Below are 72089 nucleotides of genomic sequence, written 5' to 3'. Positions count from 1 at the left end.
CATCAAAATTAAAAACTTTTTTACTGTTTTGCAAAAACAGTACTGCAAAAGACCCTATTGTGAAGATGAAAAGACAAGCTAATGACTGGAAGAAAATATTTGTAAATCTTAACTCAACAGTTTGCTTTTTTACAAATAAATATAGATTTCAATTGCAAAATGGGAAAAAACATTTAAAAATTTTTACAAAGAGAAGACACAGATGGATATAAACACATGAAAATGTTCAAAATCATTATCTGTTAGGTAAATGCAAATTAAAATCACAATGAAATATCACTACACACCTTTTAGAAAGCTAAAATTAAAAACTAATGATAATACTAAATGCTAACAAGGATGTGAAGAAACTAGATCTCCCATACATTGCTGGTTGGAATGTCAAATGGTACAGGCACTCTAGAAAATAGTTTGGTAGTTTCTTACAAAAGTAAACATGTGCTTACGTGACATAGCAATCACACTGTTGGACATGATCTCAGAGGAATGAAAATCTGTGTTCACACAAAAACCTATATGTGAATATTCACAGTGGCTTTATTTGTAGTAGTAAAATGCTAGAAACAACTCAAATATCCTTCAATGGGAGAATAGTTGAAAAACACTGTGGTACATACATGCACTGGAATAGTACACAGCAATAAAGAGGAATGAACTAAAGATATATGCAACCCAATTGGACTTTACAGGCATTATGCTCAGTGAAGAATGTCTCAAAGGTTACATATGTATAATTCCATTCATAGAACATCCTTGAAACGACAAAACTATCAAAATGAATAACACAGTAGTGGTTGTCAGGGGACAAGGACAGGAGTTAGGTGGGCTATGGGTGCACATTCAAGAATGTAGCATGAGGGAGTTCTTTTGTGGTGATGGAACAGTTTTGTGTTTTGATTGTGTTGATGGTTATACCAATATATACCAAAATCATATAGAAATATATATGCTTACACACATACACATAAATAAATACAGATTTTAAAAATGGTAAAAACTGTAAAAGGTCTGTATTTTTTTGTTAACAGCATTGTACCAATGTCGATTTTCTGGTTTGATATTGTGCTATACATCTATGTGATGTCCCTATTGGGGGAAGCTGTGGATGGGTACGTGGGACCCTTTGCACTCTTTGAAATTTCCCATGAATTTGCTTTCAAAACAAAATATTTTTAAAAAATGTACATGTAACAAAATGAACTGTTCTTACACAAATGCACATACCTGGCGTGTTTGTAGAGCCCCAGAGTTATTCACTCCCTAGAAAAAGTGAGGAACAGGCTCAGGTCGCTGGTATCAGATGATCAAAAGACTCTCCATTATAATATGTACTCTGGGATCTGTACAAAATCAGCAAATCAATTTGGCAGAACTAGATACTGATTTAATATCAAGGCTCTTCATAACTACCTCTCAGTCTATCTTTCTAACCTCATCTCCATCCATTCACACACACAATATGACACGGGTAGATGAAATAGACTATTTGTTTTCATCGAACAGAATGCATATTGTCAAAGCTCTGAGTTTTTCCTTCTTTCTTTTTCTAGGAAGGCCCTTCCCTTCATTCTCCACTGGTGAAATTCATGTGCATCCCTCTCAGATGTCTCACCTTATTATAAGACCCCATTTTGGCCAGGTAAAATTATTTGCTTCCCCTTTACTGAAAAACTTACCACATTGTAAAAGAGAGTTGTTGGTTAGTTTGAACTTGTCCCTGAGAACATAAATTACCAACCGGAGAGGACCTTATCTTGTTCATCCTTAAGATACAGTGCCTGGCAGTTATGCACAATAGATCTTTTGATGAAATTAATTTAATGTAATTAAAATTAAGACTGAAGAATTGTTGACTTTACTGGTTGGCACATGGGTATGCTATGTGAATAAAAAGTTTGGAGATAATAAGATTGAAGAAATAGATCCTTTTCCTCTATAGAGATAAGCCAAAAGCTAATAGAAGTGAAAAACTCATTAATAGCCTGGATTAGACAAGACTTGGCACGAAAACAAGAAAGGAAGAAGGCCTTTGTAAAGAGAAAAATGAAGGTTCCTCTCATCCAATTAAAAGTTTGGTTTTTCTCATCCAATTAAAAGGGTTCATAATGTGTAGATAGGAGGAAAGTAGAATCCCTGAGACATGGGGACATATCATGTTATTATCTCACTTGGAAAAATGTTAACTCATTGTTTGTTGTTTTTCCTCAATAAACAGACCAGCTGAGTCATGGAAACTGGAAACAAAAAACACTTAGAGTTAAGAGAGACGAGGAATGGAAGAAAATATCCCCATGACATACTGTGAAGGATAAGGATTTTGAGATGGACCTTAAAATGTAAGTGTGAGAGGTGGTAATATGGAGACAGCATTTATTTATTTATTTATTTATTTATTTATTTATTTATTTATATTATACTTTAAGTTCTAGGGTACATGTGGACAATGTGCAGGTTTGTTACATATGTATACATGTGCCATGTTGGTGTGCTGCATCCATTAACTTGTCATTTACATTAGGTATATCTTCTAATGCTATCCCTCCCCCCTCCCCCCACCCCATGACAGGCCCCGGTGTGTGATGTTCCCCTTCCTGTGTCCAAGTGTTCTCATTGTTCAATTCCCACCTATGAGTGAGAACATGTGGTGTTTGGTTTTCTGTCCTTGTAATAGTTTGCTCAGAATGATGGTTTCCAGCTACATCCATGTCCCTTCAAAGGACATGAACTCATCCTTTTCTATGGCTGCATAGTATTCCATGGTGTATATGTGCCACATTTTCTTAATCTAGTCTATCATTGATGGACATTTGGATTGGTTCCAAGTCTTTGCTATTGTGAATAGTACCACAATAAACATACGTGTGCATGTGTCTTTATAGCAGCATGATGTATAATCCTTTGGGTCTATACCCCGTAATGGGATGGCTGAGTCAAATGGTATTTCTAGTTCTAGATCCTTGAGGAATCGCCACACTGTCTTCCACAATCGTTGAACTAGTTTACAGTCCCACCAACAGTGTAAAAGTGTTCCTATTTCTCCACATCCTGGAGAGGGCTTTTCTAGTGTAAGAGATAGTTGGGTCAAAGGCAAACATACAGGAAAGCCCAGCATGTTTTAAGCACGTGGTAAGCACTTTAGTTTTACTGATACATTGGGAAATGGAGTAGTAGAATAAGAGACCAGTCATGCAGTGTGTCAGTTGAAAGAGATTTTACAGATTATTAAACCCAGCCCTCTCATTTTATACCTGCCAAAAAAAAGAACTGTTGTGCAGATTGTTGATGAGTCCTCAATCCACCTCCCTCCCCCATATAGAACAGTTTTTGTCATCCCCAGAGGATGTAAGAGACCCTGAGAAAGGTACCTTGAAATCACTACCATCCCAATTCTATTAACAACACTGCCAAAAGAGTGTCTTCCCCATCATTTCCTGGTTGAGGTGAAGTAGCAAAGGTGAAGCAATATGTAGCCACCAACACTGATTGATTTATGTGATAAGTGACTGGGTCAGGGGGGAAAGAAAAACAGATGATTGAAGAATATCCCAAATACTCAGGTTTACATATTGGCACAAAAGCAACACCCCTCTTTTCTTTGCTTCCTCCTTTGAAGTGCATCCACGTCTTTACTCATTATCTACTAGTACTGTCCTCGATATAGACAGGGTCACTGGAAATTCTTAACAGTGCTGCCTCTTCCAGGGATCACAACAGGCTTGACCACACCAGGCTTGACCACACTGGCCACTTGCTTTGTCATCAGTACCATCCTTCTGTTGGGAACAGGCCCCCCAAAATCTGGCCATAAACTGGCCCCAAAACTGGCCATAAACAGAATCTCTGCAGCACTGTGGCATGTTCATGATAGCCATAACGCCCACGCTGGAAGGTTGTGGGTTTACCAGAATGAGGGCAAGGAATACCTGGCCCACCTAGGGCGGAAAACTGCTTAAAGGCATTCTTAAACCACAAACAATAGCATGAGAAATCTGTGCATTAAGGACATGCTCCTGCTGCAGATAACTAGCCCAACCCATCCCTTTATTTCAGCCCATCCCTTCGTTTCCCATAAGGGATACTTTAAATCTAATACTTATAGAAACAATGCTAGTGGCTGGCTTGCTATTAATAAATAAATGGGTAAATCTCTGTTTGAGGTTCTCAGCTCTGAAGGCTGTGAGACCCCTGACTTCCCACTTCACACCTCTATATTTCTGTGTGTGTGTCTTTAGTTCCTCTAGCACAGCTGGGTTAGGGTCTCCCCGACCGAGCTGGTCTCGGCGTCCTTCCTTATGTTTCATAATGTGAGTCTCTTTTTCCATGCATGCACAAACTTTATTATGTTTCTGTGATCCACCTTTTGAAAAGACTCGGACATTTACTTTCCATTTTCACTTTGTAGTTGGTGTTAAGTTGACCTCGTCTTTCACTATCATGATACTTTGCCATTCAAGGGAAGCCTAGTCTGCACCAAAACAGAAACAAACACTACTTGTTTCTAAATTACTATTTAATTTTGAGCATACTACCATATTTTGTGGTCAGCTTTATCCCATATCATTTATTCTCCAACACAGTAATAGATAGTATTGTCAATGAGATACAGACTTGTAATATAATATTTTTAAAGTAGAAGCCACTACTATTTGGGCTCCGAATCAGACTGCTTTGAAATGCTGCTTTCATTTCTACCAAAACCCAAAAATGATGCTATTCCTCAGGGCAGCTTTGCCATATTAGTATGTCTCAGCAGCCTGAGAAAGCAAGATTTTAGTAAACTTACAGAGAAAAGTTTTTTTTTTTTTTTGTATAAGTATAGTAAAAATAATGTCTTGTATAAATATATGCCTGTCTTAAATATTTTAAGCCAGATTATCCACAAATTAAGGGCATGTAAACATCAAGAACATTTTAATTTTGTGACTTTGATACCAAATCATTTTTTTAAAAAGAAAATGTAAGTCCTAGAATTTAGATATCTCATCTCATATACATGGGATTAATGCATCAATTATCTTAAGACTGACTGACATTTTCTCTGCTGTTTTGCAGCATGCCTTTGGGCTACTTCATTATGTTTTAGAAACTCTTTTGCTATCAGTCTGATTTACACATTTTATAGGCAACTTGGGTTATTTAAAATGGCAAAAAAAATTGGCAAAAATAAATCTGTATAAGATTAGATCAGTAAATACACCCATGCAACTAAACTCTATGCAGATATTAAAAATAAATCAGCTAGCTGAACTTCTAGCAATGTTATATTCTTTCATTCATTCAAGAAATATTTATTGACACTCCATTTCGTGCCCAAAACTGTGGTATGTACTGGCAATCACTGGTGAGCAAAACACTGTCCCTGTTCTTATGTAACTTCCTCTTAATTGACCAATAAATCATATAAATATATAATCAAGATGTATAATAAATTAGTACCTTGCAAGGAAAGTATAAAGTGATTTGGGAAAATAGAACAGATTTACCTGGTATCAACAGGGATAGAGAAGGCTTTTCTAAAGTAACTTTTCGGCTATAATAATGCTATGAAATATTTTTGTGTGTGTGTTTGTTTTTCCCATTTGTTCCAAAATGCTCTGTGGAAACAAATGACTTATTACAGTCATGTGTCACTTAATGACAGGAATACATGCTTAACAATGTGGGTGCATTCTGAGAAATGTGTTGTTATGCAATTTAATCACTGTGTAAACATCGTGGAGTATTTACACAAACCTTCATGGTAATAGCCTACTACACACCTAGGCCATATTGTATAGCCTATTGCTCCTAGACTACAAACCTGTACAGCATGTTACTGTAATAATGTAGGCAGCTGCAACAGAATGGTATTTGTATATCTAAACAGAGCTAAACATACAAAACGTATACTAAAAATTCAGTATAAAAGATAAAAAATGGTACACCTGTATAGGGCATTTATCATGAATGGAGTTTGCAGGACTGGAAGTTGCTCTGGGTGAGTCAATGAGTGAGTGGTGAGTGAATGTGAAGGCCTAGGACATTACTGTATACTACCGTACACTTTATAAACAGTATATACTTAGACTACACTAAATTTATTTTTTAAAAATCCTCTATAATAAATAAACCTTAGCTTACTATAACTTTTTTACTTTATAAACTTCTGAATTTTTTTAAATTTTTGACTCTTTGTGATAATATTTAGCTTATAACACAAACACGTTGTACAGTTGTACAGAAATATTGTCTTTATATCCTTACTCTATAAGTATTTTTTCTATTTTTAATTTTAACTTTTAAAAAATGTCTGTTAAAAACTAAGACACAAACACACACATTAGCCTAGACCCACACAGAGTCAGAAAAAACAGAACCTTAAAGTTTATGAAATTGATTTAAGAATCTATCCAATGTGTATCCAAATAACTACAGAGTTTCTTCTGAATATTAAAGCCTAACAAAAGTTAGGAGGTTTGAAGCACAAATTTAATGTTCAAAACCAGCACTTTAATACATGAGACATCAAATTCCATGGCCCAAAATGCTTGATCTAGATTAATCTGAAAAATTTCTTCAAGAGATTATGTTCTTTATCAATAACGTATATAATTTACTGTATTAAACACATGTGCAAAAAAAACAATTTACTATAGAGAAAGGACATAGGCGCAAGTTGAGTGCATTTAAAAAACATACGGATTTACAACCATTGCATTTAATACCAACTTGCTAAAACATGAAAACTATGAAACTACCTTCTTTTTAATTAACATGAAACCTAGAGAAGTTAATTGATCATTCATTCAGTGAATATTTATGGAGTGGGTGTATAAGCACTGTTCTAAATCTTCAATGACCATCCCACCTCCGAGTTTTTTTGAAGAATGACATTCTGTGCTTTAGAGGAATATTGGGAAGCCACTAAAATAGTCTGCCCTTCATATTCAGTGGCCAATTTTAATGTTTTGTATTGCAATAGGCACCAATAAATACAGGCATCTGGGATTGTTGGGGTAGAACTGGGAACTTTCAGGTGAAGTGGGGAGTCATTACTCTGAAACATTGTGAATTTAGAGGGAGCCATTGATAAACTATTTTGATACTTCATGTGCTTGTAAGATGAGGTATCATTGGGAAAAGCCACATAAAGCTGTTGCAACTGTTACATAAAAAGTGGAGATAATTTAATAGAAAATGTCACCCTTTGAGGAATGTTGATTGTCTATTTTTTTTTTCAGAAACACTTCTCATCAGAGGGGTTCCAGCAGCTGTGAGAAGGCATCCTATCACCAATGTTCCAAGATGTCCTGGCGTACAAAGCTCTCCGTGTGCTGTTTGGCATCCAAAACATTCTGCCTTCTTTTCTTTTTTTTTTCTTTCATACTCCACTATGGAATATGGAATGTTTTCTTTCTGTGAGAATGGAGCAAGGACTGGCTTCTTGACACAGGAAATTGACAATAAACAAGAAAAACATCTGCTGAAGTCATGAGGTGCTATTTCTCAGTATTCAGGATCAAGGAACCCTAAAGCTATAACAATTCTATAATTCTATAATGTTAAAGATTTCTCCTTAACAGATGGTAGTCATTACAAGTTACTGCAGGGCATAACTCTTCAAAGGCTAAGATGAAAATTTGTCCCGTGCAAAAAAGAAAAGAGATTTGATGGAGAAAAGGCAGGGTCAAATGCTTTTTAAATTGTGTTAGAATTCTCCAACTCTTTGAAAGTTCTATTTTCTCATAATTAGTTTTAGAAAGGTGACTTGGTCATAAATTTTACATCATAAAAATCACTGGGCTTCAGAAATGTAATAGCTACATGTCTTCACTGAATTCAAAATAATCCCATAACTCTTGTCAAATGCTTTTAGAGTTCATTATCACTAAAAGGATAATGGTTTATGCTATTTATGTATACAAAATGCTTCAAACTAAATGTATCATGTAGTGCCATGGTCCAAAACCATTGTCAGTGTCATGCACATACTGGGTTCATTAATTCATTTGTTCATTAATTCATTCCTTCTACAAGTATATACTGAGCATCTTTTATAATCCCAGGCATTTGTTCTAGGTGCTGAAGATGCGATTATGAACAACAGAAACAAAAGTCTCTTTTTTCATAGAGCATACCACCACTCTGGAAACACATGCATACAGACACATACAGACACACATGCTAGTGTTAAATGAAGGAATAAGATACTTTTGGAGTTGCACAGTGTGGTAAACAGACTTTAAGTTGGCTCCAAAGATTCCTGCCTCCTGGTATTCATGCCTTTGTGTAATCTTCTCCCCTTGAGTGTGGGCAGGACCTGTGGCTTTCTTTTAACCAATCTAATGTAACAAAGATAATGGAATGTAGGTTATCATGTGTCCTTATTAGAATCTCCCTCCCTCTCTCCCTCTCTCTCTTTCTCTCTCTCTCTGTCTGTTGTTCAGTCTCACTTTCTGTCTCTCTCTCTCTGGCTTTAAAGAGGCAAGCTGTCATGAATCTTATAGCCTCGGGAAAAAGAATGCTGCCAACCATCTAAGGGAACTTGGGAGCTGATCCTTCCCCAGTTGAGCCTCTGATGAGAACTCAGTCTTGGTTGACACCTTGATTGCAGCTTTGTGAGACACTAAGCAAAGGACCCAGGTAAGCCATACATAGATTTCTGACCCACAGAAACTGTGAGATAATAAATATGTATTGTTGTAAGTTGCAAAGTTTGTAGTTGGTTATATGGCAGAGAAAAATATTAGAAACAGAATTGTCATCGTGCTTTTGGGCAATAGAGATAACTATCCCTCTAAAATAAAACACCTCAAAGGAATTTCTAGATAATTAGGCTATGTCTTCTGTGAAGGAATATTTTCAAGACTATTACATCATTGGGTCAAATATTATTTTGTGTTAACATATTTAACACACAAGTACTTATGGCCTATACTAATCTGATGGACTGGGCCAACCACATAGGACCAGCCTTGTCTTTACCAAATGGACTAATTTATAAACAAACCCATGTTAGTCCCATTTTTGCTCCCATGCAATAAACCAGGACAATGGGCTCATTTAAATGACTTAAGTATAATTGGGCTTAATGTGTGTAGAACAATTTACCAAGAACTTTTACTAAACTTATGTAACCTCATACTAAGTCAGTGAGAGGAGAATTTTTCCCGGGTTTTCAAGGAAACTGAGGCTGAGAGAAGTAACAAACTACATAGTTAATAAGTGACAGAGGTGTGACTGAAGCCACCAAATGTCATCAGAAAATAATGCATTGCTCATTTCATTCCACCATGGCTATGACAGGTACCTGTATAGGGAATTGACTGCTCTGTGCTTGCAGTTTGCCCTGAGCCAACTGAGCCTATCAGAGCAGATTCTGAGTTGAAGCAGCTCCCACCTCAGTTTTTTACAGGAAATGTAAGCCAGCATCAATACTTTCTTTTCAATCAGAAACAGCTATAAGCAGCATCTGAACAAAAGGGAATGAACAAAAGGGAATATATCCTCCTTAGAGTAACTGAGATAGTGAAAAACTTTAGCTATATTAGACGCACTGTACCAGGTACTGGAATAGAAAAATGGGTAAGAATTCCCCTCTCCTCCTTCTACCACCATCACTAAGAACTCTTAGTGTGGGAGACAGAACTTACATCATTTCAACTTGATCTGTTCAGTCCTAAGAGAGGGGCCTGACTGCAAGACCACTATAGTACCACAGTGGACCCATGACTCTACCCTTGGCTTTCAGGGAAATTTTCTGAGAGGAGAAGGAACCTTAATGGAGGTCTGCAAAGCCAAGTAAAGTTTTAATTATGTGTTCCAAGCAAAGGAAATTAGTAGGCAACTTAGAGAAGCAAGAAGCAACTTGCAATGTACAGGAACTCTCAGCAGTTGAGTGTGAATAATAAATGAAGCATAGGGCATGAAGTAGCCAGAGAGTCAGCAATAAAAATTATAGATTAAATTGCATGTGTGCCTGCTATACGGAAGACTGGTAAGAACCTTAAAGACAATCATTTAATTCTAACAACAACTGAGGTAAGCACCATTAGGATCCTCATTTTCCAGATGAAGAAAATGAGGCTCAGAAAGGCAAGTAACTCATACAAGTTCTCACAGCTAATAATTGTCTGAGTTGACATTTGAACTGCAGGGTCTTAGAAAACGATATCCCAAAATGAAATCCTCAGAAGCATCTTTCTTGCTTCTCTTACCCTCTTGCTCTGGCCTTCATTTTCCCCTGAAGTAGCCATAGACACTGGAATTCCTCTTCCCTAACGTGGGCCGTAGAAGTCAGAACCCCTTTTCCCCAGAACCAGTCATAAAACCTAAAATTATTACTCTAATTCCCCACCACCACACAGCTCTTCCTTTGTGTGTAAAAACTGTCTATAAAGAAATTATCTGACCTACCTTGTTTGATTGTAGGTCATGAGAGCCCTAATCAAGAGAGGGTTCTGTCCCACACCCAGAAGGAAAGAATGCTACTCAAGGAGGCCAAGAAGAATCCAGACAGAAAGGACATGCTGGGTTTCCTCACTCAGTCTGTTGGCATTAGATCATAACTTTTTGTCCAATTATATTTCTACAAAGCCATCCATGCTGTGTTGAACCTAAACATAAAAATGGACAGTTTTCCCTGTATCTTTGGGTCTTTCTTCTGAAGGCTCCCATGTCATGTAAAACACTATGATCAAATAAATATATAAGTCTTTTCTCCTATTAATCTGCCTTTTGTCAGTGATTTTCAGCAGAACTTCAGACAGCAATAGGAAAGTTTTCCCTTGACCCCTGCAGAACTTACATAATTCCAAACTCTTAGCTAAATCCCATACTGCTGTTCTTCCAGGTATGAGACAGGTCTGAAGAACATTGTACTTAATTTAGCCAATAGCAGGGGTCAGATTTTTTTTTTTTTTTTGGTAAAATACAAGATCATAAATATTTTAGGCTTTGTGGTCCATATGGTCTCTGTTGCAACTACTCGATTGTGCTGTTAGAGCAAGAAAATAATCACAGACAATACATAAATGAATGAGCATGGCTGTGATCCAATAAAACTCTGTGTACAAGATACAGGCGTCAGAATGGATCTGGCCCTTAGGCGATAGTTTATCAACTCCTGACCAATAGGAAACTATTAAAGGGTTTTAAGCAAGAAATGACATGATCAATTTTGGATACCACTGCTCTAAACAGTCTGATTCAAGCCAGAAACATCCACAGGGCATCCAAATTTGGATTGGATGAAATGGCTGCTTCTAGCAAGTGTCAACAACTGAGACTCTATCATGTCTCTTTATACTTCCACTTGTCCCTCATTTCATTTCTTTATTTGTCAAATATTTACTTGATGAATTGTATTAATCTGTTCTCACATTGCTAATGAGGACATAACCAAGACTTGGTAATTTATAAAGGAAAGAGTTTTAATTGACTTCAGTTCAGCATGGCTGGGGAGGCCTCAGGAAACTTAGAATCATGGCAGAAGGGGAAGCAAACACGTCCTTCTTCACATGGCAGCAGCAAGGAGAAGGGCTGAGCAAAAGTGGGGAAAGCCCCTTGTAAAACCACCAAATCTTGTGAGAACTCACTCACTATCATGAGAACACCAGCATGAGGGTAACCGCCCCCATGATTAAATTACCTCCCACCAGGACCCTCCCATGACACATGGGAATTATGGGAACTACAGTTCAAGATGAGATTGGGTGGAGGCACAGCCAAACCATATAATGAATATTCATCAAATATTTATTCATCAATAAATATATATCAAATATTCATCAAATAATATTCATCGGCATGTTTCAGGCACTGTTTGTTTAGTACTAGGGATATAATGACAAACAAAAGTAAAGTCACTTCTCTAATGATGCTTGCATTCTAATGAGAGGAAGATAGACAAATATGTGTATACACACACACATAAAGCTATACAATAGGTTATTATAAGTGCTATGGAGAAAAGCAAATTAGGAATAAACAGTACTTGGAGGGTTAATTTTACATGAAGTGCTTAGAAAAGTCACTCTGCTAATGAGACATTTTTACAAAGATGTGAATGAAATAAGAGAGTGAATCATGTGGATATACATGGGACAAACAAATATAAAATCCAGTGGTGTCAGTATTCCTGGAGCATTTGAAATGCAACAAGTATGTCAGTGTGGCTGGAGTCCAATTAGCAAGTAAGGCATCATAGGAGATGAGGCCAGAAAAGTATCCAGGGGCCAGATCAGAATCAGATCAGGCCAGGTGCAATGGCTCATGCCTGTAATCCCAGCACTTTGGGAGGTCAAGGCAGATGGATCACTCGAGGCCAGGAGTTCAAGACCAGCCTGGCCAAGATGGTGAAACTCCATGTCTACTAAAAATATAAAAATTAGCCTGGCATGGTGGCACACACCTGTAATCCCAGCTACTTGGGAGGCTGAGGCATGAGAATCTCTTGAGTTTGGAAGGCGGAGGTTGCAGTGAGCTGAGATTGCACCACTGCACTCTAGCCTGGGCAATAGAGCAAGGCTCTGTCTCAAAAAAAAAAAAAAATCAAAAGATCAAAAGAGGATATTTAAAAGGACCTGGGGTGTGGTTTAAGGTGTGGATTTCAGTATGGTATCCTGATCAAGACTGAGCAGTTTGTAACATAATGGTTTAAGATTGGTAGACACAAGGTCTTAAAGCAAGCCTTGGTAAATAAACCATTTAATATATAAATTGTTTTTCAGGAGAGCAGGCTGTTGTCTCAGATAAAGTGACTTGTAGGAATTTCCTGAAGCAAAGACTGAAACTATTTATTGGTTTGCAGTCTTATCTTTCCTGGGCAAGGTTTTCTTGGAACAAATAACTAAGTCATGTTGACACAGATGATCTTAGCTCTTAGTCCTAATTGCTGTGTCATATTGATATAGTTGGATGCATTTCTCACATATTTCATCATGATATGTATAAGTTACTGTCTTAGTCTGTTTGTGTTGCTATAATAGAAAACCACAGACTAATAGACTGAGTAATTTATAGCAAATAGAAATGTATTGGCTCCCAGTTCTAGAGGCTGGGAAGTCCAATAATAACGTGCCAGCATTTGGCGAGGGTCTTCTTGCTGCACCATCACATGGAAGAAGGGAAAAGAGAAAGAAGAGGGCCAAACTTGCCCTTTTACAAAAGGTATTAGTCCTACTTATGAGGGCAGAGCCCACATGCCCTAATCATCTCTTTAAAGTTTCATCTCTTAATACCGTAACAATGGCAATTAAATTGCCATATGAGTTTTAGAGGGAACAAACATTCAAACCATAGCAGGTACATTTCAAACTACAAGGAAGAGACTCCAGTGCTAATACACTGAGCACCTATGTGACGTCTTTTCCAAGCATCATCTAATTTAGTCTTTACAATATTCTTATATGGTAGGTACTAGGTCCAAAGATTCTAGATGAGAAAACTGAGGATCTGCGAGTTAACATGCCTGTCATAGTCCATTAATGCTGCTATAACAAAATACCACAGACTGGGTAATCTATAAATACTAAAAATTTATTTCTCACAATTCTGGAAGCTGGGAAGTTCAAGATCAAGGTGCCAGCAGATTCAGTGTTAGGTGAGTGTTGCTCTCTCTGTGTCCAAGATGGTGCCTTCCTGCAGATGCCGCATGTGGCAGAGAGCAAAACGCAAAAGGACCTAGCTAGTTTCTTCCAGTCCTTTCATAAGGCCCTAATCCAATCATGAGGGCAAAGCTCCCATGGCCTAAGAAACTTTTAAAGGCCAAACATCTTAGTACTGTTGCATTGGGGATTATGTTTCAACATAAATTTTGGAGGGGACATAAATATTCAAACCATAGCAATGCCCAAGGTCACATAATTAGAAAGTGACATAACCAGAATTAAAATCCAAGTCATTTTTTTCCCCAAAGTTCATATACTTAGCTACCGTAAGACATGGCCTCCTATGAAACAAAACAATAAGCAGTGTATTTTCAATCTTCAGAGGAAACTTGTCTGAAATTATGGGAAATTTCTTAGTCCTGGTGACAGTTGCAGGAGGCAGATAAGGGAGGATCCCTGGAGAATCTCCAACCCACCCCACAAGTATTTACATCAGATGCTTTTATGCACATGAGAGAACCTGCCCAGGTCCTTGTCTGGACATGCCCACAATGGACTGGGGGCCTGCCTGCGCACTGAAAGAATGGGGTGGAGCCACTGGGGATTCGTGCCTTATGCAGTGGGGAGGAGCGTGGCCTCTTCAGGTTGTGTGTGTGGTGGCCTGGCATTCAATCTGTGAGGTGGAAGCCTGTTGGAAGGACCTCTTTTGGTTTCTTTTTGCTCAGAGCTTTCTTTTAATAAATTCCGCTCTCCTCACTTTTCAATGTGTCCATGTGCCTAATTTTTCCCGGTCTTGTGACAAGAACCTGGATTTTAGCTGAACTAAGGAACAAAAAATCCTGGATCATTTTGGTGGCCCATACTGGTACATGAGGAAAGGTGAGTAAAATGCAGACCAAAAAAATGTTTGTCCCTTTTGTTTCTGAGACTTTTTGTCCTTGGACTTCTTCTGAGGGTAAACTGTGCCCCACCTCGTTGCTCTCAGGGGTCAGGAATGTCAGTCTCGGTCCAATCCAGACTTTTCTATGGCATTTTCCTTCTTTGTTTGAGACTGTACTGACACCTATCCTTTCTTTCACAATATTGGGGGTGTTTCACCCCCACCCCAATGACTGCAGGCGTGCGCACAGGACAGACGGGTGAGCAGTGGCTCCCTGCTCCCTTCCCCTCCCAGGTGGGGCTGGAGCACATGGCCCAAGGCCCCCACGTGGCAGGCTGGCCAGTGTTCCCCAACACACATACAGGATGTCTTCCCCTCCCCTGGCCTCCCCTCCCCTGGCTGAGGGGTCCCGCTCTGTCTGAGCCCCTTGGAAGAAACAGCAATTAAGTTTCTCTCCCTGTTGGAGAAAATTATTTACATAAGAATAAGCGGTTCTTTCCCCAGGCATCTTTCTGATATGGTTTGGCTGTGCCCCACCCAAATCTCATCTTGAATCGTAGTTCCCATAATACCCAAGTGTTGTGGGTGGGACCCTATGGGAGATAATTGAATCATGAGGGCAGTTTCTCCCATACTGTCTTGTGGTAGTGAATAAGTCTCACAAGATCTGATGGTTTTATAAGGGGAAACCCCTTTCACTTGATTCTCATTTTCTCTGGCAGCCACCACATAAGAGGTGCTTTTCACTTTCTGCCATGATGGTAAGACCTCCCCAACCACATGGAACTGTGAATCCATTAAGCCTATTTTTCTTCCCGATCTTGGATATGTGTTTATCAGCAGTGTGAAAACAGACTAATACACTTCCAACTCTGCACTTTAAGCTGTTTTTTCTCTTTTCTCCACCAGGCCAGGCATTAACTTTTTTATGTGAGAGGCTGTTTTATTTTCCTTTTAGAAGACGTTTGACTAGACCAGGACTCCAACAATCACTGTTAATATTTTATATTCTCTGTAAAGTTTTAATTATTCAAAAAAAAAAAAAAGGATTTTTGAAGTTGGTCTTAAGCTATACTGAATCTGGTGTGTTTTGTATGTCTTTCTTTACGGTTCTGTCAGAAAGAGGGGTACCTTAGGATGGGATGTGGGCCTAGGATTGCATAGGCCCCACTGTCCAAGCCCAGCAAACTGGTCAGTGGCAAACTTTGCTGAAGGCCTCCATCTTGTTTTAAATTATTGGGAGTGTGACCTGTAACCACGTGGCAATGCTTTGTTTTAGCCTTCACCATTTACAGTGGTGGCCCAAGTTCAATCCTGGCTTAGGGAATGAGTCCTTTCTGGTTTGATAGCTGCGTGACCTTTGCCATTTGTCGATTCTCTTCCCCTCCATGAACCACCTTGTATTTTCCTTTCTTTGAGTAGTTGGGAGGTTACCTTTGGTAAAGTTAAAAAGCCAGAAATATTGGCTGCTTGGCATGGCTAAAGTTGGGTAATAAGGGACTTAAAAGAATTTTCTTAAAGAGTGCTCAGCTTAATTAAAAGTGGATATCGAAGTTATGGGTATATTTAAAAGGACTTTGTGGTTTTCTCTTCTTGGATCTTGTTTTGCTGGGAAAAGATTTTTTCTTCTCAGTCGACTGAACTCTATTTTGCCTTGCCACTCTTCTGAATGCATGAGAGGTTCTGAGATAATTTCTGATGGCCTGGGACTCTTTGGGAAAAACAGAAAAGGTGCCACAGTTTCAATTTTTGGAGACACTTGTTTTCCTTATGAAGTGCCAGGAATTAGAGGTGTATAGATCCCTCTCAAAATCTGTTTTTGTCTTCCAGCTACACTTGTTTATTAGGCCCTAGAAACTGCATGCTTTCCAAACCTTGCTCTTAAAGGGCTCCACCCAGAAGCCAATAATGCAATTAGGAGACTGGCAAAGGAAAAATTTTATAGCTACTGGATCTTCTTCTGCCTGTCTGTGTGGACATACATGTGTTGTGTGTGTGATGTCTATAAAAAAAAGAGCTCTAATTAATTGACTTAAAGAAGGATAAGTGCTTGGATGAAATATTTTTGAAAGGGAAGATAAAAGCCATGGTACTTTTTAGTTCACGTGACTTTAATTTTTCAGAAATAAAAACAGCCTTAAAGATTATTGGTAAAATGCAGATGTTGTCAAAATGTGAATTTTTGCCTAGGTGTATCACATTTATTCACTTGCGTATGTTAAACCATTACCGTCCCTGCATCTCTGGTATGAAACCCACTTAATGATGGTGGATTATCTTTTTGATATGTTGTTAGATTCAGTTAGCTAGTATTTTGTTAGGGATGTTAATGTCTCTGTTCATCAGGGATATCAATCTGCAGTTTTCTTTTTTTGTTATGTCCTTTCCTGGTTTTGGTATTAGGGTGATGCTGGCTTCATGGAATGAATTAGTAAGTGTTCCCTCTTACTCTATCTTGTGGAATAGTGTCAAAAAGATTGGAACCAATTCTTCTTTGAATGTCTGGTAGTATTCTGCTGTGAATCTGTCTGGTCCTGGAGTTTTTTTGTTGGTAATTTTTTAATTACCATTCCAATCTTGCTTCATGTTATTGCCCTGTTCAGGGTATCTAATTCTTCCTGATTTAAGCTAGGAGAGTTGTATTTTTCCAGGAATGTATCCATCTCTTCTAGGTTTTCAAGTTTATGTGTGTAAAGGCGTTCATAGTCGCCTTGGATGATATTTTGGATTTCTGTGGTGTCCGTTGTAATAGCTCCCATTTCATTTCTTATTGAGGTTATTTGGATTTTCTCTCTTCTTTTCTTGGTTAATTGTGCTAATTGTCTATCAATTTTATTTATCTGTTCAAAGAATGAGTCTTTTGTTTCATTAATCTTTTGGGGTTTTTTTTGTTTCAATTTCATTCAGTTCTGCTCTGATTTGGCTATTTCCTTTATTCTGCTAGGTTTGGGTTTGGTTTGTTCTTGTTACTCTAGATGCTTGAGGTGTGACCTTAGAATATCAGTTTGTGCTCTTTCAGTCTTTTTGATATAGGCATTTAGGGCTATGAACTTTCCTTTTAGCACCACCTTTGTTGTATCCCAAAGGTTTTGATAGGTTGTGTCACTATTGTCGTTCAGTTCGAAGAATTTTTTAGTTTCCATCTTGATTTTGTTTTTGACCCAATTATCATTCAGGAGCAGGTTATTTAATTTCCATATATTTGCATGGTTTTGAAGGTTTCTTTTGGAGTTATTTCCAGTTTTATTCCACTGTGGCCTGAAAGAGTGCTTGATATAATTTCAATTTTCTTAAATCTATTAGGCTTATTTTGTGGCCTATCATATGGTCTATCTTGGAGAAAGTTCTATGTGCTGTTGAATAGAATGTGTATTCTGCAGTTATTGGATAAAATGTTCTGTACATATTTGTTGCATCCATTTGTTCTAAGGTATAGCTTAAATCCATTGTTTCTTTATTGACTTTCTGTCTTGATGACCTGTCTAGTGCTGTCAGTGGAGTATTGGAATCCCCCACTATTAATCTGTTGCTATCTCATTTCTTAAGTCTACTAGTAATTGTTTTACAAATTTGGGAGCTCCAGTGTTAGGTGCATATATGTTTAGGATTATGATATTTTCCTGTGGGACAAGGCCTTTTACCATTATATAATATCCCTCTTTGTCTCTTTCAACTGCTGTTACTTTAAAGTTTGTTTTGTCTGAAATAAGAATAGCTACTCCTGCTCGCTTTTAATGTCCATTTGCATGAAATGCCTTTTTCCACCCCTCCTCCTGGGTTGTAAATTCCCCTTTTCCTTGTTATATTTGAAGTTGAGCCCAATATTTCTCCCGAAATGCAAAACCCCATTACAGTGGTCCCTATACCTATTGCAACAGTTCTGACTATAGTCTGCCTCACTGTTCTTTAACAAGTGTCATGAATAATTTTTATTTAACAATAATAAAATAATACAACTTAATAATATGTTTTATTTTTATAATGTGCTAAAAACTTTATATACTTAACTCCTTTAATCTTCACCTTCATCCAGCAGGATAGTCATTATTGTTAGCTATCCCCACTACCCAGATAAGGAAGCTGAGGCACTGAGCTTTTAGGTACCTCACCTGGGTCACATAGCTAACAATAACTACAACAACAACAACAAAACCTCAAATGGACGTCTGCCAAGGCTCAATGCTATGCCTTCAAAACATTAAGCCAGCTGTTATTCAGACATAAAATAATCAGAAACGGATGTTCCACCCATAGATATTCAACAAGTTCAAACAAACAGTTGCACTGAACCATTTTTACCTCTAAAAGTGTGCCTCACAGGGGCGTCTGAACCCTGTATTTCAAGTACAGTTTACAAATGGTTTCACCAAGGGTTTTCTAATCTGAATAAAAGAAGACAAGGAAGCTGGGATGAAACACAAAACTTAAATTTAGTAAAAGGGCCACAAAAGGATGCTGTTGAATCCCTGTGGGGTTTCTCTGTGGGTGTCTGAAAATGGGAAGGAGATAGAAGGCCGAAGGGAGCTCTGTGTGTGATATAAATGACCACAGCTCAATGTTTAGGAAGACATTCTAAAGGGAGAAATTTCCTCCTGTAGGACAAAAGAGGATAACAATAATAGCAAACATTAATTGAGCGCTTACTGCATGCCAGGCACCAAGCATGGTTCTAAGTGTTATTGTTTTTTAATCATTACATGATTTGGTCTGATTTGATCTTCACAACAATTCTATAAGGCATATTTTGAGAAATTAGCCATGTCTTGTGTGGAGAAACACAATGTAAGCTCAAAGGGAACTAATCTGAAAGGACAACTGCCGCATTTACACAAAACAATATTACGAAAATAAAGATTAATGGCTCTTGCCTATAGATTTCTATTTGTACAATTGCTGGAGAAAAGGGTTTTAAAATTTACCCAAATAAAACTGTACCTATTAGTTTGCAGTTATTTATTGAAAATGAAAGACGATTATATCATACTCTTCCCCAACTCTTCAAATTGGATAGCATTTCTATAAAATGAGTGGTTAGAGATTTCTAAAATAAAAACAATACAATAGAGGAACAAGAAAGAAAAAAACTCAAGGTATCTGAATTGTTTCCGGATAAATGAATGTGTTTTTAAGAATTATTCAAGCAGATATTGAAAATACTTCAAGAAGAGAGAGAAAGAGAGAAATTATATATTTTCTTCTTATAACTATAAATGTGTTATATATGTATAGTGTAGGAGTCCAGAATATGCCACCCCAAAATATGCCTCTTTGACATAAGAATTATTTTCAGTTGATTATTCTAAGAAACTACAGATACAGGAGAAGCTCTAAAAACAGAGAAGTTACCCTTTTGTAAGAGAAATTCACATCTATTGAAAAAAACTCCATTTGTAAGGGTGTCTCCCACTCCATACCAGAAAGAGAAGGCTTACTCTAAATCACTAGAAACTCTTATCAGTGGGGAAGGTACCTACTTAAATTTGCATAACAAATGTTACCCTTGTTTACTATGTTTTTTCTAGTCACATTTCCATAACTGCTTCCCCTCCACACCCTTCTTTCTTTGTTTCAACTGAAGATAGTATTTAAGCCTAAATTCAAAGCCATTTTTTTTGAGATTTACTTTTTGCTCTCAGTATCTCCCAATGTATACATAAGGCATACATGTTAATAAACTTTTTTGTTTTTCTCTTGTTAAGCTGTCTTTTGTTACAGGGGTCTATCCCAACTAAGAACTATGAAGCATAGCGGGGAAAAATATTTTTTTCCTTCCCTACAATAAAATGATCTCTTTAGGTTACATTGAAAAACTGAGGTGAAGAGATATTCTTCCCATGTTAAATCAATCACCATGGACATGCAAAAGAAAGAAAATATAAAATGGAAGAAAGTTTTATTTTTAATGAAATAAGGAAAGAGCCACACAGCAAACTATAACCAAAAAGAATATGTTGGAGCTCAAAGACTGATTACCCAAAATATAACATTTGGTCACAGTGAACTGAAGAAGCTTTAAGGTCGCTCTGACTTTCCTCACTCCCCATAATAGTCTCTCTTAAAGCATAGGATAAAGTTGTTCTCTGAAGTTCCTTTATCTGCCTAAAGTCTGAACTCACCAAGGAAGACAATGGATTTTTCTTCCCCTCCCTGTTATCTCATTACCTATTGCAGAAAAGAAGACCAAGAATGTAAGCACACCAGAAAAGACTCTACAAGATGTTCCCCAACCATTCATTCTCCCTAGTAATCCTTTACTGTTCCTCAATAGAATTTCTCATGTTTTGCAAGGATCCAAGCCCCAATTCTTTCTGTAACTTTAAGATGATATATAAGGGCCTGATGGGGTGGCTCACGCCTGTAATCTCAGCACTTTGGGAGGTCAAGGTGAGATTGCTTAAGGCCAGTTCAAGACCAGCAACATAGTCTGACCCTGTCTCTACAAAAAAGATAAAAGAAATAGCCAGGCATGGTGGCATGTGCCTATAGTCCCAGGTACTTGGAAGGCTGAGCAGGAGGTTGCCTGAGCTACAAGTTGGAGGTTATAATGAGCTATGATCACGTCACTGCATTACAGTCTGAGTGACAGAGCAAAACCCCATCTCTAAAAATAAATAAATGAATGCATTTTAAAAGATGTTATATAAGCTTCTATACTTCACTGGGGAATTGGATCTTCATTCTGAAGGCTCCCTTGTATACACATTAAATAAACATGTATACCTATTCTCCTATTAATCAATATGCCTTATGCCAGTGATTTTTAGGGAAACTTCAGGGGGCCAAGGGCCTTGCCTCCTACAAATACCAGCCAAATGTAGTGGAACTGAAACCTAAACAGGCATAGATTCCAAGATAGACCTAAAATTCTCCACATATTAAGGAGTATTGTTAAGTATCAATGATATATCATATGCTGAGAAATAGTCTAAGTATTAACTAATTTAATCCTGACGACCCTGTGAGATAGGTAATATTATTTTCCCTATTTACAAGCAATGAAACAGAGGCATAGAGAAGGTAAGTAACTTGCCCAAGATCACAAAACGACTGGTTACTAAAACTGAAGTTTGAACTCTGGAACTTGAGTACAGCACAGAGCTCTCCAAAAAGAAGTGGCACAAAAATCCCTCACTTAACAAAGAAAGTTCTGATATAAGGCCGGACCGGACTGAGAGAGCCTCCTTGAAGCCACTCCAACACAGAGTGGCCAGGGAGGCAGCCCTGAACAAAATAAGTCCCAGAAAAAACAGGTGGTCAGCATGGCAGCAAGGGGCTGGGGGTCGGGGAAGGCAACCAATTTGTAGCTGTTAATCTTTGTCAGGAGAAGAAGAGCAAGTGCCAAGTCATCACTCAAGAAGCCTGTGGCTCATGGGGCTTTACTGCAAGACTATCAGGCCAGTCTTGTCAGACTGTACTGCAAAATCCATGTAAACCGGCTCTGAGACTCCTGATTTAAATCCAAGCACGCTGGAACCTCATGTTCCCTTAACCACAATTTTTTTTTTCTTTTTTTAGCAAATAAATGATCTACAACAAATGTCTTACAGAATATTTTGAAGATAGTTTTTATAACATTAGGCTGAGGATGGAGTACTGACAATTCATAGAGTTGGTTTGGCCTTAGAAAATAAGGTGGTGGGGAGAGAAAATAGTAGAGGGATCCCCTCCTTCACTCCTTTAGCCAAAATAAATTCCAAAGATGTGAAATGTTTAAATATAACGAAATGAAAATTTTAAAACCCTAGAAGAAACCATGAGAGATTTTAAATGATAAATTTAGGATGTTTGATCAAAAAAGCTTAGAGACCTCTACAATGTCAGTTAAAAAGAAAAGCATATGTCCCCTTCCCCAGTGCATCTGCTTCTTTAGTGTGTATATTATACATTATGTATATAATATATGAAACATGGATTTATTTATACAATTATAGTCACTCACCATGCTAACATTTATATATCTAATACAGCTATATAGATATAAAGATATAGATAGATATAAATGTAATCCTCACAACTCTAAGAGGCACACGTTTAGCAATAAGCTGCTCTGTCTTTAAAGAGTTAATGTGTAATAATAATGCTAAATAATATAAATATAAATGCTAACTATAAATAATGCTTCGTTTCATCCTATATCATGTATATATAGTCATGCATCACTTAATGAGGAGGATATGTTCTGAGAAATGCATTATTAGGCAATTTTGTTGTTGTGCAAACATCAGAGAGTGCACTTACACAAACCTGGATGGGATAGCCTACTAGACACCTAGGTTATATGGTATAGCCTGTTGTTTCTAAGCTATGAACCTATACAGTACATTACTTTACTGAATACTGTAGGAAATTGCAACAAAATGGTAAACATTTGTGTATCTAAACCTAGAAAAGATACAGTAAAATATGGTATTATAATATTATGGGATCATCATTAATATATGCAAAATTATTGTTGCCTAAAATGTTGTTATGTGGTACATAACTGTATATATGTATATATACAGTCCTCCCTCAGTATCCATGGGAGATTGGTTCCAGGACTTCCTTTAAATACCAAAATTCATGGATGCTCAAGTCCCTGATATAAAATGCCTTAGTATTTATGTATAGCCTATGCACATCTTCCCATATACTTTAAATCATCTCTAGATTACTTATAATACCTAACATAATGCAAGTGCTATATAAATAGTTGTTTTATTATATTGTTTATAAAATAATGACAAGAAAAAATGTCTTTACGAACCCAATTAAAAAAAAATTCTATCTGCGGTTGTTTGAATTCATGGGTGCGCTATCCACAGATACAGAGGGCTGACCTTACATACAAAATGAACATAAAATATGTAATCTTAGGGTGAGGTGAACCAGCATTTACGATTGTAGACACAAATCCATGTTTCAAATAGTCTTCTTGATAATCCTGAATATTATAGGCCAACTTCTTATCAGATCTGATGAGACTGTATGTATTTTTCACCCTGCAATACAGTTGAACAGAAACGAAGAGAGCATCAAAGGACCAAGAATAGGATATGGCTGTAAGATTCTCTGGCCGGCATGCTGTTATTCATGTAGTGGACACCATTACTGTGTTACACTGTTGCTGACATGGCCTCAGTGACTGTGAGGACTCCCTAACATTCCCTGTGTCACTGAGTTACTCTTTCCAGTCTCAAAGTGCAGAGCCCTATGATGGAATCTGAATGACTGTTCTATGTCTGGTTACCATAGGGCAGAGAGAAGGAGGACAATTTCAACTTTCTAAATGCAAGACAAGGCTCCGTAAGAAATGAGAGAATCCCAACAAAAGGAAGGAATTGGGTGCTGTACAGCTGTGACAATGAACATTGTCCACTATTGCATGTCTCAGCAATTCATAGTGGCTGAGAGCATGGGCACAGAGTCAACAGACTGAGACCAAAACTATCATTTGCTAGTCCCATGACATGACTGCTCTTACTAGGGTTCCATCAGATAATGAAGCACTAACACTCCAAAGCAATTGTTCTATACAATGCATTAATTTATTTCCTACGTTACTAGAATGGTGTTAGTTACATGTTCTTGGAAGAACTGAGAAAATAGTCACTCCAGTCATTTTCTATAGGGCTTAATTATCTCACTGAACTCCTTATGAGAGAAGCTGCAAGCTTAGATAAATTATTTCCTTTTTCTATGCCTGTTTTCTCTTTTAATTTCTAAAGTATAGACAAAAATTATACCTTGTTCTTAATTTTTAAAGAGAATGTAATGAGCTAAAACATGTAAAGAACTTAGAACAATGCAAGGCACAATAATAAATGCCATTTCTATCAATATCATATCCATATTTATATTTTTCACTTCTACCTGTAGCATGGGTGCTCAGTAAATAGTTGAAGAATGAATGGATATATGCCTGGGTGAAGATTCACCATAGTGGTGTGCAGAGTAAATTAGGTGAGACAGGAGGCAGAAAGGCTGTTTGGAACCTGCTTGAATAATAACACAAAAAGGTAAGTAAAGAGGTTTTGAAACAGGGAGACAACACTGGAAATTGAGAGAACAGAGAGATTATTCCACAAGTCTTGGAATCTGACAGGGTGTGGGGAGTGGAAATAACACAAACTTATGAGCTTGGGTAACTGAGTAAATGGATGGTGGTGTCATTCACAGAAAGAAAAAAGAAAACTTCCAGAGAGAGGTGATGAGCTGAGTTTGGAACATTCAGGTAATTCACCTTATAAGCAATGTGAAAGAGGGGATATTTATTCAAAAAGAATTTTGTTACCTTTTTCCATTTTGTTTTAAACTTTTTTCCTTTGTTTAAATCCAAAGGACCTTCCAACCAGGACTGCATTCAAACCATTCCAAGAAGAGTGCCATATTTGGTGGCTGGGTTGTATGGTTGCAAGTCATAGAAACAACTGTTATTAGCTTAGGAAGAAGAAATAGAAGCGCGCAGGAATTGATTGTGGTAATATAGGGGCATACTGCAGAAATAATTGGAAAGAATACATTAAAACCTCAGAAAGAGTACAGTTGGGAAAGGAAGCCATCAGGTACCCAGAAAGGGCTCTGTCATAGGGTTTTCTTTCTTGTGTTGGCCTCCTTATTCTCTCTCTGCAGACCTGTTATTTCTGCTACACAGTCCACATGTTGAGAGGTGGCCATGCCACTTGTAGCAGATATCAGTGTTCTGCCCAAATACCTTCCAATTCCAATTTGCTTTTTTGTGGATCCCCTAGCTTTGGTATGCTTTTGAGGTAGAAGATCAGAGGACTTATTTCCTGGTCCCGACCAGATGAAACAAAGAAACTTGCTGGAACCAACGAATGGTGCTGAAAGCAACCTCTAATTGCCCTCATTGCTCATTAGCATAAGACACTCCCGTCACCACCATGACAGTTTACAAATGCCATGGCAATGACCAAGATGTTACCACCCCTTTCCATGGCAACTACCTGGAAGTTAATGCTCCTTTTCTAGAGATTTCTGCATAGCCCACCCCTTAATTTGCATGTAATTAAAAATAGATATAAAGACAGCTAGCCAATAGCCCACAAGTGCCAACTCTGGGCACACTGCCTGTGGATTAGTGCTGTTCCACAAAAAGCAGTACCGGTTCAATAAAAGGGGCTATCTTTCACTGCTGGTTCATTATTGAAATTTTTCCTGAGAAAAGCCAAGAACCCTCCTAAGCTAAGCCCCAGTTTGGGGGCTAGCCCACCTGCATCCCTTTCCCTCTGCTCCCCAGTGTACATTTTGTACACTGGCTCGAAGGGTGAATTTAATTTTCAGTCTCAGTGGTAGCTAATTTGAACCTGATTTGAAATTGATTGTTTTCAAGCAGATACTAGTATGTATGCATTTATTAATAGGCACTGAGTCTCATTTTTCTTCTACTTTCTCTACTAATCTGTTTATGAAATGTGATTTTCAGCAACCATGAACATACATGCAATGTGTTAGTCTGTTTTCACACTGCTGTAAAGAACTACCTGACACTGGGTAATTTCTAAAGGAAAGAGGTTTAATTGGCTCACAGTTCTGCATGGCTGGAGAGGCCTCAGGAAACACAATCATGACAGAAGGCAAATGGGAAGCAACACACATCTTACATGGCAGCAGGACAGAGAGCGATGGGGGAAACTGCCGAATACTTTTAAACCATCAGATCTCGTAGGAACTCCCTTACTATCACGAGAACGGCATGGGGGAAACTGCCCCCATGATCCAATTACCTCTCACCAGGTCCCTCTCTTGACACATGGGGATTACAATTAGCGGTGAGATTTGGGTGGGGACACAAAGCAAAACCATATCATGCAATGAGATGAAATGGAATTTATTTCAATATCCATCTAATTTTTTTTTTTTTTGAGATATAGTCTTGCTCTGTCACCCAGGCTGGAGTGCAATGGCACAATCTCGGCTCACTGCAACCTCTTCCTCCCAGGTTCAAGCGATTCTCCTGCCTCAGCCTCCCGAGTAGCTGGGACTACACCACACCCAGCTAATTTTTGTATTTTTAGTAGAGATGGGGTTTCATCATGTTGGCCAGGCTGGTCTCGAACTCCTGACCTCAGGTGATCCACCCGCCTCACCCTCTCAAAGTGCTGAGATTACAGGCATGAGCCACTGCATCTGACCTAACTTTTCTTTTTAAATAACATTTATTTTCTCTTTTAGGGCATAGGAATTGTAGTTCACACCTACAATTCTGTTTAGAGGACTGCCAAGAGAGTCTTGGAGTCTCATTTGCTGGGATGTAGCAGAGATGAAAGTGCCTGGGAATTTACATTCTCCCACCCTCAATGCAGTCCTTAGTCGATGATAATGGCTGAAAGCATAGGCATGCCCTGTTTCCTTGTCTCTAATCAGAAAACTACAAAGTGTAACTCTCACTCCAGGGTTCCATTGCAGGATAAAATTGAGTAATCCTACCTTCTGTGGAACTTTTGCTTCCTCCTTTATCCTGCCTTGTTTCCATTAGTGCCTTACTGATTTTTCCTGTGAGCACTTAATGATTTGATTGCAGTTGTATCCTCATCTCAGGGTCAGCTTCATGGGAACCCAACTGTTATGGCTTGAATTATATCCCTCAATAAAGACATGTTGGAAATAAAGTCCTTGCAGATGTAATTAGTTAAGATGAGGCAATTAGGGTGGACTCTATTCTAATATGACTGCTATCTTTATAAAAAGGGGACATTTGGATATGGAGGCAGACATGCACAGAAGGGAAGATAGACAAGGTGAAGATGGCCCTGTAACTAGAGTACTGCATCTACGAGTTAAGGAATGACAAGGACTGCTGGCAAACACCGGAAGCTAGGAGAAGCAAGGAAGGATGAGAGAAAACTCAGAGCAGGGCCATGAATTTAGACTTCTGGCTTCCAGAACTGTGAGAGAATAAATTTCTATTGTTTTAAGCGACCAAGCTTTTGGTACTTTTCTTACAGCAGCCCTAGGAACCTAATGCATTAATTAACAACAGCCATGTGCCCAAGATTTTACACCTTTTCTCTTTCAGAACTCAGTACAGACTGACAGAAGATCCTCTTAGCTCCTATTCCAGATTCTCAGAGTGTAGATCCTGACTGGATTACCCTGGTCCTTGAAGTATACCTAGGAGATGGAATAACATTGTACAAGCATCCATATTGTCATTAAGAGGAAAGAGTTTTCATTAAAAAAGAGAGGTAATTTTTTGTTCCGTGGGCTGCAGAGAGATCTTTAAAATGGCCAATATGAAACGATTTCTCAGAGTGGAATTTTCTGAAAAATTGTACAGTGCTAATGCCAAACTAGCATGTATCCAACAAGAAATGATGAAGAAGTTTGATTACTTTTTCAAATTCGGATGATGTTATAAATTTATAGGGCTTCCAAAACATGCAATTTGAAAAAGCTTCAAAGTTGATTAGTGTTGCCATTTTGACTTCCTGATTTGGCTTCTGAACGGCAACAATGCATGCTACAGAATAATGTTAATTCAGAATCAACAACAAATCTTGCTGTGCAGCGAAACATGAAGTCAATTTATGTCAAATGTTGTTGCACAGGGATTGAAACTTAATAAACAGAAATCTGACCAGTATATCTATGAATTTACTTAGCAGAACAGTATTTTATCTTTTAAGCCAATTCTAAAAGGGAAAAGAAAAGAGATAGAGTTTCCTTTTCTTTTTTCTTATGATTCAAGCTAGAAGCAGAACATTTCGTACACTGACTCAAATGGTGAATTTCATTTCCACTCAGCAGCTGCCAATTTGAACCTGATTCGAAGTTGATTGTTTTCAAGCAGTTCCTAGTATATATGCATTGCTTAATAGATGAGCGCTGAGTCTTATTTTTCTTCTAATTCCTCTACTAATCCAGTTATGAAATGTGATTTTCAGCAACCCTGAACATACATGCAATAAGATGAAATGTAATTTGCTTATTTCAATATCCACCCAAGTTTTCTTTTTAAATAACATTTATTTTCTCTTTTAGGACAAGATTTTCAAAGAAGGGAACCTGCATACTTGAAGTTTCTTTGTAAGTAGAAGTAGCGGCTTTCCACTATCTATATATTTGTATATATTAGCTAAATTTTTGACAATCATTGTCAGTTACCCAGAAATAGATGACTAGATGAGGATTCAGGTGCAAGTGGTTTATGAAGGAAGTGCTGCAAGGAGAATCTTGTAAAAGAGTGAGAAAAACAGGAGAGGAAAGAGGAAGAAGCAAGCAAGTGTGTGGTTTTAGGCCAGGTCCTTACCTCAGCCTAATCCTGCGTAAATCACAGTTCAGAGTTAGTGCTGTTTCAAGGCAAGTAGCTGGGCTTCATAACTCCTGCACCAGCCAGTCCTGGAATAAGGGTCACTGGCTTTAGGGTGGGGGTAAAAGGGGGGTTTGTCAACTCCCAGGCACTTCAAACTTTTTGCTGTTGAGGCAAAGCAAACCCAGTAGCCCACGAGTGGGCCTTCAAAGAGAAACACAGATGTGCGATTTGAAGGAAAAACACTCAGTAACTGGAGAAACAATGCTCTGAAATGCTAAAAGAGACTCGGCAGTATACTTAGTGACATCCCTATGCCAGGTACCTTCCAATTGATTTCATTAGGATAGAAAGTATAGCTTTTTGGTTTACCTTCTCCCCAAGCTTAGACAGCCTGCTTTAGCCTTCTGCACCATAGCCCCCACACAGCCCAAACTCCTGGGTTGCCACATCTCAGCCTGGACTTCAGTGTCCTTGGTCCTCAGGAATCTGGCAGGGTGGATCCAACGTAGACTAATTCTTTTTTCCTTTTTAACTTGAAATCTGATTGACTTGTGACCCTGACTTAATTGAAGGCAAAACTTTTTGATAATACTGCAAAATTGAACTTGCCAAAATTATTATTTTAGACAATATGTTTTAAACATCAGGAAAAATTTAAAGTCTATTTATTAAGCCTTTCACTATGCATTCAGAAATTTCCATTAATAGCGCCATGTTTTCTCAAGTCTCCCTGCAACAACCCTCATATATGTATTCATTTCTGACGAAATCTGAAAAAAATAAATAAGTCTGCTTCTATAGCAACCTTCCCCATAGGCTGCTACAATCAAAAACAATAATCTAGATGGGCTACAAACACTGCACCTCACCATCACAGTGCCCAAGTACAATTGTTATAACTTGGCAAGATGAACCCAAGCTTTGTGTTCGGCTCTTCCTTTCTTTCTAGGATTTATACACTCTTGGGAATGTCTGGAATCCTGAGGAGGCAGTCAGAGAAATGTCTCCTTATATGAGAGTTTGATTTGCCTCTTGGGAAGAACTTTCCATGAGGAAAAAAGAGTCATATGGACAGAATATGGCCAAGGGCAGTGGACAGGATCTGAGGGAAGAGGACAATCTTATCACAATCCAAGAATAAAATCATATTGTTGGTATGTTTTGTGACTGTCTTCTTTAGTTTGACATTGTTTGTGACAGTTGCATATAGCCATTCTCCCCTCGTTTTCCTTTCTATACTTTGTGGATGCAACACAATTTGTTTTTCTGGTGTACTATTGAGTACATGTAGATTGTTTCTAAAAACAAAGTCAGTTATTTCAGTACTGACTGAGTCCTCCAGTCCTGTTCCCAGGAACTCATGCATAAGCCTCATTATGAGGAGGCACTATTAACAGGAGAAAGAAAGAGTTAACATGTAAGGACATTGGTGTGATAAGACATCAAACATGTTAGTTCCAGCATTTTTGTTGGTGATGCCAGATAGCATGGCATTGCTGGCTTATTTCTTCTAGCAATCCTAGGTGCTCTTTCTATCACAATCTATAATCTGTTTCTCTAAAGCCACCCCCTTTAACCTAGGAGACAAAATATGTTGTGTTCAGAAAATACCCACTAAATCACAATCCAAGATCAAGGGCCCTGAGGCAGCATGACCTCACAAGGACGCTATTAGAGGAGGCCTCAGTGATTATGAAGATGAGGGCTGGGCACGGCCACCTCTGCTCAGACTCTGTGGACACGTCAGTGGCAGCAGGGGCAGCAGGTCTGTGTGAGTATGCACTGCTAGTTACCACCTTGTGCCTCATTTAACTGCTTGGTAAAAAAACAAAGGGAGATGGAATCAAGGGTAATAAGAAAAATACACAAACTTTATAAAATAATTGTATATCAAACACTTGTTTGAAACTAGTAGGATGGCCAGGCACAGTGGCTCACGCCTGTAATCCCAGCACTTTGGGAGGCCGAGGCAGGTGGATCACAAGTTCAGGAGATCGAGACCATCCTGGCTAACACGGTGAAACCCCGTCTCTACTAAAAATACAAACAATTAGCCGGACGTGATGGCGGGTGCCTGTAGTCTCAGCTACTCGGGAGGCTGAGGCAGGAGAATGGCGTGAACCCGGGAGGCGGAGCTTGCAGTGAGCCGAGATCGCGCCACTGCACTGTAGCCTGGGCGACAGAGCGAGACTCTGTCTCAAAAAAAAAAAAAAAAAAAAACCTAGTAGGACACTTGAGTTCTGTTATTTTTCCCACCTGTGTTAATAATAATCAAACAATGCCTGCACCTAAGTACCCTACTATAGTCCCCCTTGCCATCAAATTCTTCTCTCGTTCTCCCAGTGACAACCATGGTCTAACCATCTGTGATGATTATTTTCTTCATTTTCTTTACAGCTTTTCAACTTCAGTATGGATTCCTATATGACATAGTTTGGTTTGCCTTGTTTCTGAACTTTTATATGAATAAAATCATATTGTTAGTGTCTTTTGTGACTGTCTTCTTTACCTTAACAATGCTTGTGACAGTTGGATATAGCCATCCTCCCCTGGTTTTCCTTTTTGTATTTTCCAGATGCAACACAATTTGTTTGTCTACCATACTGCTGAGTACATGTAGATTGTTTCCAGTTATTGGCTTTATGAGCAATACTGCTTAAACACTCTTGTATTCAGGTGCACACATGAAAGAATTTCTCTCAGGTATGTCACCAGTAGTAGGATACAACTTCAATTTTACTAGAGAATGCTGAATTGTTTCAACGGTGACTAGACCAATTTATCCTCCCTCCAGCAGTACCTGGGAATTCCTGTTGCCCCATGTTATCACCAGTCTGAATTGGCAGACTTTCAGTGGGTGTTAATCTGTTGAATATTGTGATGTTTAATTTTTTTTCCTTGATTACTAATTAGGTTATCAAATATATTTCTGAGTGCCTTGATTTTTATGCAATTGTAAATAGTATATATTTTTTTGAGACAGGGTCTCACTCTGTTGCCCAGGCTAAGAGTCCAGTGGTACACTCTTGGCTCACTGCAGCCCCTGCCTCCTGGGTTCAAGTGATCTTCCCACCTCAGCCTCCCAAGTAGCTGGGACTACAGGCATGCACCACCACGCCCAAGCTAATTTTTGTATTTTTAGTAGAGACAAGGTTTCGCCATGTTGTTCAGGCTAGTCTTGAACTCCTGATCTCACCTCAGCTTCCCAAAGTACTAGGATTACAGGTGTGAGCCACTGCACTTGGCTTGTAAATAGTATCTTTATTGGAATTCTATTTTTCTATATCTCTAAGTGCTTTGATTTGTTTGCTATTATAAATGGTATCTTTATTTGAATTCCATTTTCTATTTTTTAAAAAATCAACTTTTGAGATATAATTTATATAAATAAGATGCATCAGCTGGGAGTGGTGGCTCAAGGCTGTAATCCTAGCACTTTGGGAGGCTGAGGTGGGTGGATTACCTGAGGTCAGGAGTTCAACAGCAGCCTGGCCAACATGGTGAAACCCCGTGTCTACTAAAAATACAAAAATTAGCCAGGCGTGGTGGCACGCGCCTGTAATCCCAGCTACTCAGGAGGCTGAGGCAAGAAAATCGCTTGAACCCAGGAGGCGGAGGTTGCAGTGAGCCAAGATTGCGCCACTGTACTCCAGCATGAGTGACAGAGTAAGACCTCGTCTCAAAAAATAAAATAAATAAGATGAATCCATTTTAAATGTATTCGTCAATGAGTTTTGACAAGTATATGTACCCATGTAACCACTATCCCATTTCTACATAAATGTTCTATAGAAATTCAGAACTTCCCTTATGCCCCTTTTCAAACATTCACCCTTAACTCCCATCACTGTGCAACCACTAATCTGTTATCTTTCACCAGCTTTAGATTAGTTTTGCCTGTTTAAGAATTTTATATAAATATAATCACACACTATACCCTTGGGATAGCCAGTATCCAAGATGATCCAAAAATTATCCCTGGCTTCTGGTATTCATATCTTTGTGTAGCCCCTTCCAACACTGTACCAGTGTTGGTCTGTGTGACTAATCACATACAGTAGAAGTGATTGTATATCACTTCTGAGATTAGGTTATAAAAAACACAGTTGCTTCCATCTCAGTCACTTTCACTCTCACTCTCTTGCATCACTTGTTCTTGGTGAAGCTATGCCCTGAGCAGCCCCATGGGGAGGCCCATGTGACAAGGAAATGAAGCCTACTGCCAATAGCTATATATGTCATTAAACATGGAAGCAGATCCTCCACCCCCATCATGTCTCAGATGACTGCAGCTCTAGATGAACCTTCATTGCAACTTTATGAGAGACACTGAGCTACAACCATCCAGCTATTCCGCTCCTAGACTCCTGACCCAGAGAAACTGAGATAATAAATGTTGCTTTAAGTCACTGAATGTCTGGGTAATATTATGCAGTAATAAATAACTAATATGGCACTCTTTTGGGTTTAGCCTCTTTCACTCAGGATAACAGTTTTGAGAGTCAGCAATGTTGTTTCATGTTTCAGGAGCTTATTCTTTATATTCTCGAGTGATATTCCATTATATCACTGTAATAATGTTTATTATCTAAATATTGGTCATGATGTAGTTCAGGACATGTTACTCCAAAATTTGACACCTTGTCTTATTGAATATTTTAAGCTGAAAATATTTGAGAAATGATATATGTGGTACGGACTTTCTGACTGTTTCCTGTGAGAGGAACCCTCTGTGGAAGAACAGAATATGTCACCCCAAAATATGAAGAATTGTTGAGCTGAAGATGATTAAGAAGAAGCAGATGCAGGAAAGCTCTCTGCCCTCCCTCTATTTGCTTAAAAGCAGGATAAAGACTTACAAAGACTAAAGGTATCCTTGCCTTCTGCCAGGAAGAAAAAGGTTAACCACTAGAGACAGCTTTAGACCCTCATTGGCCTGTAGATGGTACTAGAGAAATCTACATTAACAAGCTTTATTAACTAGCCTTTATCTGCCATTTATTTGCCTTCCCCCAAGTTACTGTCAAAGTCCTTTTCCTTTGTCTTGTCACTTCTCTAAAAATTGACTCTTCTTTATTGAAGATGCTATATACGCTGTCATTCAAAGCCACCTCTCTGAGAACTATTCATTCCCCATTGTCTCCCCATGTATATATGAAATATACATGTTAATATACTTCCATTTGTTTTTCTCCTGTTAATCTGTCTATAGATTAATCTGGTTATAGGGGTCCATTCCAACTAAGAAACTATGGGGGACCAGGCACGGTGGCTCACACCTGTAATCCCAGCACTTTGGGAGGCCAAGGCCGACGGATCATGAGGTCAGGAGATTGAGACCATCCTGGCCAACATGGTGAAACCCCATCTCTACTAAAAAATACAAAAAATTAGCTGGGTGTGGTGGTGCGCACCTGTAGTCCCAGCTACTCGGGAGGCTGAAGCAGGGGAATCACTTGAACCCAGGAGGCGGAGGCTTCAGTAAGCCAAGATTGCACCACTGTACTCCAGCCTGGTGACAGAGCAAGACTCTGTCTCAAAAACAAAACAAAACAAAACAAAAACTATGGGGTTATTTTCCCCCTTTGCCTCCCTATATTCTAAGGAAAGAAACATTCTTATTTGTGAAGACAAAAGGACACGAGGGAAATATGAACAAAAGTTTTGCTGTGTCCTCCACTTTACTACCCTTAGCTCACACCCCCTTTGTCTTATCATATTTCTTCGTGACTCCACACTTCATCAAACATAGTGTTAAAAACACTCAGGTTTAATCACTTCTTTGGGTCTTCATTTCCTTATTAAAGTTCTCATGTCATGTAAAGCTTATATTTTTAAAATGTGTATGCTTCTCTTTTGTCTTTTGTATGCTCTTCTCTGTCTTCTGTTACAGAGGCCGCAGTCAAGAACTCAGAACGGTAAAAGGAAAAGATAGTTTTCCTTCCCTATACAGGTAAATAGAAATGCAATTTTTTTGTATACATTTGTATTCTACAAACTTTCTAAACTCTTGATTAATTCTAATAATTTGGCTATAGATTCTTCTTTATTTCTTGTTTTTTCCTTCAACATTTAAGTTCTGGGGTACATGTGAAGGATATGTGGGTTTGTTACGTAGGTAAATGTATTCCATGGTGGTTTGCTGCACAGATCATCCCATCACGTAGGTATTAAGCCTAGCATGCATAAACTATTCTTCCTAATGCTCTCCCTCCCCACAACTCCCACCTTCGACAGACCCCAGTGGTGGTGTTCCCCACCATGTGCCTATGTGTTCTCATCATTCAGCTCCCAATTATAAGTGAGAAAATGTGGTGTTTGGTTTTCTGTTCCTGCATTAGTTTGCTGAGAATAATGGCTTCCAATTCCATACATGTCCCTGCAAAGGACATGCTCTCATTTCTCTTTATGGGTGCATAGTATTCCATCGTGTAAACATTTTCTTTATCTATCAATTATGGGCATCAATTATGGGCATTTAGGTTGATTCCATGTCTTTGTTATTGTGAATAGTGCTGCAATGAACATACACGTGCATATATCTTTATAATAGAATGATTTATATTCCTTTGGGTATATACCCAGTAATGGGATTGCTGGGTCAAATGGTATTTCTGTCTCTAGGTCTTTGAGGAATTGCCACCCTGTTTTCGCACAACAGTTTTGTACAATAGTTGAACTAATTGGCCAGGCGTGGTGGCTCATGCCTGTAATCCCAACACTTTGGGAGGCCAAGGTGGGCAGATCACTAGGTCAGGAGATCGAGACCATCTTGGCTAACACGGTGAAACCCCATCTCTACTGAAAATACAAAAAATTAGCTGGGCGTGGTGTCGGACATCTGTAGTCCCAGCTACTCGGGAGGCTGAGGCAGGAGAATGGCATGAACTGAGGAGACGGACCTTGCAGTGAGCCAAGATCGCCACTGCACTCCAGCCTGGGTGACAGAGTGAGACTCCATCTCAAAAAAAAAAAAATGGTTGAACTAATTTACACTCCCACCAACAGTGTAAAAGCATTCCTTTTTCTCCACAGCCTCTCCAGCATCTGTTGTTTTTGACTTTTTAATAATCACCATTCTGACTAGTGTGAGATGATACCTCATTGTGGTTTTGATTTACATTTCTCTAATGATTGGTGATGTTGAGCTTTTTTTAATGTTTGTTGGCCACATGTATGTCTTCTTTTGAGAAATGTCTGTTCCTGTCCTTTGCCCACTTTTTAATGAGGTTGTTTGTTTTTTTCTTGTAAATTTCAGTTCCTTGTAGACTCTGGATATAGACCTTTGTCAGATGGATAGATTGTAAAAATTTTCTCCCATTTTGTAGGTTGTCTCTTCACTCTGATGATAATTTCTTTTGTTGTGCAGAAGCTCTTTAGTTTAATTAGATTCCATTTGTCAATTTTTGCTTTTGTTGCAATTGCTTTTGGCATGTTGGTTATGAAATCTTTGCCCATTCCTCTGTCCCAAATGATATTGGCTAGATTTTCTTCTAGGGTTTATATAGTTTAGGGTTTTACATTTAAGTCTTTAATCCATCTTGAGTTAATTTTTGTATATGGTGTAAGGAAGGGGTCCAGTTTCAATTTTCTGCATATGGCTGGCCAGCTCTCTCAGCACCATTTATTAAATAGGGAATACTTTCCCCATTGCTTGTTTTTGTCAGGGGCAAAGATCAGATGGTTGTAGGTTTGCAGTTTTATTTCTGAGTTCTCCATTCTGTTCCATTGGTCTATGTATCTGTTTTTGTACCAGTACTATGCTATTTTGGTTATAGTAACCTTGTAGTATAGTTTGAAGTCAGGTAGCATGATGTCGTCAGCTTTATTCTTATTGCTTAGGATTATCTTGGCTATTCAGGCTCACTTTTTATCTATATGAATTTTTAAATAGTTTTTTCCTAATTCTGTGAAGAATGTCAATGGTAGTTTAGTGGGAATAACACTGAATCTATAAATTACTTTGGGCAGTATGGCCATTTTCACAATACTGATTTTTCCTGTCCATGACCATGGATTGTTTCGCCATTTGATTGTATCCTCTCTGATTTCTGTGATCAGTGGTTTGTAGTTCTCCTTGAAGAGGTTCTTCAATTTCCTTGTTAGCTGTATTCCTAGGTATTTTATTCTTTTTGTAGCCATTGTGGATGATAATTCATTCATGATTTGCCTCTCTGCTTGCCTATTGTTTGTGTATAGGAATGTTAGTGATTTTTGAACATTGATTTTGTATCTTGAGACTTTGCTGAAGTTACTTATGAGCTTAAGAAGCTTTTGGGCTGAGATGATGGGGTTTTCTACGCATAGAATCATGTCATCTGCAAACAAAGATTTGACTTCCACTCTTCCTATTTGAATACCTTTTATTTCCTTCTTTTGCCTGATTGCCCTGACCAGAACTTCCAATACTATGTTGAATAGGAGTGGTGAGAGTGGGTATATTTGTCTTGTGCTGGTTTTCAAGGGGAATGATACCACTTTTTTCCCATTCAATATGATATTGGCTATGGATTTGTCATATATAGGTCTTATTACTTTGAGGTCTGTTCCTTCAATACCTAGTTTATCGAGAGTTTTTAACATGAAGATAGGTTGAATTTTATTGAAGGCCTTTTCTGCATCTATTGAGATAATGTGGTTATTGCTTTAGTTCTGTTTACTGTGATGAATCACATTTATTCATTTGCATATGTTGAACCAACTTGGCATCCTGGGGGTGAAGCCAACCTGATGATGGTGTATAAGCTTTTTGATGTGCTGCTGGATTACATTTGCCAGTATTTTATTGAGTATTTTTGCATGAATATTCATCAAGGATATTGGTCTAAAATCTTTCTTCATTATATCTGTGACATGTTTTGATATCAGGATGATGCTGGCCTCATAGAATGAGTTATGGAGGAGTCCCTTCTTTTCATTTTTTTGAAATCATGTCAGTAAGTATGGTACCAGATCTTCTTTGTACCTCTGACAGAATTCAGCTGTGAATATGTCTGGTCCTGGGCTTTCTATTTTTTTTTTTTTTTTTTTGTTAGTAGGCTATTTATTACTGCCTTAATTTCAGAACTCATTATTTGTCTGTTCAGGGATTTAATTTCTTCCTGGTTCAGTCTGGGGAGGTTGTATGTGTCCAGGAATTTATCCATGTCTTCTAGATTTCCTAGTTTATTTGCATAGAGGTGTTTTTAGTATTCTCTGATGGTTGTTTGTATTTCTGTGGGGTCAGTGGCGATATCCCCTTTATCATTTCTGATTGCATTTATTTATTTCTTCTCTCATTTCTTCTGTATTAGTCTAGCTAATGGTCTATCTATTTTATTGATTTTTAAAAAAAACAGCTCGGGGATTTGTTGATTTTTTGAAGGGTTTTTTATGTCTCTATCTACCTCAGTTCAGTTCTGATCTTGTCTTCTGCTAGCTTTGGGGTTTGTTTGCTCTTGGTTCTCTAGTTGTTTTAGTTGAAATGTGAGGTGTTAACTTGAGATTTTTCTAGCTTTTTTAGTGCTCTTAATTTTTCTCTTAACACTGCTTTAGCTGTATCCCAGATTTTCTGGTACATCGTCTCTTTGTTCTCATTAGTTTCAAAGAACTTTTTGATTTCTGCCTTAATTTCATTATTTACTCAAAGGTAATTCAGGAGCAGGTTGTTCAATTTCCATGCAGTTTTGTGGTCTTGTGTGAATTTCTTAATCTTGAGTTCTACTTTGATTGTGTTGTCTGAGAGACTGTTGTTATTATTTCAGTTCTTTTGCATTCATTGAGGAGTGTTTTACTTCCAATTATGTGATCAATTTTAGAGCAAGTGCAATGTGGCTATGAGAATGTATATTCTGTTGTTTTTTGGTGGAGAGTTCTGTAGATATCTATCAGATCCACTTGATCCAGAGCTGAGTTTAGGTCCTGGATATCATTAATTTCCTCTCTCAATGATCTGCCTGATATTGTCAGTGAGGTGTTAAAGTTTTCCACTATTATTTTTTGAGTGTCAAAGTCTCTTTGCAGGTCTCTAGGAACTTGCTTTATGAATCTGAATGATTCTGTATTGAGTGCATATTTAGGATAGCTAGCTCATCTTGTTGAATTGAACCCTTTACCATTATGTAATGCCCTTCCTTTCTTTTTTTATTCTGTTGGTCCAAATTCTCTTTTGTCAAAAACCAGGATTGCAATCCCTGCTTTTTTCTGTTTTCCATTTTCTTGGTAAATTTTCCTTCATCTCTTTATTTTGAGCCTATGTGTGTCCTTGCATGTGAGATGGGGCTCTTGAAGACAGCATACCAATGGGTCGTACCTCTTTATCCAGCTTGCCATTCTGTGTCTTTTAATTGGGGCAATTAGCACATTTACATATAAAGTTAGTATTGTTATGTGTAAATTTAATTGTCATGATGATGCTAGCTGGTTATTTTGCCAACTTGCTTATGTGGCTGCTTCATTGTGTCACTGGTCTGTGTACTTCAGTGTGTTTTTGTAGGAGCTGGTAATGGTTTTTCCTTTCCATATTTAGTGCTTCCTTCAGGAGCTTTTGCAAGTCAGGCCTGATGGTAATGAATTTCCTAAGCATTTGCTTGTCTGAAAAGGATCTTATTTCTTCTTTGCTTATGAAGTTTAGTTTTGCCAGATATGAAATTCTGGGTTGGAAATACTTTTCTTTAAGAATGTTGAATATTGGCCCCCCTATCTTGTAGGGCTTCCACTGAGAAGTCTGCTGTTATTCTGATGGGTTTCCCTTTGTAGGTGACCTGGCCTTTCTCTCTGAATTGCCTTAACATTTTTTTTCTTTCATTTTGACCTTGGAGAATCTGCAGATTATGTGTCTTGGGGTTGATCTTTTCATGGAGTATCTTACTGGGGTTCTTTGTATTTCCTGAATTTGAACATTGGCCTGTATTTCTAGGTTGGGGAAGTTCTCCTGGCTGATATCCTGAAGTGTTTTTCAACTTGATTCCATTTTTCAAATCTCTTTAGTGTACCCCACTCAGTCGTAGGTTTGGTCTCTTTACATAATCCCATATTTCTCAGAGGTTTTGTTCATTCCTTTTCATTCTTTTTTTTAAATTATTGTCTGCTTGTCCTATTTCAGAAAGATAGTCTTTAAGCTCTGAGATTCTTTCTTCCACTTGGTCTATTCTGCTATTGAAACTTGTGATTGCATTGTGAAGTTCTCATGTTTTTCAGCTGTATCAGGTCAGTTATGTTTTTCTCTCAACTGGCTATTCTGACTATCAGCTCCTGTATTGTTTTATCATGATTTTTAGCTTCTTTGCATTGGGTTTGTTATTACACACCTTCTGAAGCTTACTTCTGTCAATTCAGCCTTCTCAGCCTCAGCCCAGCTCTGTGGCCTTGCTGGAGAGTTGTTGTGGTCATTTGGAGGAGAAGAAGCACTCTGGCTTGTTTTTTATTTTTCAGTGATTTTGCATTGATTCTTTCTCATCTTTGTGAACTTATTTACCTTCAATCTTTAAGGTTGTTGACCTTTGAATGAGGTTTCTGTGGGGTCTTTTTGGTTGATGTTGTTGTTTACCGTTTGTTTGTTTTTTAGCAGTCAGGTCACTCTACAGCAGGGCTGTGTTGTTTGCTGAGAGTTCACTCCAGACCCTAGTTGCCTTGGTTTTTCCCATACCTGGAGGTTTCACCAGTGAAGGCTGTGAAACTGCAAATGTGGTAGCCAGCTCCTTCCTCTGGAAATTTTGTCCTGGGGTGTACTGATCTGTCACTGCCCTGAACACACGTGTAGGAGGTGGCTGAAGACCCCAATTGAGAGATCTCATCCAGTCAGGAAGAACAAGATCAGAGACCTGCTTGAAGAAGCAGTCTGGCTGCTTTTTGGTAGAGCAAATGTGCCATGTTTTGGGGGATGCTTCCTCATCCAGGCTATTTGCATTATCCAGTGCCCGCAAGCTGGAATGGCTGAGTCAGCCAAATTGCAAAGATGGTGGCTGCCTCTCATGCTGGGAGCTCTTTCCCAGACATAAGAGCTCCATCCATAGAACCCTGGCTGGAGTGACTGAAGCCCCACAGGGAGGTCTGGCCCAGTGAGAAGGAATGGATTGAGGTCCCACTTAAAGATGCAGTCTGGCCACAATCTGGCAAAACAGCTGTACTGCATTGTAAGGGACTCTTCCTCATCTGGACCATTTGTATTCTCCAAAGCTAGCAGGCTGAAACAGCTGAGACTACCAAACCATAGAATGGCAGCTGCCCCTCCCCCTAGGAACTCAGACCCATCTCAGGCAGATTCCAGTTTTTTCCTATTGGCTGGCTGGAATTCCAAGCCAGTGGGTCTTAACTTGTGACATGTCATGGAAGTGGGGCCCAGAGAAAGATGCTGCTTGACTCCCTGGATTCAGCCCTCTTTCTAGGGATATGTATGGACAGATTTCCCACCTTGCCAGGGATCCCAGGGCCAGAGTATATAAAACTCCTGTGTCTTTGTGTATGTCTAAGCAACTGATCTGCTGAGACTCCACACAGCTCTGTGTATCTGACCCAAGGCCCTGGTGGTGTGAGCTCCTGAGGGGGTCTCCTGACCTGCAAGTGGCAAAGATCTGTGGGAAAAGTATGGTTTCTCAGGTGAGGTCACACCATCAGTCACTGCTTCCCTTGACTTGGGTGGGGGTTCCTTTGGCTCTGTGCCACTCCCAGATGGGCCATCACACCCTACTCCCTGCTTTTCTTCATTCTCCATGGGTCGAGTTGTTTGCCTAGTCAGTCCCAAAGTGAGAACCTGGCTATTTCAGTTGAAGATGCTGGATTCACTCACCCCTTTTAATTTCTTTCTGTAAGTGCTACATACTGCAGCTGTTTCTAATCCTCTTCTTGATTTTCCTTTTTTTTTCCTATTTTATTATTTTTTTTAATTTTAATTTAAGTTCTAGGGTACATGTGCACAATGTGCAGGTTTGTTACATACATATACATGTGCCATGTTGGTGTGCTGCACCCATTAACTCATCATTTACATTAGGTATATCTCCTAATGCTAACCCTCTCCCCTCCCTGCACCCACAACAGGCCCCAGTATGTGATGTTCCCCTTCCTGTGTCCAAGTGTTCTCATTGTTCAATTCCCACCTATGAGTGAGAACATGAAGTGTTTGGTTTTTTGTCCTTGCGATAGTTTGCTGAGAATGATGGTTTTCAGCTTCATCCATGTCCCTACAAAGGGCATGAACTCATCCTTTTTAATGGCTGCATAGTATTCCGTGGTGTATATGTGCCACATTTTCTTAATCCAGTCTATCATTGATGGACATTTGGGTTGGTTCCAAGTCTTTGCTATTGTGAATAGTGCCGCAATAAACATACATGTGCATGTGTCTTTATAGCAGCATGATTTATAATCCTTTGAGTGAATACCAAGTAATGGGATAGCTGGATCAAATGGTATTTCTAGTTCTAGATCCTTGAGGAATCGCCACACTGTTTTCCACAATGGTGGAACTAGTTTACAGTGCCACCAACAGTGTAAAAGTGTTCCTATTTCTCCACATCTTCTCCAGCACCTGTTGTTTCCTGACTTTTTAATGATCGCCATTCTACCTGGTGTGAGATGGTATCTCATTGTGGTTTTGATTTGCATTTTTCTGATGGCCAGCGATGATGAGCATTTTTTCATGTGTCTGTTGACTGCATAAATGTCTTCTTTTGAGAAGTGTCTGTTCATATCCTTTGCCCACTTTTTGATGGGGTTGTTTGTTTTTCTCTTGTAAATTTGTTTGAGTTCTTTGTGGATTCTGGATATTAGCCCTTTGTCAGATGAGTAGATTGCAAAAATTTTCTCCCATTCTGTAGGTTGCCTGTTCACTCTGATGGTAGTTTCTTTTGCTGTGCAGAAGCTCTTTTGTTTGATTAGATCCCATTTGTCAATTTTCACATTCGTTGCCATTGCTTTTGGTGTTTTAGACATGAAGTCCTTGTCCATGCCTATGTCCTGAATGGTATTGCCTAGGTTTTCTTCTAGGGTTTTTATGGTTTTAGGTCTAACATGTAAGTCTTTAATCCATCTTGAATTAATTTTTGTGTAAGGTGTAAGGAAGGGATCCAGTTTCAGCTTTCTACATATGGCAAGCCACTTTCCCCAGCACCATTTATTAAATAGGGAATCCTTTCACTATTTCTTGTTTTTGTCAGGTTTGTCAAAGATCAGATAGTTGTAGATGTGTGGTATTATTTCTGAGGGCTCTGTTCTGTTCCATTGGTCTATATCTCTGTTTTGGTACCAGTACCATACTGTTTTGGTTACTGGAGCCTTGTAGTATAGTTTGAAGTCAGGTAGCCTGATGCCTCCAGCTTTGTTCTTTTGGCCTAGGATTGTCATGGCAATGCGGGCTCTTTTTTGGTTCCATATGAACTTTAAAGTAGTTTTTTTCCGATTCTGTGAAGAAAGTCATTAGTAGCTTGATGGGGATGGCATTGAATCTATAAATTACCTTGAGCAGTATGGTCATTTTCATGACATTGATTCTTCCTATCCATGAGCATGGGATGTTCTTCCATTTGTTTGTGTCCTTTTTTGTTTCATTGAGTAGTGGTTTGTAATTCTCCTTGAAGAGGTCCTTTACATCCCTTGTAAGTTGGATTCCTAGGTATTTTATTCTTTGAAGCTATTGTGAATGGGAGTTCATTCATGATTTGGCTCTCTGTTTGTCTGTTACTGGTGTATAAGAATGCTTGTGATTTTTGCACATTGATTTTGTATCCTGAGAATTTGCTGAAGTTGCTTATCAGCTTAAGGAGATTTTGGGCTGAGACAATGGGGTTTTCTAAATATACAATCATGTCATCTGCAAACAGGGACAATTTGACTTCCTCTTTTCCTAATTGAATACCCTTTATTTCTTTCTCTTGTCTGATTGCCCTGGCCAGAACTTCCAACACTATGTTGAATAGGAGTGGTGAGATAGGGCATCACTGTCTTGTGCCAGTGCTTCCAGTTTTTGCCCATTCAGTATGATATTGGCTGTGGGTTTGTCACAAATAGCTCTTATTATTTTGAGATATGTCCCATCAATAACTAATTTATTGAGAATTTTTAGCATGAAGGGCTGTTGAATTTTGACAAAGGCCTTTTCTGCATCTGTTGAGATAATCATGTGGTTTTTGTCTTTGGTTCTGTTTATATACTGGATTACCTTTATTTATTTGCATATATTGAAACAGCCTTGCATCCGAAGGATGAAGCCCGCTTGATCATGGTGGATAAGCTTTTTGATGTGCTGCTGGATTCAGTTTGCCAGTATTTTATTGAGGATTTTTGCATTGATGTTCATCAGGGATATTGGTCTAAAATTCTCTTTTTTTGTTGTGTCTCTGCCAGGCTTTGGTATCAGGATGATGCTGGCCTCATAATATGAGTTAGGGAGGATTCCCTCTTTTTCTATTGATTGGAATAGTTTCAAAAGGAATGGTACCAGCTCCTTCTTGAACCTCTGATAGAATTCGGCTGTGAATCTGTCTGGTCCTGGACATTTTTTAGTTGGTAGGCTATTAATTATTGCCTCAATTTCAGAGTCTGTTATTGGTCTATTCAGAGATTCAACTTCTTCCTGGTTTAGTCTTGGGAGGGTGTATGTGTCCAGGAATTTATCCATTTCTTCCAGATTTTCTAGTTTCTTTGCATAGAGGTGTTTATAGTATTCTCTGATGGTAGTTTGTATTTCTGTGGAATCAGTGGTGATATCCCCTTTATCATTTTTTATTGCATCTATTTGATTCTTCTCTCTTTTCTTCTTTATTAGTCTTGCTAGCAGTCTATCAATTTTGTTGATCTTTTCAAAAAACCAGCTCCTGACTTCATTGATTTTTTGAAGGGTTTTTTGTGTCTCTATCTCCTTCAGTTCTGCTCTGATCAGTTATTTCTTGCCTTCTGCTAGCTTTTGAATGTGTTTGCTCTTGCTTCTCTAGTTCTTTTAATTTTGAAGTTAGGGTGTCAATTTTTGATCTTTCCTGCTTTCTCCTGTGGGCATTTAGTGCTATAAATTTCCCTCTACACACTGCTTTAAATGTGTCCCAGAGATTCCGGTATGTTGTGTCTTTGTTCTCATTGGTTTCAAAGAACATCTTTATTTCTGCCTTCATTTCTTTATGTACCCCATAGTCATTCAGGAGCAGCTTGTTCAGTTTCCATGTAGTTGAGTGGTTTTGAGTCAGTTCCTTTATCCTGAGTTCTAGTTTGATTGCACTGTGGTCTGAGAGACAGTTTGTTCTAATTTCTATTCTTTTACATTTTCCAAGGAGTGCTTCACTTCCAACTATGTGGTCAATTTTGGAATAAGTGTGATGTGGTGCTGAGAACAATGTATATTCTGTTGATTTGGGGTGGAGAATTCTGTAGATGTCTATTAGGTCCGCTTGGTGCAGAGCTGAGTTCAATTCCTGGATATCCTTGTTAACTTTCTGTCTCATTGATCTGTCTAATGTCGACAGTGGGTGTTAAAGTCTCCCATTATTATTGTGGGGGAGTCTAAGTCTCTTTGTAGGTCTTTAAGGACTTGCTTTATGAATCTGGGTGCTCCTGTATTATTGGGTGCATATATATTTTGGATAGTTAGCTCTTCTTGTTGAATTGATCCCTTTACCATTATGTAATGGCCCTCTTTGTCTCTTTTGATCTTTGTTGGTTTAAAGTCTGTTTTATCAGAGACTAGGATTGCAACCCCTGTCTTTTTTTGTTTTCCATTTGTTTGGTAGATCTTCCTCCATCTCTTTATTTTGAGCCTATATGTGTCTCTGCACGTGAAATGGGTCTTCAGAATACAGCACACTGATGGGTGTTGAGTCTTTATCCAATTTGCCAGTCTGTGTCTTTTAATTGGAGCTTTTAGTCCATTTACATTTAAGGTTAGTATTGTTACGTGTGAATTTGATCCTGTCATTATGATGTTAGCTGGTTATTTTGCTCATTAGTTGATGCGGTTTCTTCCTAGCATTGATGGTTTTTACAATTTGGCATGTTTTTGCAGTGGCTGATACTGGTTGTTCCTTTCCATGTTTAGTGCTTTCTTCAGGAGGTCTTGTAGGGCAGGCCTGTTGGTGACAAAATATCTCAGCATTTGCTTGTCTGTAAAGGATTTTATTTCTCCTGCACTTATGAAGCTTAGTTCGGCTGGATACGAAATTCTGGGCTGAAAATTCTTTTCTTTAAGAATGTTGAATATTGGCCCCCACTCTCTTCTGTCTTGGAGAGTTTCTGCTGAGAGATCTGCTGTTAGTCTGATGGGCTTCCCTGTGTGGGTAACCCAACCTTTCTCTCTGGCTGCCCTTAACGTTTTTTCCTTCATTTCAACTTTGGTGAATCTGACAGTTGTGTGTCTTGGAGTAGTTTTTCTTAAGGAGTGTCTTTGTGGTATTCTCTGTATTTCCTGAATTTGAATGTTGGCCTGCCTTGCTAGGTTGGGGAAGTTCTCCTGGATAATATCCTGCAGAATATTTTCCAGATTGGTTCCATTCTCCCTGTCACTTTCAGGTACACCAATCAGACATAGATTTGGTCTTTTCCCATAGTCCCATATTTCTTGGAGGCTTTGTTCATTTCTTTTTAATCTTTTTTCTCTAAACTTCTCTTCTTGCTTCATTTCATTCATTTCATCGTCAATCACTGATACCCTTTCTTCCCATTGATCGAATTGGCTACTGAAGCTTGTGCATTCGTCATGTAGTTCTCATGCCATGGTTTTCAGCTCCATCAGGTCATTTAAGGACTTCTCTACACTGGTTATTCTAGTTAGCCATTCGCTAATCGTTTTTCAAGGTTTTTAGCTTCTTTGCAATGGCTTCAAACTTCCTCCTTTAGCTCAGAGAAGTTTGATCATCTGAAGCCTTCTTCTCTCAACTCATCAAAGTCATTCTCCGTCCCACTTTGTTCCATTGCTGGCGAGGAGCTGTGTTCCTTTGGAGGGGGAGAGGCACTCTGATTTTTAGAATTTTCAGTTTTTCTGCTCTATTTTATCCCCATCTTTGTGGTTTTATCTACCTTTGGTCTTTGTTGATGGTGATGTACAGATAGAGTTTTGTTGTGGATGTCCTTTCTGTTTGTTCGTTTTCCTTCTAACAGTCAGGACCCTCAGCTGCAGGTCTGTTGGAATTCGCTCGAGGTCCACTCCAGACCCTGTTTGCCTGGGTATCAGCAGCAGAGGCTGCAGAACAGCGAATATTTCTGAACAGCAAATGTTGCTGCCTGATCGTTCCTCTGGAAGCTTTGTCTCAGAAGGTTACATGGTCTTGTGAATTTACCACTGAGTCTCCCCTGCGGGGGGGTGCCTCCCAGTTAGGCTACTCAAGGGTCAGGGACCCACTTGAGGAAGCAGTCTGTCCGTTCTCAGATCTCAAACTCTGTGCTGGGAGAACCACCACTCTCTTCAAAGCTGTCAGACAGGGACATTTAAGTCTGCAGAGGTTTCTGCCGCCTTTTATTCGGCTATGCCCTGCCCCCAGAGGTGGAGCCTACAGAGGCAAGCAGGCCTCCTTGAGCTGCGGTGGGCACCACCCAGTTTGAGCTTCCCGGCCACTTTGTTTACCTACGGAAGCCTCAGCAATGGCGGGTTCCCCTCCCCCAGCCTCACTGCCGCCTTGCAGTTGGATCTCAAGACTGCTGTGCTAGCAATGAGTGAGGCTTCGTGGGCATGGGACCCTCTGAGCCAGGCGTGGGATATAATCTCCTGCTGTGCTGTTTGCTAAGACCATTGGAAAAGCGCAGTATTAGGGTGGGAGTGACCCGATTTTCCAGGTTTAGTCTGTCACAGCTTCCCTTGGCTAGAAAAGGGAATTCCCTGACCCCTTGCCCTTCCTGGGTGAGGCAATGCTTCGCCCTGCTTTGGCTCACACTTGGTGGGCTGCACCCACTGTCCAACAATCCCCAGTGAGATGAACCCAGTACCTCAGTTGGAAAAGCAGAAATCGCCTATCTTCTGCATTGCTTATGCTGGGAGCTGTAGACTGGAGCTGTTCCTATTCGGCCATCTTGGAACTGCCTTTCTTCTTGATTTTCTAAATGCACATTGTGTCATCCATGAAAAATGATAGTATGATTCTTCCTTTCCTAGACTAATAGCTTTTATTTCTTTTTCTTGTTCTGTTTCACTGACCAAGGCACCTGATAAAATAAAGGATGGATGTAATGATAGGAGATATCCTTGTCTTACTTCTGCTACCAGGGATAAAGTTGGAACCTGAATTTACCATTGAGTATGATTTAGGTTTGCTCTTATTCAGTAAAAATGTTTCAAAAATGCATTTGCTCTTGTTCAGTAAAGATGATTAAAAAAAGATAATGGATGTTAAATAGCATTGATTTTTCCAAATCTATCGAGGTGAGTATATACACAATATATGTGTGTACATATACATATATATGCTTTTTAATATGTTAATGTGGTGGATTATATAAATTGGTTTTCTCATGTTTTACTGTGCTTTCATTCCTGGGATATAAACACTATAGGCTGATGTGGTGTATTTTCAAATATTGTTTGATTGAATGTAATATTTTGTCCAGGATATTTGTATCTATATTAATGAATAAGATTTACCTTTAATTATTATTTCTTGGATTTCTTTTGAATTATCTTAGACATCAAGGTTATACTAGCCTTATAAGGTAATTCAGAGTATATTCCCCCATTTTTTTATTGGCATTTTTTTTTTAACATTTAAGTTGAGGGGTACATATGCAGATTTGTCACATAGATAAACTTATGTCATGGGGGTTTGCGATACAGATTACTTCATCACCCAGGTATTAAGCCTAGTATTCATTAGTTATTTTCCCTGATTCTCTCCCTCCTCCCACCCTCCACCCTCCAATAGACCCCAGTGTGTGTTGTTCCCCTCTATGTGTCCATGTGTTCTCTTCATTTACTTGTAAGTGAGAACATGTAAGTGAGAACTTACTTGTAAGTGAGAACATGTAGTGTTTGGTTTTCTGTTCCTGCATTAGTTTGCTAAGGATAATGGCCTCCAGCTCCATCCATGCCTCTGCAAAGGACATGATTCCCTTCTTTTTTATGGCTTCATAGTATTCCATGGTGTATATGTACCACATTTTCTTTATCCAGTCTATCATTGATAGGTATTTAGGTTGATTCCATGTTTTTGCTATAGTGAATAAATAAATAAATTTCTTTATATAAAATTCTGTGTGCATGTGTCTTTCTAGTAAGATAATTTATATTCCTTTGGGTATATACCCAGCAAATGATATTTCTGTCTTTAGGTCTTTGAGGAATCACCACACTGTCTTCCACAATAGTTGAGTTAATTCACACTGCTACCAACAGTGTATAAGTGTTCTTTTTTTCTCCACAACCTTGCCAACATCTGTCATTTATTAACTTTTTATAATAGCCATTCTGACTGCTGTGACATGGTATCTTATTGTGTTTTTGATTTGCATTCTCTAATCAGTGATGTTGAGTATTTTTCTCATATGATTGTTGGGGGCATGTATATCTTCTGTCTATTCATGTCCTGTGCCCACTTATTAATGGAGCTGTTTGTTTTTCTTGTGAGTTTAAGTTCCTTATAGATGCTGGCTATTATACCTTTGTTGCATGCATAGTTTGCAAAAATTTTGTCCCATTCTCTAGGTTGTTTGATTACTCTGTTGATAGTTTCTTTTGCTGTGCAGAAGCTTTTTAGTTTAGTTAGATCTCATTCATCAATTTTTGCTTTTGTTGCAATTGCTTTTGGTGTTTTCATCATGAAATCTTTGTCTGTACCTATGTCCTGAATTATATTGCCTAGATTTTCTTCTAGGGTTTCTATAGTTTTGGGTTTTATATTTAAGTCTTTAATCCATCTGGAGTTAATTTTTATATGTGGTATAGGTATGGGGTCCAGTTTTAATCCTTTGCATATGTCTACCCAGTTATATTGTGATGAATTTGTAACAGATGAAAAGAATTTCTTTGTTGACTATTTGTTAAAACTTCCAGTTGAAGACACCTGAAACTGAATTCTTCAAATTTCTTGTCACTGATATTACTTTAACGGTTTTAGGAGACTTTCAGCTTTCTAGCTTTTCTAAAATATGCTTTGGAAAGTGTATTATTAAGGCTGTAAACAAGTAGTTCGGTTCTCCTCCTTCCAGGTATCTGATAGAATTGAATTGTCCCATTGTCCTTTAAAGTAGCTGCAGTCCTCTACCTGCCTGGGCCAATGAAATGTGAATAGAAGCAGTAACTGTGGTTCAGTCAGCAGAGAAATTTTGTATCTAAAAATATAAAAATAAAAATTATTTTTTAAAAGATGGTTTATAAGCTTTTGTGCCTCCGTGGGAGGTTGGCTTTTCATTTCTGAAGGCCTCGTGTCATGTAAAACTCTTACTAAATAAATTTGTTATCCTATGGTGTTCTTGTGATAGTGAGTGAACTCTCATGAGATCTGATGGTTTTCTAAGGAGCTTTCCCCTGCTTTGCTTGGCATTTCTCTCTCCTGCCACCATGTGAAGAAGGACATGTTTCCTTCCCCTTCTACCATGATTATAAGTTTCCTGAGGTCTCCCTAGCCATGCAGAACCATGAGTCAAAAGAACCTCTTTCCTTTATAAATTACCCAGTTTCAGGTATTTCTTCATAGCAGTGTGAGAATGGACTAATATATTTCCCTTTGCTGTTCTCGTCATAGTGAGTGAGTTCTCATGAGATCTAGTTGTTTGAAAGTGTGTAGCAGTTCCCCCTTCACTCTCTCTCCTGCTCCACTATATGAAGACAGTACTTGCTTCTTATTTGCCTTCTGCCATGATTGTAAGCTTACTGAGGCCTTCCAGCCATGCTACCTGTACAGCCTGCAGAACTATGAGTCAAATAAAACTCTTCCTTTATAAATTACCCAGTCTCAAGTAGTTCTTTATTGCAATGTGAGAATGGATTAATATAGAAAATTGGTACCAGCGAGGTAGGGCATTGCTATAAAGATACCTGAAAATGTAGAAGTGACTTTGATACTGAGTAACCAGCAGAGGTTGGAACAGTTTGGAGGACTCAGAAGAAGACAAGAAGATGAAAGAGAGTTTGGTATTCCTAGAGACTTGTTAAATTGTTGTGACTGAAATGCTGATAGTGATATGGACAGTAAAGTCCAGGCTGAGGTCTCAGATTGATATGAGGAACTTATTGGGAACTGAAGTAAAGGTCACTCTTGCTATGCTTTTAGCAAATAAACTTATGGCATTGTGCCCCTGTTCTAGGGATCTGTGGAGCTTTGAACTTGAGAGAGATGATTTAGGGTATCTGTTGGGAGAAATGTGTAAGCAGCAAATCATTCAAGATGTGACTTGACTCCCTCTAATAGCATACATTCATGTGCATTTGTGAAAAGATGGTCTGAAATTGGAACTTACATTAAAAAGCAAAGCAGAGCATGAAAATTTGGAAAATTTGCAGCCTGACCACGTGGTAGGAAAAAAAAAAAAACAAAAAACATTTTCTGGGGAGGCATTCAAGCCTGCTGCAACAATTTGCATAAGCAAAGAGGAACCAAATGTTAATAGCCAAGACAAAGGAGAAAATGCCTCTATGGCATTTCAGAGATTTTATGGCAGATCCTCTCATCACAGGCCTGGAGGCCTAGAAGAAAAAAATCATTTCCTAGAAGAAAAAAAAAATGGTTCCTCTCATCACAGACCTGGAGGCCTAGAAGAAAAAAATGCACAGGCCCCTCTGCTCTGTGCAGGCAGACATGGTACTCTGCATCGTGGCAGCTCTAGCTCCAGCCGTGGCTATAAAGGGCCAAGGTACAGCTTGAGACATTGCTTCCAAGGGTGCAAGCCCCAAGACTTGGTCGCTTCCATGTAGCCTTGGGCCTGTGTGTACACAGAGGGAAAGAGTTGAGCCTTGGGAGCCTGTGCCTAGATTTCAGAGCATATATTGAAATGTCTGGATGTCCACGCAAAAGTCTGCTGCAGGGGCAGAGTCCTCATGGAGAACCTCTGCTAGGTCAGTGGGGAAGGGAAATGTGGGGTTGGAGTCCCCACACAGAGTCCCCCCTGGGGCACTGCTTAGTGGAGCTGTGAGAAGAAGGCCACTGTTCTCCTGACCCCAGAAAGGTAAATTCACCTACAGCTTGCATCATGCACCTGGAAAAGATGAAGGCACTCAATGCCAGCCCATGGAAGCATCTGAGAGAGCTGTACCCTACAAAACCGCAGAGATATGGATTCCCAAAGTCTTAGGCACCCACCCCTTGTATCAGTGTGGCCTGGATTTAAGACATGGAGTCAAAGGAGATAATTTCAGAGCTTGAAGATTTAATGATTTCCCTGTTGGCTTTTGGACTTGCATGGGTCCTGTAGCCCCTTTGTTTTGGCCAATTTCTCCCTTTTGGAACAGAAGAATTTATGCAATATCTATACCCCCATTGTATCTTGGAAGTAACTAACTTGTTTTTTATTTTACAAGCTCATAGGTGGAAGGGACTTACCTTGTCTCAGATGAGACTTTGGAGTTGGACTTTTCAGTTACTGCTGGAATGAGTTAAGATTTTGAGGGACTGTTGGGAAGGCATGATTGTATTTTGAAATCTGAGAAGGACATGAGATTTGAGAGGGGCCACGAAGGAAATGATATGGTTTGGCTCTGTGTCCCCACCCAAATTGCATGTTGAATTGTAATCCTCAGTGTTGTGAGAGGGACCTGGTGGGAGGTCATTGGATCATGGGGGCAGATTTTCTCTTTGCTGGTCTCATAATAGTGAGTGAGTTCTCATCAGATCTGGTTGTTTTAAAGTGTGAAGCACTTCCCCCCTTTGCTCTGTCTCTCTACCCTGATCTGCCATTTGAGGACAGTGCTTGCTCCCCCTTCACCTTCCACCACAGTTGTAAGTTTTCTGAGGGCTCCCAGCCATGCTACCTGTACAGCCTGCAGAACTTTGAGTCAAACTTAATTTCTTTATAAGTTACCCAGTTTCAGGTAGTTCTTTATAGGAATATGAGAACAGACCAATACACAGTCATGAATTTAGCAATGAGTAAGGAAAAGTTATTACTTTTTGTCCCTTACAATAGTGATGTATTTGTACAACATTTGGCCCAGAAAAAAAACACAGTTATTTTGGTATTTTCATGCTGATGAAATTTATTGAATTGGACTATTTAACATTAGTATCATATATGCTTTTCAATTTTAGATTGTGGAAATGGGCCATAAGTATTTGAGGGCAGAACTATTTTCTTGCTTGATTCCCCACACAGAGTATTATGGACATTACAGAGTATTATGGACAGTTCCCAATTTACGATGGGTTCAACTACAATTTTTCGACTTTACAACTTTACTATAATATAAAAGCCATATACATTCATTATACTCCTTGACTTAGGATGTGGTTTATCTGGACATAACCTGATCATGAGTCGAAGAGCATCTGTACTCAGTAGGTATTTATTGCATAAATTAATAAAATTGGTAAAGTGTTGCATTACGCTTTTTCTGCTACCTCTACTGGCTACCATTGAGGTTTTTCTTTTTCTTTTGTGGAGGTAAAACTGTTTTCAAATATCTGTCTAAAATTATGCTTTCTTCTAATATAATCTAAGAGTTTTCTCTGTGGTGGAGGAATAATGTAAGCAGTTAAAACTCTTCAAAAGAGCAAAGAGCAGAGGCATTGTTGGTGTTCCTTGAAATTCTGATTAGCTGGGAAACTCCTGCAAGGAGATCGGGCTACTGAAAGAAGGGCTTCTTGTCCTACCTCTCTTTGAATATAATAAGGTACATGAAAAGCATGTATGAAGGAGAGGAAGTATAATCTTAGAAAATATGCTGCTTCAATGTTCCTTCTGTGATGAGCGATACAGCCATATAGTATCTTCACTATCTATACCATTTTTACAAAATGTATTCATTCAGCAACTGAACAGCAGGCATTTGGGCTTCCTTGGGAATATGTAAATAAATTAATTTTCTTTCCACAGGGCCCATGCATTCAGAGGAGGAATGATCCCTGTCCATGAAAAAAAAAAAAAAAAAAAAAAGAAAGTAGAAAAGTTCAGAGAAGAGAAAAATTTTCCACTTGGGAGTGAGGGCATGAGAGCAGTGGGGAGGTGGTAGATATACTGACATGTTAATATATTAGGTCTTGTATTTCTTTTGTACATAGTCTCTCTTCTTTGACTGCCTCGTTCATTCATTTCCACTACTTGAAAAATTATTTAATTTACAAGCATGTGCCAAAGTTCTACATCATGCTTCCTCTAAGATTCTATGCAAGCCAGTTCAAAGATTTCTCTCTTAAAAATATTTGTATGAAAAAAAGACATGGCTAGGAAATCACTGTTCAGTAGGATAAAATAAAAGTGCAAGCAAACAAGTGATAGAGAACCTCTGCTTAAAGAGCTTTACCCTCCTGACTGATGGACTGATATGGAAACATTAAGATGAAGAATTTCCTAGCAGTTGTGAATCTCATTTAGGTTTATCAGAAAATTGTGGGGCAGGGAGAGTCAAGATGGCTTACTAGATGCACCCACCAAGAGAGACAAGATCAGCAGGTAGACCAACACACTCCAAATAGATCTTCAAAAATAAGGCATTGAGTGTGAACAGAGGGCAGATGCAGGCCCCAGGCTGAAAGCGAAGGACGCTGGGAACTGCCAAGCACCAGGACATATTTCTGACACTAAGTGGCTCCTAGAGAAGGGATAAGCGAAACAGACATAGAGTGGCCCACTCTTGCCATGAATCTCCAAGATCCCAGGTCCAGGAGACCCCATGACCCCCTTGGACATCTGGTCCGACAGGGAGAACTGCCTTAAGAGTTGGCACAGACAGAACTCCAGCCTGTGTGGAGTCCAGAGGGCTTGGTGCAGGAATGGCTGGCTGCAATGCAGCACAGCCATAGGCACTCATAGCTCAAGGCTCACCATATTCTTCTAGGTGGCTCTAGTCTGTTATCAGCTGCATCTAAAGAGGAGGGTTGTCTTGCCCATGGGATGGAGGCAGTCTGACCTGAGTAACCCACTGCCTGCTGGCCTCTCCCAGGGTCCTTGCCTTGCAGCACCTGCTTGCGGGGCAGCCTCAGTTTACCAGCAGCCACTGCCACAGCTCTTTTGCCAGCAAACCCCGCCTAACCATCCATGTGCTTTTATAGATTGACTCCCACAAGCACTCACTCACCTGCACATTTCACCCTGCCAGCGTTTTTTTGGCACCACCTGCAGCCCTTCCCCACCAGCACACACTTATCCACAGCATCTCCCTGCTCCCTCACCAGCACCCCAGCCAGCACACACGCACATGGGGACCCATTATCATCTCTTCCAGTGCACATGCACACAGGGACCCCTCCCACATCCTGCCAGTGTGTGTGCGTGCACACACACACACACACAGGGACCTGCCACTGCCCTGGTGGCATGCATACACATGGTGACCTCTGACTGCCTCACTGGCATGCATGCATGCAGGGGTCTATTGCCACCCCTCCAGAGGACTCTTGCCAGCAGCCCCCATCAGAGCGTCACTGTCAACAGACTGGGAACACCTTGGCCCTTCCAATATATCAGGTGCTTAACTCAGTGGGCAAGAGAATAAAGCTGCAGGCCTGTTCCCAGTCCCTCAGGGATAGAGCACATAGCCAAAGAGTGCTGAGCTGAGCCTTTGCTCTCTGGAAGCAGTTAGAAATGAAGCCAAACAATTAAACCTAAAGTATACTATAGTCAAACCCTCAGGAACATTAAAAAATATGAAAGCAAAAATTTCCATCCAGAAAACAGCAACTTCAAAGATGAAATGAACATCAGCCCACACAGATGAGGAAGAGCCAATTCAAGAACTCTGGCAACTCAAAAAGCCAGAGTGTCTTCTCATGACAAAAAAAAAAAAAAAAAAAAAAAATGACCACACTTGTTCCCTAGCAATGGTTCTTAGCCAGACTGAAATGGCTGAAATGGCAGACATGGAATTCAGAATCTGGATTGCAAGGAAGCTTATCAACCTATAGGAGAAAGTTGAAACCCAATCCAAGGAACATAGTAATATGGTCCAAGAGTTGAAAGATAACATAACCAGTTTGATTTTTAAAAACAATCAAACTGAACTTCTTGAGGTGAAAAACTCACTACAGGCATTACAGAATGAAAATGGAAGCATTAATAACAGAAGAGACCAAGCTGAGGAAAGAATTTCAGAGTTTGAAGGCTGTCCCTTTGAATCAATGCAGGCAAACAAAAATAAAGAAAAAATAATTTTTAAAAATGAACAAAACCTCCAAGAAATATGGCATTCTATAAAAAGATCAAACCTATGACTCATTGGCATTCCTGAAAAAGACGGAGAGAGAGCAAGCAGCTTAGAAAACGTATTTGAGGATATTGTCCATGAAAAATTTTCCAACCTTGCTAGAGAGGTCAACATACAAATTCAGGAAATTCAGAGAACCCTTGTGAGATAATACACAAGATGACCATCCCCAAGACACCGTCATCATATTCTCCAAAGTCAATGTGAAAGAAAAAAATCCTGAAGGCAGCTAGAGAGAAGTAGCAGGTCACTTACAAAGGAAACCCCATCAGGCTAACAGTGGACCTTTCAGCAAAAACACAAGAAGCCAGAAGAGATTGGGGGCCTACATTCAGCATAATTAAAAAAAAAAAATCTAACCAAGAATTTCATATCCAGCCAAACAAAGCTTCATAAGTGAAGGAGAAATAAAATCCCTTTTAGACAAGCAAATACTAAGGGAATCCTTTACCACCAGGCCTGGCTTACAAGAAGTCCTTAAGGGAGTGCTACACATAGAAACAAAAGACAAACACCTGCCGTCACAAAGACACACTTATGTAGATAGCCCACTGACATTATACAGCAACTGTACAATCAAGTCCACATAACAACCAGCTAACAACATGATGACAGGTTCAAATCCTCATATATTAATATCAACCCTGAATGTAGTTGGGATGAATACCCCACTTAAAAGACACAGAGTGGCAACTTGGATAAAGAAACAAGACACAACTGTATGCTGTATTCAAGAGACCCACATCACATGCAATGACACCCATAAGCTCAACAGATGTAGAAAGATCTATCAAGCAAATGGAAAACAAAAAAGAGCAGGAGTTAATATGCTTATATAAAATAAAACAGACATTAAACCAACAACAATAAAAAAGGACAAAGAAGGGTATTACATAATGATAAAAGGTTCAATTCGACAAGAAGTCTTAACTATCCTAAATATATATGTACCAACACTGGAACACCCATATTCATAAAATAAGTTCTTAGAGACCTAAGAAGACCTTCCTACCCCTACTATTATTGTGTTGTTATTAGTGAACAACACAATAATAGTGGGAGACTTCAACACCCCATTGACAGTGTTGGATCGACAAGAAAGAAAACAAACAAAAATATTCAGGACCTAAACTCGATGCCTGACCAAATGGACTTAACAGACATGTACAGAATACACTACTCAACAACAATAGAGTATACATTCTCATCTGCACACAGCACATACTTTAAGATTGACTGCACACTTGGCCATAAAGCAATTCTCAACTAATTTTTAAAAACTGTAATCATGCCAACTACACTCTCAGACCACAGTGCAATAAAAATAGAAATCAATACCAGTAGATCTCTCAAAATCATACAAGTACATGTAAATTAACCAACCGGTTTCTGAATGACTTTTGGGTAAACAATGAAATTAAGGCAGAAATAAAAAAAAAAAAAATCTTTGAAACTAATAAAAACAAAGATACAACATATCAGAATCTCTGGGACACAGCTAAAGCAGAGCTAAGAGGAAAGTTTATAGCACTAACCACCTACATCAAGAAGTTAGAAACATATCAAATTAAAAACCTAATATCACACCTAGAGGAACTAGAAAAATAAGAGCTAGCCAAAGCTAGCAGAAGAAAAGAAATAAGCAAAGTCACAGATGAAGTGAATGAAATTGAGACATTAAAACCCATACAAAGGGTCAATGAAACCAAAAGTTGGTTCTTAGGAACAATAAATAAGATTGATAGGCTGCTATGTACATGAATAAGGGAAAAAAGAGAGATCCAAATAAACACAATCAGAAAAGACAAAGGGGACATTACCATCAACTTTACAGAAATACAAAAAGAAAAAAAAAAAAGCCCTCAGAGGCTACTACTAAACCTCTATAAAACACAAACTAGAAAACCTACGAGAAATGAATAAATTCCTGGTAACATACAGCCTCCCAAGATTGAACCAGGAAAAAAAAATTGAAACCCTGAAAAGATCAATAACCAGTTCCAAAATTGAATCAGTAATAAAAAACCTACCAACTAGAAAAAGCCCCAGAACAGATGGATTCAGTCAAATTCTACCAGAGGTACAAAGAAGGGCTGGTACAAATCCTACTGACACTATTCCAAAAAATTGAGGAGGAGGGACTCCTCTTGAACTCATTCTATGAGGCCAGAATCATCCTGATACCAAAACCTGGCAGAAACACAGTGAGAAAAGAAAACTTCAGATCACTATCCCTGCTGAATATAAATGCCAAACTCCTGGACAAAATACTAGCAAATCTAATCCAGCCGCACATCCGAAACTATTCCACTATGATCAAGTAGGCTTTATCTCTGAGATGAAAGGTTGTTTCAACATAGACAAGTTAATAAATGTGATTAATCACATATATGGAACTAAAAACAAAACCCACATGATCATCTCAATAGATGCAGAAAAAGTTTTCAATAAGATTCAACATCATTTCATGTTAAAAACCCTCAACAAACTAGGCATCGAAGGAACATACCTCAAAATAATAAGAGCCATCTATGATGAGCCCACAGCCAACATTATACTGAATAGGCAAAAGCTAGAAACATTTTCCCTTAGAACTGGAACACGATAAAAATATCCAGTCTTAGTACTTCTATTCAATATAGTACTGGAAGTCATAGCCAGAGCAATCAGGCAAGAGAAAGAAATAAAAGGCATCCAGATAGGACGAGATGAAGTCAAACTATCTCTTTTTGCAGATTATATGATTCTATACAGAGAAGACTCCATAATCTCTGCCCAAAGGCTCCTAGAACTGATAAACAACTTCAGTAAAGTTTCGGGATACAAAATCTGTATAAAACTCAATAGTATTTCTTTTTTTTTTTTTTTTTTGAGACGGAGTCTCGCTCTGTAGCCCGGGCTGGAGTGCAGTGGCCAGATCTCAGCTCACTGCAAGCTCTGCCTCCCAGGTTTACGCCATTCTCTGGCCTCAGCCTCCCGAGTAGCTGGGACTACAGGCGCCCGCCACCACGCCCGGCTAGTTTTTTTTTTTGTATTTTTTTTTAGTAGAGACGGGGTTTCACCGTGTTAGCCAGGATGGTCTCGATCTCCTGACCTCGTGATCCGCCCGTCTCGGCCTCCCAAAGTGCTGGGATTACAGGCTTGAGCCACCACGCCCGGCCCAAAACTCAATAGTATTTATATACACCAACATTGTCCAATCTGAAAGCCAAATCAAGAATGCAGTGCCATTCACAATAGCCACAAAAAAATAAAATACCTAAGAATACAGCTAACCACGGAAGTCAATGATCTCTATAATAAAAATTACAAAACACTACTCAAAGAAATCAGAGGACACAAACAAATGAGAAAAATTTGTATGCTCATGGATAGGAAGAATCAACATTGTTAAAATGGCCATGATGCCCAAAGCAAGTTATAGATTCAATGCTATTCCTATCAAACTTCCAATGTCATTTTTTACAGAATTAGAAAAAAAAAAAAAAACTATTCAAAATTCACATGTAACCAAAAATAGCTCAAATAGCAAAGGCAATCCTAAGCAAAAAGAACAAAGCTGGAGGAATCACATTATCAAAGTTCAAACTGTATTACAAGGCCACAGTAACCATAATAGCATGGAATTGGCACAAAAATAGACACATAGATCAATTGAACAGGTTATAGATCCCAGAAATAAAGCTGCACATCTACAACCATCTGATTTTTTACAAAGTTGACAATAACAAACAATGGGGAAAGGACTCCCTATTCAATAACTAATGCTGGGATAACTAGCTAGCCATATGCGGAATATTAAAACTGGACCCCTTTCTTTACCACATACAAAAATTAACTGAAGATGGATTGAAGACTTAAATGTAATACCTAAAACTATAAAAACCCTAGGAAAAAAACCTAGGAAATCATTCTGAACATAGGCCTTGGCAAAGATTTCATGATGAAGATGCCAAAAGCAATTGCAACAAAAACAAAAATAGATGATTGGGACCTAATTAAACTAAACAGCTTCTGCACAACAAAATAAACTTTCAACAGACTAAACTGACAACCTACAGAATGGGAAAAAATATTTGCAAACTATGCATCTGACAAAGGTTAATATCCATAATCTATAAACAACTTAAATCAATAAGAAAAAAACAAACAACCCTATTAAAAATGGTCAAAGGACATGAACAGACACTTCTCAAAAGAAGACATACATGCAGCCAACAAACACATGAAAATAATTCTCCACATCACTAATCATTAGAGAAATTCAAATCAAACTACAATGAGATACCATGTCACACCAGTCAGAATGGCTATTGTTAAAAAGTCAGAAAATAACAGCTATTGGTGAGATTGTGGAGAAAAAGGAACACTTATACACTGCTGGTAGGAATGTAAATTATTTCAGCCATATAGAAAGTTGTTTGGAGAATTCTCAAAGAACTTCAGAAAGAACTATCATTTGGACCAGCAATAACATTACTGGATATATACCCAAAGGAATATACATTGTTTTACCAAAAAGACATATGCACTCGTATGTTCACTGTAGCACTGTTCACAACAGAAAACACATGGAATCAACCTAGATGCCCATCAATAGTGGAATGGATAAAGAAAATATGGTACATATACACCATGGAATACTACACAACCATTAAAAAAGCAATCCTGTCCTTTGCAGCAATATGGATGGAGCTGGAGGCGATTATCCTAAGCAAACTAACACAGGAACAGAAAACCAAATACTGCACATTCTCACTTATAATTGGAAGGTAAACATTGAGTACTCATGAACACAAAGTGGAGAGCAATAGACACCAGGGTGTACTTGAGGGTGGAGGTTAGGAAGAATGTGAGATGAAAAACTACCTGTCAGGTACTATGCTCACTACCTGGGTAATGAAATCATTTGTATACCAAACCCCAGTGACACGAAATTTACCTATGTAACAAACCTGCATATGTACCCACTGAACCTAAAATAAAAGTTGAAGAAGAAGAAAAGTAACTGAAAAAGGAAATTGCCCAAGCATTTTATTAGAGATGTGAATTATTTTTCAAAAATTTTTGAAATATATTAGGTTAAAATATTTTTTCTTAGACCAAGTTTGGTTCAATTTTTCTTTCTCAGATTCTGCTTTTGAAGGAAACAATCATAAAGGATCTGGTTGTGTTAGAAAAATATCTGAATATATTTTCGTGCTAAATGTATTAATTGAATTTCTTGCTTAGTCAAAATGTATACTTAATATAGATAGCAGTAACGGGAGCTAGGCTGAATTAATACAATACAGCCCTCTCAATAGACAGAGCTGTGAAATATATGTATGTATGCTAACCCATGCATACATACTTATCTACCTTTCTGTATCTATCTATATGTATATTAAATATGAATTCATACTGATATCTCCAACTCTAATCCAGCAACACAGGGTGTATTCTGGTCCTCCCTTTCTGCTTATTTATAACCTATTTCCATGACGCTGAGAATTCTGGCTCTTATTATGTACTGCAAGGGTCAGCAAACTTTTCATGAAGAGATAGTTTTTCCTGTAAAAGACAGTAAATATTTTAGGCTTTGGGGGCCATAATGTCTCTATCACAACTCCTCAGCTTTGAATTTTTAAATAATTTTCATGTGTTATAAAGTATAATTTTTCTATTGATTATTTAAGCCATTCAATAATGAAATAAAAAAAAAAAAGGTTCTTTGTGGGCCATAGAAAAATAAGCTAAATTTGGCCCACAGTCCATAGTATACCAACCCCTGTTCTACAGTACACTTATTTGTTCACTGTAGTGCTTAAATAGTTTTAGAATTGCTAATCCATATCCCATGCTAGACAAGTTTACCAACTAAAGCACAGTGTTTGTATACAGTACTTTTTGCCTTTATCCTTATAGTCAAGACACTATATTCCAAAGTTATTAGGTCTGCTCCTTTCTTCCTCATTTGCATCAATATAATAATGTTACCCCAAAATGTGGCACCTTGGCGTTTGAGAAAATAGCAGGAGCAGGAAAGTCTCTCAAGCTTTCCCTTGTCCTTCTCCCCTGAGGCAGGTTATAAAACCTAGGAAGGATTTTCTGAGCTGTCCCTGAAGCAGGTTATAAGACCAACATTCCAAAGGTGCCCTCTCTTATCTTCAGAGATAAGGAAAAGAACATTCTTATCTCTGAAGACGCAGGGACACAGAAAAGACTCTCACATGAGAGGAAGTCTACACTTGCTCACATAGCCATTTCTGGCAGTATTGGAGGTTAAGCCACATTTTTTCTGTGGTATTTTGGTAGAGGAGCTATTTTCTATTAATAAATATTTTCTATCTATCCATCTAGGTTGCTCCTGTCCTGGCTCTTAGGCTAGATAGACTCTAGAAAGTAGCACTTCTTGTTGTTGTTTTTGTTGTTTTTCCTTTGGTGTTTGCCTATTGATGTTTCTGAGTTGCTGGCTTCTCCAGTGCCCAGTTTGGAAAATATGTGTCAAACACACACACACACACACACACACACACACACAAAATTCACCACTGATCACTCCTTTGATTCCAAAGTTGCTCGCTTGTCTGACTTCTTTCCACCTTTTAGAGTAGTAAACATCTATTTCTCCCCTGCTGACCTTGGTACTCAGGTTTTCATACATTTTGCTTTAATTTATGCTATAAATCTCAGGCTACATTTTTATTATTTTTTAAAGTGTAAATTATCTTTTAAAGAGATTTAAATAATGAGAAAAAGGTGTTATATATTTACCCATGAAGTTACCATTCTGATGATTCTTCATCTTTTGTGGAGATCAATATTTACATCCTACCCAAGACTTGTTGTTATCTGTCTTTTTTATTATAGCCGTGCTAGTAAGTATAAAGTAGTATCTCATTGTGGTTTTGATTTGCATTTCCCTAATGGCTAATAAAGTTGAGTATTTTTTCATGTGTTTGTTGGCCATTTGTGTATCTTTTCAGAAAACTATTTGCTCATATAATTTGTCCATTTTTCAATTGAGTTATCTTTTTATCACTGAGCGGTAAGTATCCTGAATACAAATCTGTTATCAAATATGTGATTTGAAAATATTTCCTCCCATTTGTGGTTGTCTTTTCATTTTCTTCATAGTATTCTTTGAGGGACAAAAGTTTTACATTTTGATAATGTCCATTTTATCGATGTTTTCTTTTGTTGCTTATACTTGTGTTTTCATGTCTAAAAACTTTTTGCCTAGCCTAAGGTCATGAAGATTTGCTCCTATATTTTCTTTGAAAAGCTGTATAGTTTTAATTTAGGTCTAAGACCAGATGTAATTTTCTTGTATGGATTTAGGAGCGTGTTCTTTTTCCTTCTTTTACGTGTGCATATTCAATTATCCCAGCACCATTTATTCAAAAACTATTTTCCCCTATTGCATTGTCTTGTCATATTTTGAGCATAAATGTGAGAGTTTATTTCTGGGCCCTCAATTCTATTTAGTTGGTCTATATGTCTGTCTTTTTGCTGTCTTGATTACTGCAGTTTTGTGGTAAGTTTTGAAACCAGAAAGTGTGACTTCTCCAAATTGGTTTTGATTTGTTGAGTTTTAAAAAAAATTTTTTTTTTTTTTTAGCTATGCTGAACCCTGTGAATTTCCTCATTGATTATAGAATCAGCTCTTCAATTTCTGCAAAGAAGCCTGGTCAAATTTTGCTAGTAATTCTGTGGATCTGTAATCAATTTGGGAAGTATGTCTATGTTAATAATATTAAGTGTTTTTATCCATGAACATAGATTTTTTTTTTTCATTTATCTAGGTCTTCTTTCACTTCTTTTAAAAATATTTTGTAGGCCGGGCGCGGTGGCTCAAGCCTGTAATCCCAGCACTTTGGGAGGCCGAGACGGGCGGATCACAAGGTCAGGAGATCGAGACCATCCTGGCTAACACGGTGAAACCCCATCTCTACTAAAAATACAAAAAACTAGCCGGGTGAGGTGGCGGGCGCCTGTAGTCCCAGCTACTCGGGAGGCTGAGGCAGGAGAATGGTGTAAACCCGGGAGGCGGAGCTTGCAGTGAGCTGAGATCCGGCCACTGCACTCCAGCCTGGGTGACAGAGCGAGACTCCGTCTCAAAAAAAAAAAAAAAAAAAAAATATTTTGTAGCTTTCAGAATACAAGTTTTGCATTTCTTTTGTTAAATTTATTCCTAAGCATATTGTTCTTTCTGGTCCTATTGTAATGTGATTACAACCCCTTATTTTCTTCCTTCTTTGTATGACTTGTCTGTTTTTATTGGCTGTCGTAAATTGTTAATTTTACCTTGCCGGGTGCTGGATATCTTTGTATTCCTATAAATCTTCTTGAAAATTTTTTTCTGCATAGAATTAAGTTACTTGGAAACATTTTGGCCATTTCAGGTTCTGCTTTCAGATTTGTTAGGTGGGCGTGAACACTGGTCAGTTTAGGACTACTGCCCACTATTGAGGTTAGACCCTTCTGTATACTTATGTAACCCCCCATGAATCTTATTAGTTTATTTATTCATTTATTTGCTTGCTTACTTATTTATTTACTTAATTAGTAATGACAGGGTCTTGCTATGTTGCCCAACCTGGTATTGAACTCCTGGCCTCAAGCAATCTTCTCACCTCCACCTCCCCAAAGCACTGGGGTTATAGGAATGAGCCACTGCACCCAGCTTATATCCTATGAATCTTGAGGTAAAGCACTATTTCTGGCCCTTTGAGAGCACTTTTTTCTCTAATCCTTTCAGTTGATTCTTTCTCCATCCTCAGGTAATTTTCTCACACACGTACTAATTGATACTCAGTGGGGAACCCTCTGCATTGGAATTCTTTTCCCACAGTTCTCTTACAGCCCTATCCTTTCTGGTACTCTGTCCTACCAACTCTAGGCCACTTTGTTCTCCCTAGATTCTCAGCTCCTCTTAAATTCAGGGCATCTGTGGACTCTTCCTGATTCCCCTCTCTGTGTCATGGACTAGAAGTGCTCTCTTCATTTGTCTCCCTTCTCTCAGGTTCACTGTCCTTCACCTTCTCAGACTAATGTAAAGTAAAGTTATAACTAGATTGGTTGCATGACCCACCACTGATAATAAAATCTACAGATGCTTGAGCCTCTACTATGAAATGACATGGTATTCAAACATAACCTACACACATCCTTCTGTATACTTTAAATAATTTCTAGATTACTTTTTGATTGCATTATTCTAAATTTGAGGTCTGAACTCGAAGGAAGGTGACATCATAATAGTTTTCAGATGGGAGTACAATGTGAGGATAAGAAACTTCCAGAGAGTAGCAACACCATATAACAACCATAACAGAATTGTTTCGTAATAAACATTCAGGAATTTAGTTCTTTTTGTCACTTTGCTTAGAGTTGTCTCTAGTCATGGAATTCCCAAAAGTAGATAGAAACATAAAAATTAACAGACTCTTTTGAGAATGCATAGTCGGGGGTGGTGAGGCAAAAGTCATTTGCCATCTGGGTAGAATATGCTGAAAGCAAATAATAACTTTTTATTGTCTCACATTTAGAAAAGACATTACTCTAAAGACCCTTTTATTTTGTCTTCTGAGCTACCAGTGTCTTCTCTCACTTAAAGATAAAATTTGTTAATAAAAAAAATTCATATACAATCACACTAAAAAATGACAGATTATAACTTAATTTAAAAAGTTAAGCTGTAGCTTTTAACTTTTCTAAACATATTAGAAATTTTGTCTATAGTGTCAACTATATTTAAATATAAATGAGAATACATAAATGAAAACTATTGTTTGGTGATCAATCACTTTTGCTGTTTTCATCTTTATTCACTTTGATTTCTTTAACAATTTTCCAGATAACCTAAGATTATTTATTAACGACACCAATATAATACCTATAGAGGACTTTAAATTATAATTGCTGGCCGGGTGCAGTGGCTCACACCTGTAATCCCAGCACTTTGGGAGACCAAGGCCGGTGGATCACCTGAGGTCAGGAGTTCAAGATCAGCTTGGCCAACATGGCGAAATCCTGTCTCTACTAAAAATACAAAAATTAGCTGGGCAAGGTGGCATATGCCTGTAGTCCCAGCTACTTGGGAGGCTCAGGCAGGAGAATCACTTGAACTTGGGAGGCAGAGTTTGCAGTGAGCTGAGATCGCGCCACTGCACTCCAGCCTGGGTGACAGAGAAAGAACTCCGTCTCTAAATAAATAAATAAATAATAATTTCAAGATCCTTGTTTAGCTTTAAGTTAATTAAATAACAGTGTAGTCACTACTGATATTAAAAAATAACTTCCCAGAAAATTTTAACACCCTGAAATTTCACCTGGTACAAGTTAAGTAATTCTTGGGTTCATATAATTTGAAACTGTGCTTGGAGTTCACAAGAACAACAATAGCAAAAAAATCATAAGGATATTACCTATTGTAATTCAATTTAGTTGAACATCCATGTTTAAATTTATATGTCCTAAAATTTTTGTATCAGTAATGATTATTTATCTGACCCCATAAAACAAGTATAGAAAAGTTCCAGTTAACCACTTTTGTAAGAAAATAAAATCAAGTACTGTATATATAAAGTGCTTTATATTATATTCTACACTGTGGTAAAGTACGAAAGAAAACATGTAACTATCTTTTAAAATAAATCTATCAAAACAGTTTAATTTGCCCATGTCTTACTATAACTAAAAGTAATAAAAGAACTTTTGTAATCCTCTCATATTTATCAGAAAATATTAAAACTATTTTAATTTTGCTTTAAAGTCACCATTTAGAAGAGTTTCTTAAAACTGGCCTTATATCAACGTACCAATGTTCATTTCTTTGTTTCTTATCATAGTAACCTAAAGTTCACCCATATACCTAAAACTCAATTGTTCCCTTTTAGGCACAGTTTTTTTGTTTCTTGCTTTTTGTCTATGCATTCTTGAGACTATTTATTCTAAAATTATATGAACTTAGTTCCTAGACCAATTACAATATGAGCTCCATTAAATACGATTAATTTAACAACATTGTTAATTTCCATCCAGATTCGTCAATTCAGTTCCACAAAAATGTGTAACTAAGGAGGGAGATCTCTTTACGCTATACCTAGATCCTACCTCAGGGAAAGATTTGCCTCAGCTTCTGGGAGAGATGTCAGAGATGTGTCAGCCAAAGGTAGCCACAAAATTTCCTCCACTACTCTGATCCAAATGGAGATGGAAATGTCCAGACCTCTCTACCCAAAAAGGAACAACTCTGAAGCGTTATTTTAACTGCAGAGTGCCCCCAAAACCATTGTAGGGTTGCCCAAAACCATTGTTAGGCTGGCACTGCAAGTTGGCCTTCTCCCTCTGCCCATGCCTATTTAAACCTCTTACCTCCCACAAGTGTTGATCCCTTCATAAATATTATGCATGCCAAGTTCTCTCTCAAGGTCTACATCCAGGAGAACCCAACCTGCAACATTAAGTAAGTAAATAGTTTGCCTTTGATAATATTATTTATATCTCCAGAGTTAGTTCTCTTTCCTATTCTAGCCAATCCCTCAGTCACTGTGCCTAGCACAGGAAACTGCCTTTCTCTTTAACGTCACAGAAGAAGATAGCATATTTTTATGACATTAGCTGAATCCTTTTCCATTCCTTCTTCATCTCAAAATGGACCTGTCTGTTTGAACTCATGTTCTCATGGTGCACGCAAATGACCAATTCCTGTGATCAATTACCTTTAAGTTTCCAGAGATATTTTAAGCAAACAGGCAGTTGTGTATCTAGAATCTCTCTGACCACAAACACAAAGAAGTATAAATGACTGTTTATAGACATAGGCCAACATGTGAAAAATTGCTGGGCAAATTATACAGTTTTAGCTAAAAGAAAAATGAAAATAACACACAAAATCCCTATGGAAGAAACCCAAAATAACTTCCTGCAACCAAAAGAAATAATTGATTATTTGCCCACTATATCTTTTCTAGGGGCTTTTGTCATCCCCTAGTAATATAATTGCTGACCAAAAGCCTATGGTACCATACCCAAATCTCCTTTCCTCCAGTCTTATGGCATCCTTCAGACATTAAATGACATTTCCAGGCATTCGTGGGAGAAGCAGGGGTGGTGACATTTATTGTAACTGTCCAAAGCATAAGAACACCCAGTACTCTAGCTCCAAACTTTCTCTAAAAGTTTTCACCATCAGATTTTGAAAAGCAAAGCTCTAAAATTGAGTCCAATTTCTATATCTCATCAAAACAGTCAATAGCAGTAGCTGAATAGTAAAGCCACGAATATCTGAAGCTTTCAGTGTCATTCTTGGTATGGTGTTACTTGACTCAAAGCTGTTCTTGCTCCACTTTGGTGAGTACCAAGATAGTGACTTTAGCCATCTTGGGAGTGCCTCCAAATTCTTAAGGAAAATATATATAACAAATTCATTATTTCAAAGTTTTATTTTAAGTTTGATGCAAGAGACTAAGCATCTAACTCAGACAAGTGAAATATTTTACTCTTAGTGGAGACACAGGAAAAAAGACTGATTGGAAAAAGAAATCATTATTAGAATGAGTAAAAAATGAAAAAGAACCTTTGTTTAAAGACATTTAGACTGCTACTAGATACATAACTGAGTAGGTAGTAAATAATATCACCAATTTTTTAAAATTTTATATAGATTTAGCAGAACAACCCCGAGGCAAATTATCAGGCATAACAATGACTGCTCTGAAGGAGGCTGGTAATTACGTCACACTAGGTTTGAGTCATTTTTTCCCCTTACTCATCTCTAATCCAAATTATCTTACCCTTCAAGATCTAGCTCAATATTTCCTTTGGAAATGGAAATGGCATTCCAGGGTGAAGGTGGAGGACAGGAGCAGAGAAGTATGGTTGGGAACGTGAATACACAAAAATATAGAAGAAAAAGCAGTATGATAATGCAGAAGTCAGGATGAGATCCACCTAATTCAGGTAGGCACTGCTTACTAGAGACACAGGAGGAAACTATTCCAGAGATAAATGAAAAATTATACGGAGTCCTCACATTTTTTCAAGTGGGAGAACTAAGGTTATTTGCTTTCTCATTCATATTTACCAGGTTACTGACTGTGCAAGAACCCTTTGATCATGTACCTTACAGACCAAGGTAAGTGAGGATGCCCATGTATAACCAACCTGCTGTCTTTCTGGTCTCTTACATTTTTTTACCAGAAAGGGACAACTTTTCGGGTAACCATAGGTCTCCAGTATATCTGTGATTACAATAAAGATTTTTGATATACCAAAACTGATGAACCTAAATTCCACTGAAATAGACAGTAAATAGAGTTCTTTTAACCTTTGCAGTATACCAGGGTGAACTTTTTACATGATTTCTTGCTCCAAAGGGAGAGGTGTATGACAAAGTACTTTTAAAGACTCTAACTGATCATAGAAAAAATATTAATGGCATTGGGAAAAAATGCAGACTAATGAATCCACTACTAAATTTTATCTATCTTGTAGCTCTTAAATTGCACTGTTTAGAATACACTATGATAGCCGCTAAACATATGGCTACTTGAACTTGAATTGGTTAAAATCAAAATTAAGAATTTTCTCACTCACATTAGCCACATTTCAAGTGCTCAACAGACACATGTGGCTAGTGTCTACCATATTGAACAGCATAGATTTAAAGAACATTTCCATCGTTGCAACATGTTCTACTGGTAAGTGTTGCTAGACAATGTCTACAAAAAAGACAATGTCTAAACAATATCCAGACTAACGTGCCCACCACTGTATGTCTTATATTTACATATATATGTACACATACAGAAGGTGTATATATTAATGTGTATCCCTAGGCAGTCTATAAACAGTACATTTTAATATAAAAATGGTCCACTCCCAACTATAATACCTTATTTTAATATATTTCCTTCAACTTGCATATATAATTTTTACGCTGTCATATATGATATGCCACTTTACATTCTGCTGGTTTTACTTAACATTATATGAAACATTTTGTTTATGTTTCAACATAAACCTATCATTTTAATGCCTGCATAATATTCTATCACGTTACTATACCATAATTCATTAAACCAGTTCTCTAATATTAGACTTTTTCTTAGTGTTTCTTTCTTTCTTTATCCTGATTAAGGTTACAAGGCATTTTCTGTGTGTAATTGTTTCTTCTCTTCTCTTCTATTTCATAATTATTTCCTTTATTCACATGTGCTTTACAATGAATATTCCATTTAGAGCCTCTATAGTACCCAGAACATAAAGCTGTCTCTAAGCTAATCCAAGAACACTCAAAACAAATAGTTTATGGGAGACAGTGGATTTTGTAGTTATTTAGACTGTATGCCTTTGGTGGATGACCTTGATTTAATTGTGCAATTTTCATTGTACTGCAGCTTTCATTCCCTTATATCCTACAATGCTTTCAGCCCCAGAGACGGTTTCTAGAATAGAAGTCATATGAACCAACAGAAATAACTGTCAGTCCCTATTTGAATTTCACCTGTAAGCTCAGTCCTCCTTCCACCTTTGAGTTATATTCCTGACAGAAGTGGGGAGACTAGGATCTGTTGGTCAAATTTTGTCTATGCTGTGCCTATGTTATTCCCCAATTTCCCTCTACTTACACCCAGAACAAAGATCTAGGATTCCACAGGCATCTTTATGGCCTCTTACTCAGGCCTAAAGCAAAGATTGGAACACCTACTGCTTTGCCATTTTTTCCAATGTATAGTCTCCAAGACTAGTGCTTGCTTCACCTTTTAAGCTAAATTTTAGGAGGGTCCAAGGTCTCAGTCTTAAAGATAGGGTTTAAGGGTGTGTTAGTTTGTTTTGCATTGCTATAAAGGAATACCTGAGGCTAGATAATTTATAAAAATAAAAGGTTTATTTGGTTCACAGTTCTGTTCTGTAGGCTGTACAAGAAGCATGGTGCCAGCATTTGCTCAGCTTCTGTTGAGGGACTCACAAAGCTTACAACTGTGGCAAAAGGTGCAGCTGGAGCAAGCATGTCACACGGCGAGAGAGGGAGCAAGGGAGAGGGGAGGAGATGTCAGGATCTTTTTACCAAGCAGATCTCACAGTAACTAATAAAGCACAAACTCACTCATTACTGTGTACCAAGCCATTCATCAGGGATCCATTCCCACAACCCTAACACCTCCCACTAGGCTCCACCTCCAACTTGGGGGATCACATTTCAACATGAGATTTGGAAGGTACAAATATCCAAACTACATCAAAGGGTATAACAATCACCCAGGGTCAGACAATTGAAATGACTTACTTCACATGTAAGGCTTTAATAAGGGCAAGTATAGCAGAAGAAAGAAAATACAGTGAGTCATTGAGGGGTTTAACATGTCCAGGAGCAGCTCACAGAGTCCTTTATCAATTGCAAAGGATGTGCTTTGCATCCAGATTATAAAAAACTAAGATATGTACAAGATATCTTAATATCAAGGAAGCTAAGACACAAGTTTATTGAAGGTTTTATCCTCCACTGATCACAAATAAAATCAGAATGTGTAAATGATTAAAGCAGGTGCAAACCATCAATCTATACATTCTTAAACAATGTAGACAAGCCAGCAGAGGACACCTCCAAGGGAATTTTGAACTTTGCATAGCACAGTATAAATCATTAACCAGCACATTCCATCCTTATGTTAGACAAGGATCAGTACCAGACTTTCAGACATCTCTGGAGATAAGCATTTGTCTATCTCAGTCCAGGTGTAAGTTAATACACTATCCTCACATAGAGAGATAAGATATCTAGGGGTTATGAATTTTGAGGGGGCAATATCAATGTATTGAGGATGCATCCTCAAAATTGCAATGTTGCAATGATGGAAATGTGCTTTAACTCTATGTTGTCCAGTATGGTAGACACTAGTCACATGTGTCTGTTGAGCACGTGAAATGTGGCTAATGTGAGAAATTAAATTCTTAATTTTGATTTTAACCAATTCAAGTTCAAGTAGCCATATGTCTAGTGGCTACCCCAGTGTAGTCTAATCAGTGCAATTTTAGAGCTACAAGATAGATAAAATTTAGTAGTGGATTCATTAGTCTTCAATACATTGGTTTCCTCCATCCGTCTCCATTGCTTAAGGTGAAAAGTACTCCTGTTTAACA

This window comes from Theropithecus gelada, chromosome X (genome assembly GCF_003255815.1).
Source record: "Theropithecus gelada isolate Dixy chromosome X, Tgel_1.0, whole genome shotgun sequence".
Classification (NCBI taxonomy): domain Eukaryota; kingdom Metazoa; phylum Chordata; class Mammalia; order Primates; family Cercopithecidae; genus Theropithecus; species Theropithecus gelada.
This window is presented reverse-complemented; position numbering follows the sequence as displayed.